Source organism: Chamaea fasciata, unplaced genomic scaffold (assembly GCF_029207755.1).
Source record: "Chamaea fasciata isolate MVZ Bird 193981 ecotype frontalis unplaced genomic scaffold, bChaFas1.0.hap1 SCAF_13, whole genome shotgun sequence".
Taxonomy (NCBI): Eukaryota; Metazoa; Chordata; class Aves; order Passeriformes; family Sylviidae; genus Chamaea; species Chamaea fasciata.
The window spans coordinates 17379782-17451668 of NW_027094098.1; the positions used below are offsets into that span (position 1 = coordinate 17379782).

Here is a 71887-nt window from a genome sequence, read left to right on the forward strand (position 1 = left end):
TTAACCCCAAAGCCATTTCCCACCCCTGCTGATGGTAACAAGCCCGAACTCTGCCTGCAGCTTGCAGAGGGGCCAGTTTTACCTGCTCCGGTCCAGAACGGAGGCAAATAACGGGGGGAAAGATTAAAACAGAGCAGCAGGCGTGTTTCTGATGGCTGCAGTGCAGGGCACCACAGCGTGCCATGGCATCTCACTGCCTCTGTCCCAGCTGTAAAACTCGAGCAGAGGGAGGTGCCACAAAAAAACACCTCCAGAAAGGCCAGACACAGATGTTCTCTCCCAGTCCAGGGGATATTGGCAGCAGGCTTGTTCTTGGTGAAACACTGCAGCAGCCTCAGCTCTCTCCCAGAGCACGGCTGGGATTTTCAGAGCCGTGCCAGGTTAAGAGCCCTTGCAAACCCCACCTGCATGAATCCGGGAGGATTTGCTGTGAAGAGCCCTGAGCACCTCGGCCACAGCTGCCGGGGCCTCAGGGGACTGCCCGGGAATGAAGGCAATAATGGGAGTCATTTGTCTTTGGGATGTCACCCTGATAACAGGCTGCTGGCGTGTCGCACGCCGGGTAGCGGCTGCGCTCACTGGCTGCTGCTGCTGATGGGAGAGGGCAGCTGGCACAGGCTCCCCCTGCATCCTCTGGGTCGGGGTGTTTTTTGAGAATTATAGCCTTGCCTCATTTCAAAATGTTGGCAGCTTTTTGTTAGCTCGATTTTTCGTTGATGCTTTTTTTTGCTCCTGAAGGGAAATACAGGCACACACTCTTAATCCACCTCAGCCAGGCAGTTCTTCTCGTTCCATTTTAATTTACCTCAGACACGAGGAGTTCAGGGTTTCTCTGGGTGTTCAGGATTGCTCTCCCATCACCCACTCATCTTCCCCTCCCCAATCACTTGGTGATCTGTGTTATCTGCCTCCCTCAAGCAGTGCCCCTGCAGTCCTTCAGTACCCTCAGAGGTTTCTCCCAGGAACCAGCCATCCCACGCCTCCACAGCATCCAGCCATAAAAACTCCAAGGCTTTGCCAGGCATTGCCCAAATTCCCTGTCTGCACAGAGAAGCACCCAGCCCAGTGAAGCCACGGCTGGGATGCGCCTTCACTTGCTTGTGCTGCTTTTCCAGGAGCTCCTCGAAGTGTCAGGTTTTCCATCTGTTCATCAGCTTTGCCTTCCTGACCTCTGAGGAGAAGTTTGCTTTCACAGGCTGTCACGTCTCAATTAGCCCTGTCCCTCTGGCAGGGCAGCGTGTGTCACGGGGTCACCAGGTCTCCACAGCTTTGGAGTTTCAGCATGGAAAGGTAAATACATCTGCAGCGTCCAGCTGTGCTGGGAGCTGCCCCTTCCCTGTGAGAGACTGGCCCCAGAGCAGGGACACAGAGCAGTGAACCCCCCAGGTGGAGGCAGAGGCCTCTCCTCATCCCGGCTTCCCAAAGGAAAAGGAAATTTGGCAGAGGCAATGCTCTGCAGTGACCTGCCCGGACCACAGCCCTGCCCATGAGGTGCTGCCTTGGCGGGTCCAAACCTTGCTGCTCTCCTTCTTGTTGTGCTTTCTGCAGGCAGCACAGCCTCTGCCCTGGAGACCAGTATTTAAAAGGAAACCAAACACCAAGAGGCCCTATAAAATCTCCACCTCCCACTGCTGAAGCAGCCCCAGTTACTTGTCTGGCAGGAGCTTGTTCCAGCTCCCAGCTCATCCCTCCTACAGCCCAGCACCCCCAACCTGCCAGTCTCTTGGAATGCTGAGCCCCTCCATGCCCCCTCCTCCTCCTCCCCCTCCTCCAGGAACAGGCTCTGCCATCACCCCAAACAGCTCAGACACCTCCACGGCTCTAACCCTAAATCCAGCAAAGAAAAGGGACAGAACAGCCAGAGCAAAGCCATGGGCCGCACGCTGCAAGCTTGGGGAAGGAGAACAGATTTAGCCCTGACTCATCCAGGATAAATTTGCCACCTTCAGCAGAGCTTGTCGAGGTGCACAGCTCTGTGTGGCTCTGGGCTACCAGGGAGGGGCTGATTGCCGCCCTGATCTGTGCTCAGTGGCCTGTCATGTCCCAGGAGGGACCACCAGAGCTGGGGCTTTGCTTCCAGCGTGGCACCACGAGGGTTTTGCAGCTGCGGCAGTGAGGATGGGACTCGGCTGATCACTAATTACTGAGGCTTGTAATCAGCGGGAGGCACTGCTGAGGTTTCTGTACCCAGAGAGCTCCAACTGGCTGTCCTGACATTTTGATGCCAATTACCAAAATGCCCACACTAGAAATAGCTATAATTGATAAGGCAGGTCAGCGTGTGTTAATGAAGCTGAAATTGAGACAAAAATGGAAATGAAAGTTTGTGACAATGCGAACAATTTTCCTCTGGCTCTGAGAGCTGGATACAACTATGTGTTATTTATGGCTGGGTTTTTAAAATAGGATGCTTCCTGTGAGGCATCCAAAGGAAATGCCAAGTTTTGCATCCCATGTGCTGGAATGGGCAGCACCAGGTGGGTGCCCACAGCTCCCCTAAGCCCACGAGGACAGAGGGGTCCCATCCTCACTCATCCCACCCCAAGGTGGGTGCTGCAAGTGAAAATAGCCAGGGTGGCTTTTTTTCCTCCCCCAAAGCAGCCAAGAAGCAGATGGAGGGGAAAATCCCTCCTCTCAATTCCTGCTAGACTAACATTTTACCTGCAAAATTGAGGTAGGAGGGTTTTAAATGACTTGTAGGTGGATCTGGTTCTGGAAACAGCTCTGTTTTACAACAAGTCTTTGCTGTTTGAAGAAGGAGGGTGTAACAGCAAATGCAGAAACAGTTAACTGCAGCCTGATGTTCCTGCCTGCTCTCCCCAGGCTGCTGAAATGTAGGGATTCGGGGGTCACAGTCACAAATTTACCATTAAAGCAAATGCCTGTTTCATCCCTTTCAAGGGTGGGTTTTCTTTAAAGCTTTCATCCTGGCAGAGATGTTTGAGGAGCTAAAAATAGGCAGCAAAGTCACGTGAGAACCTCCGGATGTGAGAAATCACATAAAAGATACGAGCGTGAGTCCCTGTTTCCTTGGAAATAATAGTAGTAGTAATTTTTGAATGTGAGGTTGTAATAGCAAGATCTGAAACCAGCCCCTTGTTCTCTGAAGCCCTCCGCGAGCAGCCAGGGCAGGGTAAAACCAGATGCCAAGAGAATAAACTGCCCCAGAGCACAGCACTGTGTGAGGAAAACCCTCCCCTGCAGAGCTCCAGAGAAATCAGCCTGTGCCAGGGGTTTCTGTGTGCAGGATGGGACCTGGAGCCGCTTCCTGGAGGGATGGGAGAGCTGGGGTAGAGGGGGTGGTGCAGAACTCACCAGACATCCAGCACCGGCTGGTGAAATCTTAGTTGAAGGTTTCTGTTTGGTTTGAACTCACAGGAAACCCCTCAGTCCCCAAATTTTGTGTCTGGATTTAAATTCAGCTGGGTCAGAGGGCTGGCTCCAAGCCTGGGATTTGGACACCTCTGGAGAGATTCCAGGTCAGGAGTAAAATCAGTGGCATGAGCTGTCCCTGGTGGGAGTCCCTGAGCTCAGTGACAGCAGTAAAGGGCTCTCACCCCTCCACATGAAATGGCTTGCACTGAAATTTTAGCATCCCCAGATGGAGCACTCAGAGCCGCTGACCACACTCAGCTCCAGGCAGTTCCCAGGGACCTGGGCAATGCTGGGCATTGTTCACAGGAACACGGTGACCTGTGGGATGGGACAGGAGGGGCGGTAGCAAAAGGCTCTCCTCTCCCTCCAGATTGGTGGTTCAGTGGCTGGAAGACACTGGGAACTCTTTCTCCTCGCTGATTTCTTAGTGGATTTACACCAAAAATGTTGGCAATTCAGCCCTGCTGAAGAAATGATTCCTTCAGCAGCAGCCCAGCAAAATATCACAAAAGCAGAGGACTGATGGGGCTCAGGAGGGGTGCAGAGCACCACCAACACCCCTGAAGCAGCAGGGGATTCGTTGAAATGTGAAATTAGTTGAATGTGCAGGTGATCCAGCCTGTCCCCACAGGGCATGGGCACAGAGCCACCCTCCAGACACAGCAGCGGCCACATGAGGCACAGTGTGACCCTGAGCCCCCATCCTGCCCCCATCCCTGCCTGGTGCTCCACTTTCCATTCATGCACTGCCAGCTGGAGCTACACGCTGCCTCCTATAAATCCTTTCTAAATGAGCATCAGCATTTAATTTATTTCAGAAAGACTTACTGCTCTGCCTGTATGGATTCTGCATGGGAGGCACGGGCAAAGACCAGCACTCAGATCGCAGAGCCAAATCCTCACCAGCCAGTAAATGCTGGAGTTCAGGTTCTATAACCCATCCTGCCAAGTCAGGACTTGGCACTACAAGACACTGGTGCTCAAACTTTCCACTAAAGCAGCTCCCTGTGCCCAGCGTGCTCCTGGGCATCACTGCAAGTCACCTACAGACAAGAGAGCAGATGTGGCTAAAATCCTTCCCCTGCTGCAATTTGCAAAAAGATCTACTGGCTGTGGAAGACTGCCAGATTTTTCAAATTTTTTGAGCTGGATGTGTTGTTCCCCTAGGCTAGAGAAATGCCACTCTTTTCCTCTTCTCCTCTTCTCCTCTTCTCCTCTTCTCCTCTTCTCCTCTTCTCCTCTTCTCCTCTTCTCCTCTTCCCTTTTTTTTTTTTTTTTTTTTTTTCCTGTCATCACAACCATTCTCTCACTCCTTTTTTACCAGGAAACAAGGATGAAAGAAAGAGAATCAGGAGCACCCTCACCAGCACCTGGGTCATTCCTTTGAGCACTCAACTCAGGTAGGTGATACCCAGCGCTCAGCAGGATGCTGCAGAGCCCTCACTTGAATGTTACACTCAGGCTCACTATAAAAACCTCAAAATCAGCCCCGAGCAGGGATTTTGCTGAAATAATCATCATGCCAGATGCTCCAGCACTCCACCACAGCCTGCCTGTCACTCCGGTTGCCAGATGCCTTCATGAGGTTTTGTTCTGGATGACCAGAAACAGAATTAGGCTGCATCCACAGAGCCAGTACAAGGTTGCTAGGAGATTCCTCTGCCTGCAAGGAGCTGACAGTCACGGGAGGTACTGGTGTGTGCAGGGTGCAGTGATAAGGTTGTCTCCTCCTGCCTATGTGACTTGGGCATCTTTGGGCAGACTCCAGGCTCTCAGGGCAAGAAGACTTTGGCTCAGCTTTGAAACTGATGGAGCTCAGGGGCAGGGTGGGAAGGGGATGCTGGTGAGGACATCGAGCAGCGCCTGCAACGGAAAGCAAACTGTGGGACAGCAGAGGCTTTAAAATCATATCCCACTCCAAGGTTAAAAAATAAAAATTAGCTTCCCCCTTTGATGTAAGGCGAATCGCTTTCATGGCAGGGAAAATGGCATTTCCTCCCCCAGGGCACTGTTATTTCAGCAAAATCTTTGTTCTGCATGACAGCAGATACTGCCCACGGCCCGAGATGCTGCCCCAAACACCTCGTCCTGCTGCACCAGTGCTGCACCTCACGGCAGCAGGGCAGGATGGCCACTGTCCCTGTCCCCCACGCTGCTGGCAGGCACCGGGATGTGTCACAGGTTAATTACACTTACTCATTAGGGCTGGTGCCAGAGGCCTTTGTGGGGAACAGCAGGGAAATGAAAGCAGCTGCAGGAGCGGTCAGGGGAGAAGGCAGGAGGGGACCGAGCAGGGGGGAAATTCATCTGGGATTCAGGGAGCACTCCTTCCACTTCTACCTTTCACTCATAAAATGATGCTATCCAAAAAGGTGAACTTTGAGGCTTTGGCAAACCTGCTTGCTTTAATGAGGCTGGTTACACAAATTCTGCCCTTTTGAATGCAGCTGGTACCAGACACAGAAACCAAGGGAGTGAGGAGGCTGTTAAAGAAAAGTGGGTAAAGAACGTTAAAATAAGCTCCTCAACAATCTGTGATGATTTTAAGCCTGAGGACATGGTCACCTGCAACTGTTCCATTTCCAGTGGCTGCTGTCTTTTTGGGTTCCCTCAGGGATTGTGGAGATGTTGATTCAGCAGGCTCTTCCCAAGATGGGATGAGGTGCTGTGGTGCTCAGCAAACAGCCCCTGCTCCAAAATCCTGCTCTGACAGCTGTGGCAAAGCCAAACCAAGCCCTAATTCATCACTGTAGAATTCACCATTCTACTGTACCGGGCACATCCAGCTTCCTCAGAGATCCCACCTGAGAGGGCAAAAAAAAATACATATGCACACATACATTTTTCAACGGTGTCCATCATTTCATGCACTTTTTGAGTCAGAAATTTCAACACTAATCCCAGGAGGAGAGGATGCAAAGCTCTGCCTTAACAGCCTCTGGAAAGCTGAAACTGCTCCTTTGCCAAGAGAGCACAGAACCAAGTTCTCGAGAATCCCACCAGCAGAGCAAGTGAGCCCAGGGGCTCTCAAGCATTTGGGGAGCCGTGCAGATCCCTCTTTCTGCCCCAAACCTCAGGCTGCAAGGCAGAGGCTCCAAGTGCTGAGGAAGCAGGAATGTGCTGCTCGCTGCCTCGCAGGATCTTGGCTCGTAATAGCAATTGGCGCAGAGTCATCCTTATCAGCTAGCGCATTAATCTTAATTAACAGATCGACAGCAACAGTTCCTCCCTGAAGCTCCCCTGAGCATTCCCAGCCTTTGCTGCACTGCTGCTCCAGCATCACTGTGGTTCCTGACATGGGGGAAAAGACCAAATTCTGCACACAGATGGAGGGGCTCCACTGGCTCCAGCCCTCCTGGAGGTCCAGCAGAGCCCAGTTAAGAGACCATCCACCCATAGCTGGGACCGGGACCAGGAGCATCCCCTTCACCCCAGACCACAGATCCTGGTCTGGGCTGTGCTGTAGCACCCAGAGTCCCTGAACTGTCCCACTGCCTTTGTCCAGGGACAGACCTGAGAGAGGAAGGGTTTCCCCATGTTTGCATGTTTTGTAAAAGGAGGATTTTTTAAAAAAGGAAAAACAAAGCAAACCCAGACAGATTATCTATGAAAATGTGGTAAAATCAATCCAAACCAAACCCCAACAGCAGGGCTTCTCTCACCTACTGCTCCCGGCTTCTGTCAGGGCTGGGAAATGAGAACCGACTGTCCCAGCATCGATTCCCACCCCGGTGCCTGGGGCTCACTTCTCATCAGCACTGAGGGCTGAGGCTCCAGCCGGCAGGGACCCCACTGCTGGCATGGGACCACAGACCCCAATCCTGTGACCCACTGCGTCCAGGGGCACCTGCGGACCCCCACACTGGGGTCATGGGGCAGCACAGCTTCAAGCAAAGGGTCCAAAGAGGCAAAGGCTGTAACTGGGGACAAGGGAGTGAAGAGGAGCAATGAAGTGGCTGAGGCTCCAGTGAAGAAGAGAGAAGTTACAACCCCAGGCTGCTGCAGTGTGAATTTAGGGCACAGTCATTCCCACCAGGTAATTAAAGGGCACAGGGACAACATCCATCTCACCTTGTCTGAGGACATCTTAGGTCAGGTGCAGAGCCAGGACAGCTCAGGCCTGGCAGAGCTCAGAAAAGAATGACATTGTCTTATAAAAATAACCCTCAACAAACAAAACACAACAACACCACCACAAAAAAACAATTCCCTTGTCCAGGTCAGCAAATCCCATCCTCTCTGCCCAGTCTGGGCCCTGGGGTGGAGCAGGCACTCATGGCCACAGCAGTCCCCTTAGAGGACAGAAATCGTGACTGTAACATGCAGCAGGCTGAGCACTCTGAATAAACGCCGTGAATTCACTAATGAAGGTGTCCCAGGGGCAGAGGTGTGCCCCTCTGTGCCCCTCCTTGCCCCCCTCCCTCTGGATATCTCCACACTCCACCCTTGGGTGCAGCAGTGCCTGGGATTAGGGATTCCTGCTTCCCAAAGGCACCTGGGCACCTGAAGCTCAGCTTTTCCATTTGCACAGATGTCACCAGAAGAGCAGCATGGCTTGCAGAAGTTCCTTTCCTGGGGTGCTCAGTAACTGTGGGAGTTGGAGCACCACATCAGGCAGAGACGGCAGCTCCAGGCACTGCCTGCTGAGCACACCGATCTAAGCGTTTTTCCAACAGAAGAGAGGAAAAATCTCATCTCAGCTGAAATACCAAGGCTTTAAAAATTAGTTGCTGTTCATGTGCAGTAGCTCTTGTTATTGAAAACACCATAAAAGTTTTACAGTGCTGACTTAGGGTGCACGTAAAGAACCTCGCTTGTCTTGACAGGCCATAAAGGAACTTTTATGACCTATTGGGTCAATGATTTGCAAAGAAGGATTTACACTGCTGTCCAGGGCTGGGATGAGCTGCTGGAGGAGGAACACACCAAAAATGGCCCCCAGAGCTGAGGGGTGAACCTGCTGTGGGATAAACAGTGTGTGTATCCAGCATGACTCCGTGTATCAGCATGCCTTGCTCTTACACAGATTGTGCTGACTCAGAAGGGCACGGGATTATCTGCTGAGTGGGTTTAACTAACTGACCTTTATTCTTCTGGGGTTACAAGTGGAGTTTTAGGAGGAAAAAACCTTATCCATGCATCAGTTCATCTCTCCCCTGGGGATAAATCTTCAGAAATCCAGGCTGAATCCCCAGGGTTGCAACCCCTTTATCTTTTATCACACAGTGTCAGCTCCACTGGTCCAAGGTTCACTTTCAACACTCTCCGGGAAGAACTCAAGGGAGAAGAGGCCCTGACTTAGTGAAATATCATCACCTTGGGCTGATGTTGCCAGGTCTGCTCAGGACAGATGAAATGGTGTGAGGGAAAGCCCCTCTGTGCCAGCAGCCCCCCCCTCAGCGTCAGGGCTCGTTTTCCTTTACAAAGCACTGGGCACACACAAGGGCACAGACTGCAGCTGCAAGAAAAGTCCCTGTGAAATCCAAATACTCACCTCAGTGGCTGGTGAGAGGGGCTCAGGATCTTTTGCAAGTGACAAAATCTGCCCTGGAAAAGGGACTAAGCCCCTGGTGTCACCTTCCTGAGGCAGCACATCCACCTCCCTGGCTAGCACAGCTTGTGTCACCTCAGTCCCCTCCAGCCCAGGCTTGGCCGCCTGCTGGTGTTGGAGCCATCCCCAGGGCTGGGCAGTGATGGGGAGAGTCACCCAGAGCGCCCTCCATGCTCCTGTCCAGGCTGACCAGCACAGAGGAGCAGGATGGTGCCAGCTGTGGGGGGAGCAGGATGCTGCCAGCAGGATGCTGCCTGGCAAGAGGGAATAGGATGATGCTGGCCATGGGGCCAGCAGGATGGTGCCAGTCTGGAGGCAATAGGACGGTGACTGGCAGACTCAGAACCCCAGGGAGCTCTGTTCCCGAGCCTGGCGCCTGCGGGAGGGAAACAGCAGCCCAGAAAGATCAAACACTTCAAATGGTTGTCTCCCGAGCGCCAGTGCGAGCTGAAAGGAGAACCAGTGAAGTCTTAACGCCGGAGGGTGGAAGGATCCTGCAGGCAGGCACTCACAGCACGGTGCTGCTCCCCGGGGCCATGTCTGGAGGGTCTCTGAAGGATGAGCCCTTCAGCCTCAGCTCACCCAGATGTCCACGCTGCCCTGGGGATGCTCATGCAGGTCAAACCCTTGAAGTGGGACCCTTCCAGCCTCTCCAGGCAGCAGCACGACTCTCCCTCCTGCAGCTCCCAGCCCCATCCCCAGGGTCACAGCTCATCACGGGCATTGAGGTGGCAGGACCCTGCAGACTTCCCTCCCCAAAGCCCTTCTCCCTCATCCCTCGGCATCCAGATGGATTGAACCAGATTTGCTGCACACGTGGCAACCAAATGAAATGGTTTCTTTGGCAACAATAATGAAAGCTTAGAAAAAAAGAATCTGTTTTCTGTCTCCTGCGACTCCAGCAGCCCAGGTAACGCAGAGCGAGGAGCAGAGAACTGCAAGCATCTGCCTTGAATTACAGCCTCTGATAGGAATCAGACATGCACTCCAGCATGTCTGCTGCACGTTTATTTATTTATTTGGGACCTGATTGATTTAAAGACTCCCTATTGCCTGAGCAGCGGCATGGCACAATAATTCACTTGATCTCTGATTTATATTTCATGTTCAAGTGAAGCAGGACGCTTCTGTCCAGCACAAGAGCTGTGTGTGCCAACGTTGTGCTCAGCAGCTTCAGAGAACCTGGGCATGTAGAGAAGCAAAAGCTGTGGCTTCAAAGGGAATAATCACAAGATAAAAGCCCTGTTACACACCCAAAACTGCGTGGCCAGGGTCACAAACTGAAATGGGGACTCACAAATCACTGTCCCTATTTGCCCCCTTGCACAATGCTCAGTCCTAGGTTGTGTTTTCCAGCTAAGATCCATCCTATCTTATCCTCTTCCCAAAGCACTCCCCTCACCCCACAGCTCCAACAATGATCCAGGGGTCAGTGATGGTCAGTCCTGAGCTCTCCAGCCTTTCCATGCCACTGGAAGACTTTGAGCCTTTTACAGCTCAGCAGGAGAGAGCACAAGGTCCAAGGCATCCCCCAAACTCCTCCACTTTGGCCCTGGTGGGCCCTGGATTTCTTCTTTGACCCTATGCCAGCAGGCCTGGCTGCTCTGCGGTGGGTGAGGTAACTGCACCTAATTAAGTCCCTCTGCTCTTCTGCCTCCCATATGGGAAAGGATCAAAGCTCTCCCCACCACACTCCAAAGGCGAGGGGGGCCCAGGAGGGGTGAGACAGGAGGGGTCTCCTGGGCTGGGAGGGGGATAATGCCAAGCAGAGGCATCCCCTTTTCCCCTGCCAGCATCACCCTTCCCCGTGGCCCCTCCGAGACATCCCCAGGTACCTCTGGCTCCAAGCAGAGTCAGGAGCCTGTGAATCCCATGGGACAGGGCCAGCAGTGACCCCTTCACCCCATGCCCCACCACCCTCAGGGTGCCAAGGACTGCAAATGCCTCCAGGTGCTTCGTTACCACGTTGGTGGTGCCAAAAATAGACGCCAGCTATTTCAAACAATTCTCCCTCCTTTTTACAGAAATTGTTACACGGAGCAGAGTTAAGATCTGCTATTCTCTGCTCCGCTTCCCACTTGGAAATACCTTCCAGAAATTAAGGAGGATAAAAATAGTAGCATTCAATGGGAACAGGAGCGAGCTCCTCTCTTCAGAAGACGCTGCAATCACGCAGCGCCCGCGCCCGAGCCCAGAGCCGCTGTGAATAGCGCTGCCAGCTGATCCCCTTCAAAGCATTGTTGAATGAGGTCTCAGCCTCCTAATTTAAGGGGATGAAGTCCTTCCTAAGGCTGTGAAGATCTGGGCTTTCCAGATTTATTATTTTATATTAACTCCTCCCGGACAGCCTAATTAGACAAGGGAGAAAGGGCTGTTCCCTCCCCGCTCCCTTATCCAGGGCCCGTCCTCCTCCTGTAAGAGATTTTATTTGTGCTGCACAGAAGATTTATCAACTGCTTTTATAGCCCTCCCTGCACTAAATCACACCCCTAATGGATAGCCTGAGGTAAGAGCACCACTGTTTATTTTATTATATTTTTTTTTAATCCATGGAATAGCAAGGATATGTGCACACAGCGCTGCAGGCTGAGCTCTGCCTCCCAGGACAGCAGTTTTAAGACTCCCGAGTGGAATTACTTGCACTGGCCAAAATCCTGAGAGAAAGCCTGTGAAAGCCTCAGCAGAAGCATCTCAATGTCCAAACACACATGACAAGCCAGGGATGACGGGAGCAGAGAGGCAGCTCTCCCTTCTCACCCTCTGCTTCTGTGTGTCTCCAGATCTGTGACCAGATCCCAAGTGACTGTCCTTGCAGGAACAGATCACCTCCAGCTTTGCCAGCAACACGGAAATAATCCAGATGGAAAGATACAGTTAAAAAAAATCTTTATTTACCCTAGTCCAGATGTCGAGAGCATTGTTTGTGCTGGATAAAGGTGAGAATAGAGTGAAGCATCACTGGATTTCAGTGCTGTTTGAGATCCACTCCACCATCCCAGATTTTGGGAATGCCAACCCCCTTCTGGGAAACCTGTTGAGCACCAGGAGAGTCATTAACTCACTACAAATGAACTGCTGATCCACTGTTGGGAATAAACATCTCCCAGTGTCCAGCAGGAGAAGGCACAAACTCCCTGCCTGCAAGGAGAGTGACTCCCAGCCATGTGTAAAATACGGCACTCAACACATCAGCAGGAATAACTCCAGTGACTCAGTGCAGGCTCCTCCCCAGGACAGGGAAGGATGATGGTCTGCCTTCTGGTTCCAGCCAGGAGACCAGGGGTCTGGGAGCTTCACATCCTGCTCCATCCAGCTCCTGCTTCTCAGACACTGCATGGATGTGGGGAGGAAAGGGACCACTCCAATGAAATCCTTTAGATAAAACCCTTTTCTCCACTGGTTAAGCTCTCTGGCTGGCAGAGAGGGCAGAGTGAGCCCAGCTCAGGGGAATCACCAGCTCTACAGGAATGAGTACTGGCTCATCACTGCTCTCAGTGGAGTCACCTCCCACTTGTTTTAACTCATTGCCTTTGACCTAATCTTTTGATTGATGAGGACTTGGGATATATAAATCTGTGAGATTTATAACTTGGCACAGAAGGAAAATGATGATTGGCATCTCTAATAGGACTTTGCAGAGGATACATGGCTTCATTAGGACCCAAAAAGCAGAGCTGGTCCTGCGTGGTAAGATAAACTGATGCAGGGAATGAGTGCGAGGCTTGACAAAGCTGTTGGTGAGGGGTTTCCAGCAGGGCCATCTCCCCAAGCCTGCTCCAGGGCTGCTGGAGCAGCACAGCAGCACGGAGAAACAGAATGCAGCCTGGCTCCTCCTGCCAAGCCAGAGGGGAAGGTGGCAGGGGGATGGCAGACCCTGCCAAAGCCAGGGGGATGGCAGGGGGGGATGGCAGACCCTCCTGGGATGAGTGGGAAGCTGGAGGCAGCCAACACAGACAGCAGCCAGAGCTGAGTCGGAGAAACCAGCCTGCACGCAGTTCCCAAAACCTGGTCCCCCTGTCAGCCTCTCCCGCCCCCCGCCAGGCTTTCTCCCGCTCTGAGTGTCATCACAATTCGGGAGCCCTGCAGTCAGGGGAGGTTCCCATCACTCATTTTCCCCGTGCCATTGTAGCACAGCGACTCCCAGGTCGATCCCCGTCAGAGGCTGTCACACAGCCATCACAGCCCGCGCTGCCGCAACAATCCCGCCCCCCCGGGAATCACCCTATTCCTTTTCCAGGGAACGCTTCCTCAACTCCAGTCCGCATTTTCCTGCCTTAAATTCACACCGACAAAACTTGGGTTGAGTAAGGAGAACAATAGGAGCAGCTAACTGCATTTCCATCCGCTGTGTTCTGGTAGCAAGCCGCAGTCCCGGGGAGGCAGGGATGCTGCCAGGCTTCCGCAGGCTCTGCTGTCAAATCTGTTAAAGCCTGGATGCAGCCCTAACCCTCGGCCAAAGCCTCAACCTCTCTCAAAGGCTGAGCAGAGAGATTTTGAGATTTCAGAGGATTCTCCTCGCTGGGAATGAAGAAAAGGGACATGTGCATGTTGGAAAGGTTGAAAGGCACGATTCATTTTGCTCCTGGGCAGAGGCACCCACAGGACTTCCCCTGGCTGCCGGGCAGCTTCTCCATCCTGGCCCCGTGAAGCCACTTCCAAAGCCATTGGGAGGCTGTAGGCTGATGGACATCTCTTCAAACCTTCGAAAAAATTCTGGATATATAAATAAATCAACCCACCCAGGGAGTAGCATCAGCCTGGAGCCCTGACCAGCTCCTTCTGCTGCTCCATGATTTTGTCTTTCTTGGATCAGAAAGAAATGAGTTTAATGTTTTTCCTGCCCTTTCTTCAACTTATTTTTATAAACCCCATAGGGAAGTAAAGCATATGAACATAGACAGCCTACTTGTTATGGATGCCAATTTGCAGAGTAAGACAGTAATAACCACCCAAAAGGGGTGGGAGGGATTGTTGGCCCTATTTACTCTTGGCTTATGGTGGTGATTCCTCGTGAGAGTCAGAAAAAGAGAAAATCCCTACCAGAGGCAGCATTTGACAAGTTCTGTCTTTAAACTTCACTGCATGTTTAGCCTGCCCCATAGAATATCTCTACAGCCTATGCAAAAATACATAATCTATTTATAAGGTTATAGCTTGTATGTATTAGGTATCAATTCCTGGGTGAAGGCAGAACTAAAATTTCAGTGGTTCTGCTTCCCTACTGTGAGTTTTAGGCCCTCCTAAAATACACACACAAACATGGAAAACTCCTCCTGCCAGCTCCACACCGAACCTCCTGGGCAATATGAATCAGACAGCACAGCATGAGGAGGAAAAAAAAATCAGTTTTATCCATTTCCATTCTACTTACCTGGGCCACTACATGTTTTTCCTACAGCATTCCAGCCTCTTCCTGCTCACTGGGATATTCTGTACCCAAATTCAGCTCCCAAACTTGCTTTTTTTCCAACACTTGAGAGAAACTTTGAGCAGCTTAAACACTTCAGATCTCCCCCCTCAAACTCTGTTCAGCTCCTGTAGCTGTGGCCAATTAAAAAGCTTCCTAAAAATCTTTTGATGTGCTGTTATCGCATGTGTATTACGCTGGGAATTTCACAGTATTTAAGGGAATATCAGCTTTGGATGGCCCTGCTTCACCTGCTGGCAGGAGGAAGGGAGGATTGCCAAGGCAGGGATGTGGAGCAGCAGGGGATTCTCACGCTGGAAGTCTCTAGTTGCCACTGTGCCATTTTCAGTCTTTCTCAGAAGGTTTTTGGAGAAGGGGGGAAGTGGAACAGCCTTTTAAGGATGTCAGAACACTTTTGACAACTCCTAACGCTGAAGGAAAAGAAGTTGGAAAAAATTAGGAATGTTAGAAAGTAATGAAATTCCAGTATCCTGGGAATAATAAATAGTCACGGTGGAGAGCAATGCCTCTCTCTCTCTCTCTCTTTTTTTTTTTTTTTTTTTTTTTTTTTTTTTTTTTTTTTTGTATGGAGACAGAGGAGAACAAGGGAGTATTTGTTTCTTGATTCCTCATCTAGGAAGCACAACTGGCTCGTGCCTTCCGTGCTTCCTGCACAGCCGGGGCTGCCAGATCAGTTCCTGCTGTGTGAGGAGTGATCCCTGTCTGAGGAGCAACAGGGGACTGCAGGCTGAGCTGAGATGTGCAGCACTGGCTGCAGGGAGACAGCATTTTTACCTTTACTATCAATACAAACTGCAGACCAGAGTTAGGCACAGAGTGCTCTTCACTGTCACAGGCTCTGCCACGGGGAAGTTTTGCAAGTGGGACAATTGCAGTGGCGTGAAGTGCTTTATTAGCTTTTGATGTTATTGATGATCTCTGCATGCAGGTTTTTCTCTGCTGAGAATAAACAATGAGAAAACACAGCTGAAGTTTCCAGTATTCTCCTATTAGATGGGTTCAGCTGGAATCAGTATCAGCACCCCCAACCTTGTCTGGAAAAAGGCTCCACACAAATATCAAGCAATCCATCATCATAAGGGAAAACAGCAAACAAGCCTTGGCGTGTCTGCTGACAGCAGGAGAAAAGGCAAGCAAGAGTTGGGCATGTAAATATTCAAGGAATGGCCAAGAGAAAGGCAGGCAGAAAGACCTGACATTTCCCCTCCTTGTTACAACCACGAAAGCCACGAGGGCATCCAGGTGTTACAAAATGCAGCCAGTCTCCCTCTTCCTTCCAGATCCTGCTGGTTCTCCAGATCAGTTTGTTCTGGTTTTCTTTTAATCTGATCCATCTGTGAATCACAAGTGAAGTTTCACAGCTCTCCTGTTTAAAGCATTATAGACTCAGGTTTACCTTTCAACAACCGAGTGGGGCTCTAGGAATCCATCCAGCCTGCTGCCAGGCAAGCCACCAGCCTGAATCTGAACACGTGCATCCTGGAGGGATCCACAAATCCGTGAGTGTGGCACTGCATCATCTTCATACAGTGACAACCCGCAGCAGGGACAACTGCAGCTCCAGCATTGGAGGTGGCCCTTGGCTCACGTGGCTCCAAAGCATTTCCAGACCAGTCACCTGAAATCTCAGCAAAGGGGAGAGCGGGCAGGCTCTGAGGGAGACAACACTGCCACGGAAGTCTTTTGCTGACTCCATTCAAGCATCAAGGTGAAGAAGACGTGGCCTCCTCCTCCTCCTCCTCTCCCTGCAGCTCCTACACGTTGCCCCCCCAGTGACCCTGGCACCTTTGGGTAGTGACAGGTTGAGGACAGGGACTACACACACTTCAAGGCAAGGACTGTTCCTCTGCTCAGTCCTCAGCATGCCAAACAAGTGCTTTTCAGGTCTGTAGAACAACCACTATCTTTCCTGTTTCTTCTCATTCTTGGCACAAAGGCACCTGAATCGCTTCCAGCTGAGGTTAAAAGCATTCAAGCGTCTGTTTGCACATGGGGTTTCCTAAAGTGACCTCTGTTTGTAACACACATTTCCCCCGGCATACCTAAAAGTATCCAAATGCCTTTTCGTTTAGGAACTGCCCTCCTATTCCCAGGAAAAAGATTTTGTCCCCTTGGCGTTTTATCTGTTGCTTTGTTTTCAAATTTCAACTTCATATTTGAACAGTTACATCACACATCTCCCATCTCGGCTGGTGGAGGGGAAACACGAGCTAGAAAGAGCCCAGTCATTCACATCACCTTGTTTCCTAGGCAGAGGAACAAAACACTGCCTGCAAAATACCAGTATTTTTATGCTACAAAAATACAATTAGACTCTCAATTACATTTTATTAAATTTACTCCTGGGACTTTGTTAGCGCAAGACAGGCGAAGGAACTCCCAAGGGCTCTCACTAAATCCTCTGCACTAAGCCTCACCACTCCTGCATCTACAGAAAGGGGAAAAAATTATTTCCAGGGACCAGAGACCCAAATTCTGCAGACACATCTGCCACCAAGTCTCCCCAAACTGTGTGTCCCAGGGAACAAACTGGATTTACTCGCTTGACTGAGGCTTTCCATGGGCACAAATTGTGTTTGCAGAAGCGGGTGCTGGAGCGGTGGCTCAGGAATGAGCCAAGCACACAGAGGAGCTGCTCCAACAACAGGACTCTCCGATTTTTCTGAATACTGGCATCTCCCAAAAAAGAGAGCTTTCAGATATAATTAAATTTTACTATTTTATTTGTGAAAAAACTACAAGCAGAATTCATAAATAGACATTTCTATTTAAAGCAGGAAAATGATAAAGTGGCTTCTAATAACAGTCGTGCACATGCCAGTAACAGGAATATATTAACATCTTTTATTTGCTAGACAAAGAGCAGTGTCCAATATAAATTTCCCAAAAACATTTAAGACCTGTGAATTTCTGACCAGTTCACAAAACCACCATTGACACTTTAGCATGAAGATTAAAACAAACCTAACAGGACTGTCAGCTCTAAAGACTTTACAGAGCGGAAAAACTTTCAGAAGCGTTATACAAGCTGTCTTTCTGGGCAAATGAAAAATAGAGCTCGTATAATACATTAACATAAAAATCCACAAGATAAGATTATGTTTTGACATACTTAAACAAGCATTCTATATTTTGTCTCCAACAAACAAAGCTAAGGAAATAATGTAACCATCTTTACACAGTAAATTAAGGTTACAAGTCATACACAAGAACAGAACTGCTTGCGCATTAAAAACTGTTCAGCTCCATTGTCATACTCTAAATGTTGGCTCTTAAAACCATTCGGTTACATACAAGCAAAGGTTATTATATAGTCAGCAATTCATAAATTTTCAATAATTTAAGTTTATGGTAGAGTTTAAAAAAGTAGACTGAGAATGATCTTGGTAAGGCAGGTGAAAACATCTCAGTGGAAATAAACTCACAGAAGCTGCTGCCAACTTTTGGATCTGTCCAATCTGAAGCAAAGTTCCAATTGAAATAAATAGCCCGGTGGTGTAAAACGCTGTCACCTTTCCTTTGCAGAACTACATCAACTGAGCGAGTCAGGCAAGCTGTGTCGGTGTCTGTGTGTGTGTGTGTGTAAGAGTCGAGACTTCGCCATCGTAACACTGTGCTTCACTTACCTGCGTTCTGTGCCACTGAACACCATGAATCTGGTCCTTCCCTACACTAGCGTTTGCTTGGTTTGGTTCTGGAGCACCTTCCCCACCGAGGGCGCGGAGGGAACCCCACCCGCGGTGCCGCAGGAACGCCGACTTCCGAAATCAAACGCTGTCCTTCAAACCCACAACACAACAGCTACGGATATGAGGCTGGGGGGGTTCAATGCTTAGCTAGCACTTCCTAACTGATTGCAGAATTACAGGTCACTCGTTCCCAAAGAAATTTTTCCCATCTGTTTATAGCAAGCTACTTCACCGAGGAGGCACGCCAAGGGGATGGATGTTACAGACCTTACCACGAGTAGCTGCGTACGGCGTTAAAGCTTTTCAACTGATCTACAGGTCTAGTTTCACTTGAAAAAGAAGCAATTTCCTGGTACACACAATGCTATTTTTTTTTAATTTTCTTTTTCTTTGCACAATTTCCCAGATCCAACGAAGAAGGTGAGCACGTGGTTTGACTTGAAGCACCAGAATAAGTCCTGCTGAGGGCAGCAGGACCTGCCACTCGCTCACGCTCTTGGCTGGATCACGGCCGAGATGCACGCAAGCCTAATTCATAATGGATCATTTATAAAGCAGTGCAAAATATACAAGTTCAGGGGCATCTTCAAAAAATCTCTCTTAAAAAATTATTCCAATACATTTCAGTAAAATAAATAAATATGGCTGACCAGTTTACCCTCCCTGAGACCCTTAAAGGAATAGTAAAAACTGGAAAAGGAATGTCTTTGCAATACCCCACTAATGTTAAAATGTGGATTGAGATATTCATAGTATTTAAAACTATGTATAATAAATTGTCGTGATGCTCATAGGAAGCATCTGTTTTCCTTTGGTTCTTTAATACTTTTAAAAATGCTTACAAAAGACAGCCTATACTGTGAATATAAGCAGAATCAAGTTGGGGTGCCCACATTAACATATTCAGAACAAAACCACTGCTGCCAAGGCACTGCTACTGCACATGCCTTCAAGCAGGGGCTCTACCAGATCCCTTACACATTTCAGTCGCCAGTGTGAAAGGAACCTACGTCTGCTACTCAAAACCACACAGATTTTAAAAGAAATCTTAAATCAGTTGCCTCCACAAAGAGAAATTTCTCTTGCCAAGCAAATAATTCACAACATAACGAGCAGGCACAAAGTTGTCAAAATGTGGCCCTCTTTCATCATGGCCAAAAGTTATGCATTTGATGTCAGATGAAGCCACAGCCTCTGAGCCTGAAATTACTGCAGAGCACCCTGGGGCCACTAAATAAAGATGAAAAGCCGAAGAGGATTGGGGTTGGTTTGCCATTTAAAAAAAAAAAAAGTTTGTTTCACCTCTTCAGCTGAGTGTTTTAGCAGGATAATGCATGGAAGGTAAACTGTAAAGCAACACTAACAGGCCAGGAAAACAAATTATAGTCTGGATAGCTTTAGAGTAAGAATGAAGGAGATGCTGGTCATGAGCATGAGCCACACACTGCTCACCTGCCAGCATGAAAACTTTTCCCTACTTTTGCTCCCACAGCAGGAGACTTGGAAGTGTCCAAACGCTGACAAGCCCATCACTGGACAGGATGCTGTTCAGAAACCACTCTTGGGATACAAATGGACTACAAGGAAAAGAGCCACCCCAACAGCATGGATGGGACAGATGGAACCGGGCTGACAAGCGCCGACCCACACACAGCTGGAGTGAGCACCAGCTGGGTTCCTGAACTCGGGATTGCTCCCAGGCTCCCTGCTGCCCTCAACCCACAGCAACCACTCCAGTTCTAGTTACCTCGGGCACTGAGGCTGCTGCTGGAATTCATTAACACCACCAACACGTGTGGGACTGGCTGTGCATGACACAGCAATGCTCACGTTACCAAACACACAGACCTGTGGTGTGACTGGTTGGGAATGCTTCTGCTCCAGCTGGGCACAGACCTGCACATCACCAACCTGAGTGACCCCAGGGGAAACACTCTCTCAACCCTCTCTCATCTCAGATCCCGAGCTGTACCAATCAAAACCGTGTCCAGTACACTTTAGCCATTGCTTAGGGAAGAAACAGGGAAGGAACAATAGAGAGAACAGGTCCCATACAGGTTCAAACCTTCAGGAACACTTTTCACCTAAGACCAGTTCCATTTCAGTTTCAGTACTTTCACAGAAGGGGACTGTCCCAGATCTTGAACTGTTCAATTATTTTGTTTTATCACTTCACAGTGTTTCAAGCACCAGCGTTTCCATGTATTGGTTTCAAATAACCCTTTATATATATTTATTTATATATATATTTATATATAATTTATATCAAAACTGATAGTACACAGTATAACTGGAAGAAGAACTGAACTTAAAAAGGATATGTTGAAAGAGGATGGAGCTTGTGAATGCAATAAATAAAGTCCCCTTCCCACCCCACCCGCTCCCTACCCCAAAACAAAAAGTTGTCATGTTCATGGAAAATTGTGCACAGCAGATATTATAAAAAAGTAGATTCAGGAGCACATCCAATTATAAATGATTGTTAGGAAAATCATATAAAACAATGGAATACATAAAAGTGTCAAGAGTAATCGCTAGGGTGAGAAATTCCTTGGTGGCCAGATGCCCACGGCAAGCAGAAATTATCCTGGTTGCATCAGTAAGAGGTCGATGTCCGAGAAAGTGTGTTCAAGCACAGAAGAGGCTCTCCAGGATTTGAACAGCGTGGGCAGGTGGAGTGTTTGAATTTCATACCCTGATTCATAGTTTCCACAACTCCATGTGCAATTTTTCAGAAAGATTCGTCGTTGACTGCCGACATGTCCCCCTTGGGCGTGGAGGAACGGGACGAGCCCTTGTCTGTGCTCTCAGAGCCCGAGCTGCTCTGATTCTGTTGTTCTGATCCTGCACTGGAGGTCACTGTAGAAGATGACGTGGATGAAGAGCGAGTCTTTTCTTTAAAGTCTGTGATAATTACTGTGACATTTCCCACTGTGACTGCCAGCTGCTGTGCGGTACTTCTGTCCACATTTTTCAGTCTGGGTCTAAAACGAAAAAAAGACATTTATTAAAAGGATAAAAATAAAGGAGAAAGGGAAAGTTTATTAGGAAAAGCATTTGAAAACAAAGTCGGTGTGACTCGTGCTCCCTCGCCTGTGCAGATGCCAGCGGCTGGGAGGAGAACTCAGGCAGGCAGAGTGCTGCAGAGCACAGGATGAAGGTGTGACCTGCTCCCTGTGCCAGCCAGGCTCCCTGGGCCTCTGAGGGCTGCGGAGCACACTCAGCCCCAGAGAACAACCTGTCTCACAGGGCTCTGCACAGGGAGTCTCTTGCAGGCTTCTCCCTATCCAGCCCTGCCAGAAAGGAGGACACCACAGCAGAGCCAAGCGGACAGGAGCCAGACAGAGAGAAGGATCTCCTCCCCAAGGGGCAGATGAAAGAGTTCTCTTATCTAAATTCACCATCTCATCATGTGCCCTGATGTTATGAGACAAGGCTGTGACTCTGCAATACAAAACCACATGAAAGCATTCGGCCACAGCTCTTTCATTCCCATGTTGGAACTCTGCAGCTGCAAACAACACAGGCACTGGGACAACTTGGCTTCTCTCTCAGCTGCTTTGAGCTTATACAAATCAGATGCCCAATCAGCCTATGGATAAAATAGCTCAAAATGTTCCCTCTGGAATTGAGGCCATTGTAAATAAAATCCAGAATGTACAACGGTATTTTTTTGCAGCCAGAGCTTTTGGTTAGGGGAAAAAGAGAAGGGGGGAAAAAAAAAACCTACAAACCACCCGAAAAGAACCCACTGGTATTTATTGCACAGGATTATCTCAGTAATTTGCATGCTGTGTTATCATTCAATTAGTAATGTAGCTAATAAGGGTCGAAGCTCTAGGAAGCTGACATTCAAGCACATTTCATGGGCTGGTCCAAAGCTCTGCTTCAACAAGCCTTGGACACTCCTCCAGCTACCAGCAAATTCCAAGTCAGCTGCAGCGACTGCTGTAATTTACAGCTTTTGCTCCTAATTAAGGGTCAGGCTTAAGCAGCGGAATATTCCCAATAGGGAAATTAAAAAGGAGAGTCTTTATACATCAGTGAAAAGTGGCTTGCTGAGAGCTGCCTTATTGAGAGGGATGGAGGGAAGGTTAGTTTACTTTGGGATCAAGCTCCAGCTTTTAAACCACTCTGCCTTTTCTCCTCCTCACTTGCAGCACACAAGGCTAGTGCAGTAAAACAGAAAAAGAGGGAATTAAGCTCATTTGCTACCCGCCATGAATACTCAATGGCTTGCAGTGGTAAGTTAACAAGGAAAAAGTCCTTAAGCAGCAGTTATCCAAGTGGTATTCCAGAATCAGACAGAACAGAAAAATGCATTGGGGACGGATGTAGAGATTCCAAAATAGAACAATTGTATTTCTGCAACCTTCCTCACCAAAAATGAAGTTACCGCACCAAAAATAGTATTTTCTTATCTAACCTAGGAGGCTGCTGCGATTTTTAACAAGCACCACAGGAAAAGAGTTTTTAATAGATAGAAAACACAAACAAAAAACCAAAAAAAACCAAACAACACTGCTGCCCTGGGCTAACACTCAGTGAAACTCCTCCTTGCAGCAGCCCCTTTGCTCCGGGCCCGGCCTTTCCAAGCCCGGAGCCGCGCTCTGGATTTCCGGGGCAGGGAGCTGTGCCCACGCTGCACAGACACACTGGCAGGAGCTGCCAAGCTGCACACGTAACCACGGGGAGATGAAATGATGCCACCTCGTTTGTGGCTTACAAGAACGGCCAGCTGGCTCAGCAGGCTCTGAGGTTTCCGCCGGCGCTCTGGTGCCGTCCCGGCAGATCCCCCGCACGGCCGCCGGTGTTCCCGGAAGCGTAGTACGAAGACGTATTTTCCTCCCCGAGCCCCGAGTTCCTCTAGGAAACCCAGCTCTTCCTGTAATTTGCCTCGGTCATTTGTTTCCTCTTGTACTCAGAAAGAGCCAAAATGCTGGCCCAGATACCGGAACAGAGCCTGCTGCCTCCACCTTCTTACAGGGTCGGACGTGAACTCTGGGTATTGCTCGATAAAAGGCAGCTCTGAGAGGTGTAATTAGTTTTAAAAAAGGAAAAAAAATGGGACAGCCCAAGCATCTTTAAATGCCATGACAAAGTTAAATGGAAGGGCTGAGGAAAGCAGGGCTGAGGAACAGGATTTCCCCACAGTCCCACTCACAAACATTTACATTATCACTTTTAAAACTGAGCCTCCCAACCATTTCTCTGGGAGGTTTTCACGGTTTCCCCTCTACAAAGAGCTGATTAGGCACAGATGGAAACCACCAATCTCTTCAGCACATGCATACAATTTTTCCTTCTTACAGAAGAAAGGGATTGGCTCACTCATGTTATTTTGCAAAATTAAACACCCCGATGCTTCATGTTTATAGCAAAAAAGTTTTATGGCCAAATAAGTGAAGTGTTTCAAAACATTCAATCTGAAAGTACACAGGAAGGCATGGTATAAACCAAGATATTTTGTCAGAAACAGGCACAGTATCCAAGAAATTTAAACAGGATTTTTTAAAAATCCAGAGAGCCCTAAAAGACAACTTACAAAAAAGCCCAGAACAACTGTTAGGCAATCTGGGCATGAAAAAAACTTATCCTCCTGTAAAAATCAGAAAAAGACTCTTTGACAGCACTCCTGAGAACAGTGAATTGTCAGAAAAGTTCCACTAAACAAAACACTTATAAAGACAGTTTAAGTAGTAAAGGAGATGAGGTCTCCTTTAAAAATACCCAGCTAGACCTGGTACAATTAAGGCTTAATTAGGCCTGGCAAAAGCTTGCCACAAAACATGGCCTAAAAGACTTTCCAGTAGACAGAGTGACTCCTTTAATGAGTAAAAACAATTCTTTGATGTAATCTCTCAATTTAATATTATGTCATTAGTCAAGTACATCAAGTCTCCTGCATCCTAAGTCTCAAAATAAGTACTATTTAAAGAAGAACAGTACAAGAAAAGAGTCATTGCAATAAAGCTGCCTCTCTGTAATCAGATCAGGAACGGACACTTCACTCTTTGGGGGCTGAGGAAGAGTTAACAACAGTCCCTGCAAACAGCCCAGTCTTGTAGCACAGCAGATTTCACACTGCCCTCACTACATTCCAGTGGGTTACTGTGCAAAGGATATTCCCTCTTTCTAAAGATTTCCATGCTATTATTTAAAAATTTCCAAGACAAGAGTTTTCTGCAGTCACACCTTGCCAACTTGAATGCCAGCAGCAGTGTCAACCATATTTCCCACGTGCTTTACAAGTGTTTGCAGCTAATGGTGCCTCAGTTCATGTGGCTTCACTATAAAACACCTCTTACAGCACATTTTAAAGAGAGATGCAATTCTTATACAGCCCACACAGGCAAAGCACCCAGTTCAGTTCTGCCTCTTGTAGCTCTCAAGTTCAATAATACAAGAACTGTTCTGTGATGCTGAATTTTTGATTTAAAAAATGGAGGAACAGTATAGTATAGGCAAGACTAGGAATAAATCTCTCTCCATACGCTCATTTCAAACTCAGACAAGTAACAAACCAGCCATTTGTGCTTTTTGTTGAAAGCAAGATACCAGCAAATCTGTTCATGTATACTTAGTTCCTGTATACTTGGAAAATTATCTGGACAATTACAGTGACTGAATTACGGATAAGGAAGTAAAAAAGTAACCTTTGTTACTGCTATCGAGCGATGATAAGAATTTGATACGATTCTTTGCTGGTTAATGTTTTTCCCCCACTGTGTACAGCCAAAAGCATTACTACCCAACTGACAATACAATTATTTTAACAGAGAAATGAAAATGGAATGGACAACAGAATCAGTATTTCCAAAGCCTGAATCTGTCCTCACTAGCAAAGCGTTCAAGTGCTTGTATATCAAAAAAAGAAGTGTTTGCTTTGTAACACAGTTTTCAGATACCACAGGCTCAATTTTAGTCTAGAGTTACCTTGAAGTGTGATTTGAGTCGCTGGTCTTTGTTGTAGTATTCCCAGACTGTATGCTGTTTGCTTCACTAGGAGGATCTTTCACAATATCCGACTTTGGTCTGTGAGAATTGGAGGGAAGAGGGAGATTACCATGTTGGTTTAACTGCACAATTAACCAATGCACAATGCTACTCAAGTCACATCACATTTAATACTGCGTCCTTCAAACTTACTTAGTCTTCTTGTTAGTGTTCTTCTTTGTAACACTTGGACTAATTTCCTTCTCTTTGTCAGGTTTTTCTTTGTCTTGTTTTTCCACTTTCTCCTTCTTCTCCTTCTTGGGTGGTGGTGGAGTTGCATATTGCTGGGCAACTTGTTGTGCCACCAACTGAGAGTTTATTCTAGGTTTTCTATAATGACAATGAAAAGAGAGATCTATAGTCAGTCTTACACAGTAAAAATAACTACACTGAGAGCAGTATGAAGATTTATTTCAGCAACCAGGAAAGAACACTCCACTTAAAGAACCAAATGGATGTCCTTATTTGATGTGAAGTACTACTGCTGTAACCAAACAAGACAGAAACGTTAAAAGAAAGAAATACCCTGAACTGCTGTTTCATCAGGTTTTAGCATCTAACATTATTAAGTATAATGCTCCCTTTCTTCATCTACATCATGAAATCACAGCCAATTCTGAGGGGGGACAATCGTGAAAAAGCAGCTTACAAGAAGCTGCCAGCCATACACTGTGGCTATACTTTAAGAAAAGGAACAGAATGTGACAAAAAAGTTTCCTAATAACCATCAGCCTCCTTCATATCCTTCAGTTTAATTTCTCAAATAAGCTCCTGGTTCAGCAGCAGCAAACCTTGCACAAATAACAAAGAACAAGAGAAGGTAACTGAGATGACTTTGTCCCGAGGGCCGGGCTGGCAGGGGCACAGGAGACAAGTGGGCATTCACACTGGCACTGGGAACAGCCGTGCCAGCCTCCAACACAGCGTCCTCACACCATTGTCCCAGTCCCCAGGGTGCTCAGACAAAAAACACAAGCAAACTGCCTGTCAAAGGCTGCTTCCACTGCAAATTAATCCTTACACAGACAGGAGCTCTGCAAGTAACCAATACCTTGGTTATTGATCCTCACGTATCCCGCTGGAATTGGTGCCTTTGTCTCTCCTGCATTCCTCATCCAAACTCTAATGTCCTCTCTTGACAACTCAAAAACTTTCCCCTCTGGCATATCACAAAGCAATTTATAGTCTAAATACTTTGGCTATTCATGATTGATTCGATCCCTTCAACACTCCAGAAAGATCTATGCTCCCCGTGACCACACACGTGGTGGTCGTGGGAGAGGAAAAAAAACAAAAACAGGTAATCAACTCCCTTAGTCGTCCATAATAAACCAAATACTAATTGCAACAGTTGTTCAGGCTTGTCCAAAGCTGTTAAATTGTTCATAAATACAATTCAAATGTTGCACGTAGATCAGACTACAACAGATTGCCAGTGAAAGCTGCACCCAAGTAACATCAGGTCTACAAGCTGGCACACAGAACCCCGGGGGTTTGTGCTGCAGAGCTCTGTACCTGCACTCAGCTTTGGCTAAAAACATCTAGAGAGGTTTCAAGCACCTACTTAGTGGTGTGATGTGTTGGAAAAAAGTATAAAACATTAATGGCTCACACATAACATTTGCACTGAGAGATGATACACACAAAGGAACACCCAGAGAATTTCTACTCCCTGTCATGGGAGAATCCAAGTGTCTGCTGAGCCCCTCTGGGTACTGGTTTCCTGTATAATGGTACCACGAGGTTCTCACTAAAGATAAACCCAAGTATTTAATTTCTCTACCATTATAATAAAGTCTATGCAACACGTTGTAATCAGGCCCCTGACCCATCTCAACACCTCCGGCATCTGGAGTTTTCACCCAAAATAGAAACTGTAACTCAGCTGATGCTACAGTCTGCATACACATCTGAGTGAACAATGATCTGGTCTTCAGCCTCAAATAATTGTGATACTGAAACGTTTTGTAAATCAGATCAAGCAGTTACCTGTTCCACAGAACAGTGAAAATATTTAGCATCCTTGAAATCCAGTACACAGCAATTTCTCTCTGACTGAGAATAAACACATAAAAAGAAGCAGTTTGGTTACATGGAAAAGATTTTCAGATTGATGCAACCACACTAAAAGCTGACAACAATAACTTGTGTCAAGCAACCTGCTCATTGCCTACTGAAAAAAAGATAAAATGTCAAGAAATCTTCAAAGAGAGGGCAGATAGCATCTCGCTGCATGATTATACATGATTAACCTCACTGCTTGAAGCTGCCACTTCTGCCCAGACTTACAGTCATTTGCTGTTTACATAACCAGCTAAGTCAGAAACCTGAGCCATTCACAGGAAAGCCCAAGTCACGAATCTGAGAGTTCTTCCCACTTTGCACAACTCTGATGTGCTCCTTGTGATGTGATTTCCAAGCCTTGTGCCCAACCTGTGCAGCTGCCCAGCTGCTCCTCCTGTTGCAGGAGTGCTGCACTGATTGAACAGAGACACAAATTTTAAAATGTAAACTAAAATAAAAACCACTCACTGACCTAACCAGCACAACTTCTCCAAAATCCATATTTATATATTCCCTCTTACCCAGCAGGATGGTTTGTGGGTGAGGGCAAAGCCAAAACTGGAAGGGAAGAGAGCAGGAAGCAGCCAGGGACCTGTGGGAAGGAGATCCAGCCCTGCCCATGGGTTCCCTCCTGCCATGAGGGAGGGAGCATGAAGCTGCTGAGACTTTGGTCAACACTGAGCATCTTTCAAGATCTGCTGCACTCCTAGAACTGATTATTTAAAAAATAATGCAAATAACCCAACAGCTTTCCAGTTCCTAATCGGACTGTTTCACCCATGCCAGCAGCAAGCTTAGGAAAAGAGTGAAAACCAGGTAATTTAAGTAACTGGCATAGTATTAGTAATAATAATAGGAGAAATAAAATCCTTCAAGTAAGGCCCACACTGCCACTACAGCCAGGACACGCTGGTTAGAAGCCCTTTACTAAAAAGCCAAGCAAAGCAAGTTGAGCAGCACATTTTTAACCACAGCAAACTATAACCATAGGAACCACAATTGAGTAAAGCAGCTGCAACATCCAAAACTTACTCCAAGTTTCCCTGCCTACCAAAAAAGATTTATTTGGCCACCTCCAAAGCGAATGCTTTGACTCAAATACACCGCTATTATATTAAAGTAGTTATCACTTAGGCAGAACAATCTGAACGGAAAGTTGCAACTACTTCTAAACTTTATTTGTAAGAATAAACAGCTACAGAAACAAATATTGACCGTTTTATATCCCAGAATCTCCTTATTGGTTTACTTTCTGCAACACTGAAGTGTTCAGGCACACAGAGAATACATCCAAGTGACAAAAATCAAACCCTAGCTCCGCCTGTTCATGCTTTCTAACCAGCACTCATGCTCAAGGAACAACTATGTTGTAATCTACTAGAACGTTGGAAGTATCAAGACTCCTCACAACTCACAGCTAAAAGCCTCAACTTCCCAAAAATTAGCTGAAGAGACACAATATTTAGTGTTAAGACTTAGTTCTTGAATTTTCAATGCAAATATCTGAAATAGGTGTGTTTTCTCCTACCTGAACTTCTTTATGATAATAAACTTATACTTTGCATGGGCAATTTTCCCCTACTTTAGGTGACAGCTTGAGCAAAGATCCAACACTGATGTGACAAACAAATGCACACCATTTTTCTTTTAACAACATGAAGAGCATTGTCTTCTCCCCCTCTAAAACTAAGAGCAATTAAATGAAATTAAACTGTGCTTTCAGAGTTATGTACAAACAAATAAAATGTTTCACATTAATTCAACTCCAGTTTACGTCCCAGGAGCAGACATCCGCACAACAACTCACGACCTCTGCAGCAAGGACATGCTGCTGCATGAAGAAGCTGAAATATATTTGTCTGCTCTAAGAATGGCTGTGGCACCTGGGTCTCTTCATCATCAACTCCCGTAAATGATGCACACAAATCATCTTTGCTACCTTTCAGTAACAGATTTCACAGAAACACTGTGCCTGCAAATATATACTATATGCAAATATACAAATATATATATACACAATATATGCAAATATTGTACCCTCAGATTGCCATGTGAAGTGACACTGGGATGTTTCACTGATGGGACGTGGAATAAATGCAGGACTTTTCTGAAGGGTTCACTGCCTACATTGCTGTGCTCTTTTAAAAAATTAAAAAGTAAAGTGTAACTTTTAAGGTTCTGGCAAGTAGTATTTCACTACTTGCATTTCTGTATCTCAAAACTTCCCTTTAAAGAATGCCTCAGAACCAAATCCAGAGCATGGACACCCAGGAATTCTGCTGCTCCACTCCTAACCCCTGCAAGCAGGCTTGGGAGTGCAGCAGCACAAATCACCACACATCCAACACGGGAGTTTCTCAGGCCTGGATTTCAAGAGGGATATAGGAGGATAAGCTGCACCTCATTTTTCATGTGACTCTAATTTCTGTATGTGTTTGGGATTTCTCTGGCCCCTCTGCCTTGAGAAAAGGGAAGGCACCTGTCTCCTGCAGACACCACAGAACAGGGAAGTGACTGGGCTTTATCCCTACAGCAACACAGACCTGGAGGGACCCCGGCAATCCCCAGGAACGTGGATCTAATTACAACTGCTCTGACTTCCCTACAACTATGTTATCAGAAGAATGAAAGTGGCATCGAGTGGGATTTCAGAGTCAAAAGCCTCATGTAACTTGAAGTAGGGAGGATTTGGATAATTTCATGCTGTTCTGGCTTTGATGCACGCGGTGATACCGGCCGACCTCTGCGCGGCTCCGCGGCGCTTTGAGGGAATGCGTTTCATGCACTGTGCAGTGTGAAGTACGTGATTATTTTAATAACCCCAGTCACACATGAATGTATCTTTGCTCTAAGAAAAACAAGAAAACAAGACTAAAAGTATTTATGGTGTTTATAAAACAGTTAGTGCCAAAACACTTACACAACAAGCATCCTTCTGAGCACGAAGCAGGATTAGAAACTAACCCATTTCCTCAAAAGAATTTTACATCCAGAAGAACCAAAGCTTTGGAGAAATTAAGCTGTAAACATGATGGGGTGAGCCCCCATTCCTACATGAATATTTTCCAGCTCATTTGTGATGACCACATGGCCCTTTTCAGCAAAAAGAACAGGGATGAACAGACACATTGTGCCTAGAGTAGAACTGCAAAGCAGTATGGAAGCTGTATACATTTATCTCAAGTTCTCCATGTGACCCAGGAAACAAAGCAACAATAACAACAGTAAAAGAAGACTAGAAGGACAAACTGCAAGAAATATGTGACTGAGCAACGTTTTGGTGGAAGAACAGATTTTTTTTCCTTTGACACTAGCACTGTGTTTTTATTTAGAAGACAGATGTTTAAAAATGCAGAAGTGCATCTAAGAACACCCACTTGTGGGCCCCAGGTGCTGGGCACAGCAACAAGTCTGAAACACTCAGAATGTAAGTCTGAATATTATAGAAAAAACATGAAAGAAAGCAACTATTTGTCACAAAATAAACTAAGTACATTCAGAAGTGTACTGCCACCTCCAAAAACTGTTCAACTGTTCAATCCTCCTTGACCATCCAGCCCCTGTCTTTTACCTACTTGGAAGAGTCAAGAACAGACAACAGAGATAAAGCAGCCTCAGCTTTGCTGATAACTATTCCCAGTCATGACAACAAACCTTGAGCTGTCCACATTTCAGAAGTGTGTTTTAAACTTTTTGGTTTTGTCCACCGCAAGTTTTTAGACTCCAGGTCACTTCTAACAGATTGAACGATCCTCCCCTGCCCCCACACCATCCCATACTTATGTCTGTAAACTTTAAAAAGTTCAGAATTATTTGCAGTAGTTAATATTTGCTGCACTCACACGAAGCTGCCAGCTCTTTGTCTTTTTGAATGAAAACACGCTTTTCTTCTATTTTCCCCACTTTTCTTTTGAATCAAGTAAGAATGAGAATATTATTAAATGAAATGCAAGCTGTCACCTGCATATACAGAACAGGACAGGCATTCCTGGTTGCTGGGAAGTGTCTGGTAAGTGCCACCAGAGGAGAGTTGAGACTTTGAATGATGCCTGTAAAAAGAATATTCCATTCTTGCTTTTTACGGGAGCCTCAGCATTACTTTTAATTTTTTTAATATTTGGGCATGTTTACAAATCAAAGTGTATAAATAAGAGATTTATTCCCAGAGTTGTCACTGCACAGATTCTGCAGCTCACATTTCTGATTTTTTTTTTTTAGTGAAAACATGCAAAAAACAGTTCTAAGAGAGTCCCAGAAGTGCTCTATAAACTATTCCACTACGACTGCTCAACAGCACAGTGTCATAGGTTTTTCAATACGTTTCCAGCTCTTTTTAAATATACATTGTTCCATATAACCCCAATACAAAAATTTGAAGTCAGGGCTGTAAGATGTTTTTGGAAGCAGTTTGACCAGAATTTTGCCACACCAAAACGGAGTCGTCACAGAATTCCTCAAAGCACCCATTCTAATACAGAAAAGAATTAGAAACTGCAAATGAAATGCAATCATGAAAGTGAAGCTGGACCGACCATTCACTTCTTATCAAATTAAGAAACAACTTATATGGTGCCTCTTGCACAGCTGGACTTTGGACCTGGTGGGCTGCCAGCAAGAAAGGAGCCCTGAGCCAGAGAAAGGGGCTATTTGGGATTTTACTGGAAATTTTTCAGCAGTAAAGCATCACTGTTTGCATTTTAGCAAACATTTGGCTTCTCTTTTGGTTTGTTTTGGGGGTTTTTTCCCATAGGGAAATCGACAAATCACAGAGCAGGTTTTCTGGTTAAAAAGGGCTGAACCTGAGTGACCACAAACCTGGGCCTGTTCTACCAAGTCCCATGGGCTCTGCTCCTTTTCCATGCGCATCAGACAGAACTCTAAAATCATCCAAAAAGAGATATTTAACACTGTATGGTGCACGTGTTTTGGTCCACAGGTTTATCCTGATGTGTCTTTGTGGAGGGTTCCTGATACCAAGCAGTTTCAAGACAGCAGCAAACAGCAGCTTCTGTAACACTCTGGAGAACAGAGAGCCAAAAAGCAAGAGCTAAACAGAAGTCGTTCTTCTTCAGGCTTCTTTGTTACCAGAGTGAGGATTGAAAATAGCAGTGGTGATGAGTAACAACGCTGAGTATCAGTTATTGGAACAGAGCCTGACGTTTACTTAAGCGCTAATACCGTGAAATTTAACTTACTGTGTCTGCAGGAGGCAAAACAAAAGTCACACTGAAGTCCTGGAAGAAAGGCTGCTGCTGCTCCTTTCAGAGGAAAAGCAGCCAGTGCTGGCAGCCTCACCTGCCTGCTCACCTGTAGCACCCATCTAAGCAGATCATTTCATATCTAATCTGTACTAATGAGTGCCAGCAAAGCCCTGAGGCTGCCCAGCAGAGGCTTATCCCACAACTGCTGTCTCTGACTAGTCCAAATCCCTGGAAAACACTTGTTTGGATGCTCCCAGCCAGTCCCAGCTCCATCCCTGGAGCTGCAGCCCCCTCAGCTCCCTGTCAGCGGGCAGGGAAGGAGCTCTGGGTGTGTATAAATAAATATATTCACACACCACACCCAGCAGGACAGTGCTGAAGAGTTGTGTACTCTAACTAAAGATTGTTCTGTGTTTATCTGCTGGAATTAACTTCCAATAGGAAAGCTTGCAAGGACTAGAGTGGGGAAATGTGTGAAATAGCTTTTTCTGCTTTCATCTAAAAAAATAACATTTCCTTAAATAAGGAGTTCAACACCCTTAATTAACTAAGTGTAAAATTAGCAAAGAATTGGCAAAACACCAAATTTACCATGTTGTAAGACCATTTTTGTCTTGTTTGATGGGGAAGCAGAACTGTCCAAGCGATCACAACTTCATTATGCTTACAAATACTATAAAATTACTACTTCTGATTCATGACTGCATAGAAAACATTCCTTCACTGGGAGTTTTCAAGGCCAAGTTGGATGAGGCTTTAAGCAACCCGGCCCAGTGAAGTGTCCCTGCCCATAGCAGGGGGGTGGAACAAGAGGACCTTTAAGGTACCTTCCCACCCAAACCATCCCAGGATTCTGTGACTCTGTGAGACTAAAGCACACAGTCAGAAATACAGATTTTCAGATGATTTCTTGCTCCATTATTTTACTTAAAAAAAGGTTTCTATTAAGATTTTTAATGGATCATTTAAAAAAATCATAAATTAAGAAAATACTGCACAATACATCCCCTTCTGCTCAAAACAAAACTCGCAATATGTAACAGATTAAAATGGCAACAACTCCCAGTTGCAACATCACCCTAAATTCCAGCTGAACAAAAACAACTTTACAACTCCCCTTCTTGCCCTCTACCACCAGCAGTAGTTAGGTCCAGGCTATGCATTCCAGAAAGAGCATTGCTTCCTCTTCATTTATTGAATTTATATGGAAGAAGTTCTACAGCAATAGAAAAATTGCGTGGGTATACACAAAAACCACAACTGAAATGAGATGCAACTAGAAATGTACAGATCATCCCAAGCCCAAACTTGAAAAGATGGCATCGAGATTCCAAAAATCATTCTGCTTAGGTATGCCAATTTCCTGGGTCACCAATAATTTTAGTTCTAGGTTGAAAGTGCTGCACAAGCTTAATTTCTGGAAACTTACTGCAACTGCCCTGCTCGTGCTATTGACCCATCACAGATCCACTTGGAGCTTCGGTTTAATCCATCACTGAAAATTCCAATCGCTACTTCATACTCCCAGAGAGGAAAATTTATCATGCAGTTGCTTCTGGTGTCTTCATCTGTGGCCATACCTTACTGCAAAATACCAAATGTTCCGTGATTTACAGGGACTTACAAAGTTGTTATGGAAAATCACTGATCTCAGCACAAAATTTACTTGCCTACAAGCACCAGAATGATGATAAAACTAAGGCCATTTTACTTGCTTGACAAAAATGAGCTGCTCTCACTAGCAAAAATTTGAAAACAGTTCATAAAGCTGGCAGCAACCAAGATGTGTATAATAAAATACATGGATTTACAACTAAAGCAATTACTTAAAATACTTCTTATTTAACTGTTTATTAAGTCATGTGTAATCCTGAGAAAAGCACACTGGCTCAAAACTTCCTGGTAACAAGGTGCTGCAGTTGGGCAGCAGGAGGGGATAAATGAGTCTGATAAAAAACTAACATGTAGACTCCTCAAAGCAACTGCTCATGGTTTTTGCATTATAAATTCAAATAACAAAAATATGAGGAAAATAATAGTTTTTAGCGCTAAAGCTAGAAACTAGGAATACCAGGCTCAATGTTATAAAAGTAGCCAATATATGTGTTTCTGTTTCAGACACTGAAATCCTGACCAATAATGGAAATTGTCACATATAATCCAGCTTGACATGCCCCATCTGTGAGCATCTGCCTCCAGGTTTTGGGATACTCAAGTCTCACACTTCAAAATCACAGCGGGAGAGAGACCAAACTTGGAAAACATGGAACAAAAAGGAGAGATGCAGAGAAAATATCCTCCCTATCAGAAAAAATGATATGTCAGTTAAATTCCCAAGCTGATCCCTTATCACCAGTCCAGAATTTGGAGAGCAGTGCTTAGATACATATAATATTTACTGTGTGAGAAATACAAATCACTTGAATATCCAACCAGTGGATAGAGAGACACAATAGCTTTTGTTAAAAACAACGAAAGAATTTCTACTAGGCCACTCTTGCTAAGTACCCTCAAAATAGGTGGGCTAGCTTATCAGAGCAAAATTCTGCTACACTTGCATGACACTGGAATACTGTACACTTTAATATTAAGATTTCTCCATTATTTACCAACCAGAGTAAGTCCAGATAGAATCAAACTGACAAGCTACCATTTCTACAACAGATTCTGAATAGACTTAATAGGCCCTAAATCTCTAGAGATGCCATTAAAAAAAAAAAAAAAAGCCAGTTGAGCAAGGCAATAATTTTAATTCAGCTACATCAGACACTGCAGGATTTACCTAAATGAGCAAAAACGGAACTTTTCCAGCAAGCCAAACCTCCTTTTTATTAAAAGAACATCAATGATAGGATTTCCTTTCACATGAAAGCAGCATTTCAAGAGCCCTTGAAGAGCCAGGAATGCAGTTTCATGACAAAGCCCCAGCCTGCAGCAGCCATGCACTTTGAGAGACATCAGTGCTGCTCCAAGGTGGAGCAGACACTGCCTGGGAAGCAGCACAGGGAGCTGGTCCCACTGGTACCAGTAAGTGGTACCCCACCTACTCCTTCACACCTCTGTCCCAGCGGCATCAGCAGTGAAAAGGTCACTGCCAGTGGTTTAGAGAAAACCCCAACGCTCAATAACCCAGCTTGCTTTTCCAAACACGCCAAGAAATAAAAGCCTCTCTGAAGGATGGGGCAGGCAGACATGCGTTTTCAAAAGGCCACCATGTGCTCAGAGGAGCTCTTCTTCTCCATTGTGTTCTCTGAGCACAATGTGATAAGTGAACACAGATGTAGCAGTGACATTTGGGGGTGTCCAGCTCCAGCAATCCTGCACACGCTGCCGCTGCCCGGGAAAGCCACAGGGAAAGTCAGGCTGCCGTCGATAGCTGCTGTGCAGGCACCGTGGGAACAACACAGCCCCAGAGCACTGCAACTTTTGCTTTCAGAATTATTACTCCTGGGCTTGAGGAACTGACCCAGATGGTATCAAAATTTGCCAGGAAACAACATTACAATACTCAGTTTGAAAGTTCTTCCTCCCACTAGCTAGAAAGCCTTAGAAGAAGCTACTTAGTAAACTTTGCTTCCCACCTGGAGTACCAGTCTGAATTACCTGTATGTGCCTAGCATAATGTATGACAAGGCAACACAGCTACCTTAGTAACTAAAGCTAGCAAAGAGTGCTCTCCTACATTAAAAAAAAAGCCAGGAATAACTAATTACAACAACAGAAACATTTCCGAGTTCTCTGCAGGCCAACTTCTGATCTGCAGATAACAATGGTAACTACTTGTCCAGACAAACTATCATTTTTCAAGAAAGTACTCAGATAAGAAAATCTTGAGCCTAAATGATGATTTTATTGTCCTACCACTGTTTTCATCTTGGTGACTCCTTTGCAGCTTTGCATTTACTCGCATGACTTGTGTTTATTTGTACGTACATGAACACACCCAACCAAAATCCTGAACTGCCATCAGTCTGGTACAAGTCCCAAGGAGGGAAAGCAAGCAAATTCAGTGAAGAGTTCTTTTCCCCCCTGATTCTTAATTCTTCAAACAACTCTGGTGTTCCACCCAGGAGAAGCAGTTAGTCTCACTGCAAACTACCAGTTACACTGTGATCCTGCGCCAGCGGCAAATCACTTCAACTGCCCTGGCACCATCATTTAAAGTCATTTTCCATTTAAAGACTCTCACATCAGCGCCAGCATAGCCTTTCATTACCCATCCCACTTAATACCCACAATCTCTCCACAGCTCGCTCGCTGGGTCTGCACTGACCAGGCAGCACACAGAGACTGATGTGCGGATTATTGGGATTCCTAATGCTTCTCTCCCCGCTGGCCGAGCGCGGAGCTCTTGGCAGCCTGCCTGACCCGCAACACGTGTGGGTTTGTCAGCCTAATGCACTCTGTCATCCGCACAGGCTCGGGGCGAAGCGGGCCCCCACGGCTCCCAACACTTCCAGCTACTTCACTTCCCAGCCCTGGTGGAAAAGGAGGTACAGAAGTGAGTGTCTGGGTTTTCATTTCCAAGAGGCAAACACGTGAGGTAAGAACAGCAGCATCCAGCACGATCCTTGAACCAAAGGCTGGAGAGTCAACACGAGGCTTTCTCGTACAAAACATCCGTCCTCGCTTGACTGCTGTCTTGCAATGACTCAAAATCTGCGCATCAAGAAGAGAGATCTGAGTAATTTCTTTTTATATAACCTACCTTCTGTTAAACTAAATAATGACAGTCAAAATTCAAAGATATGGACTCAAATTATTTGCGACCAAGTCAGTTGTCACTCATGGATTTAAGGGGTTGTTGCTAAACTGTCTCTATGCCTGGCAATTAGTCAGGGCAGAAAGAAATGAGACTTGGGCATTTTTCTGTATAAAAGATATACTGAGGTATTTTTAGGTGTGAGACAATGCATCAACCCTGTAAATCCCACCGTAAATTCTGACAGGATGAATATACAACAGGAAATACCACACAACGTGCAAATAGCAAATAAATGCAAATTTACCATCATGTGTAACTAAGAAGTGTCATGAAAGTGAAACTGGTTTGTAGATGAATGAAATACAGAAGCCAGCAGAGATCTTACTTGGAAATTGAAGAAAAGAATACTCAGAACACAGTTGAAGTTTCACTTCCTCTGAACAACAAAAGAGAACAGAAAGCTCAAGAACAGCACATGGCACATCTCTACAACCTCCTCAGACAACACACACTGCCCTGACACACCAAGATTTTCTACTTCATATCTGATGTCACGTTACTGAGGTTTTGTGAATTCTATGAGCAGGGAAAGATAAAACTACCAACTACATAACTAAATAGAGGGATTTTTAGACTACATATTACAAAATTTTTTTGCTGCTAATAAACATATACCAATTATTTTAGATTAGCAAACACGGTAACAAAACAATTTAAGGAAAGACACTACTGAGCTACATTGGGTTGGATTCTGGATTAAGTGAACCATCCAGCTCCCAATATAACAATACCTAGGCACTTTAATCTCAGGTGTATTTAGTAAGATATCCCTTGGTTAGGGTTTATTTCTATTTAACTGCAGGGGAAGTTTTTTGAGCTCTGGGACTACACCCCACTGGTGATACACATCTACCAGATTAGAGAAATTACTCGCTTCTGGAGACCTACAAAAATGACTCAGTGGGATTCTACTATGTTATGCTGCTTCCTTCTCTAATTTCTTACTGGATTTGTGCAGCTAAAAGCTTATCACTAGAATTTCCAAGTTAAAGCAAGCTAAAAACAGAACCTTGTTTTCACTCGAACGCATTGCGGAAAACGGAGTTGAGCAATCACTTCCTAAGGAGCTCCTACTCGCACTTTGCACCAAAACTGGGGAGCAAAAGAGCACAAGCTTTGGGGTTAGCATAATTTTCTGAGCAATTACACACATACGAACCATCTAGAGGAAAAACAAGAAAATATTTTTCATCACCACCTCTCTTCATAATCTCCAGCACCACTCAGAGCAGCAGCAAGTGCCAGGATGCAAACCAAACAAACCCTCCCCCATCTGTCTGCACTGCCTAGATGGGACAGCCCTGTCTGCTCCTGCCATTCCTGCTTCCCAAATCCACCTATTCCCCCTTGATGAACCCACAAAGCCAGAGGGGTTGGCATCAGTGCAGTGGCAGCTTTGTCACTGTGAGGAAGGTTCTGAGTACTGAAGCCCCAGAATGAATATTTACAGCCTGACCTGGAATCCAAAACTTGCAATAACATCTTTCAAAGCTGAGTAGCAACTTGGAAAAACACAAAGCTGACTACCTGAAACTGATCGCTTCCACTAAAAACACTGGGGTATGTACAGCAGGAAAGGCTGAAGCAAGCCCTTCATCTGCAGTAACACAAATTTTTGCTTTTCCACTAAGTTTCTTCGGAAGAAATTGAAAGCAATCGAATACCACAGAAAAACACATGGAAATTATCATTATGGCACAAACACATCAGTAGAAAAGCTTTTATGTGCCTCCTTTTAACAAAAGAAAGTCCGCTTGACTGCCTTGAGCCCACGCCCCGAGGCAGGGGCTTGGTTTGGTTTTGTTTCTGTTTATTTCACAGTTTCCCTGTTTATTCAGCTTCTTCCCTCTCCCAGTGGCAGCCAGGGCAGCACAGGCAGGAAGCTCCATCCAAAACCAACAAGCAGCCCTTGATCCTGACAGCCACTTCATGCTGCTCTTTGAAACACAGATAGCCGTGTCCTTGTGAACCTGGAAAAATCTTCAAGTCTTCTCCAAAGGAAAAGGTAGCAAATCACCTCAGAGCTTCCTTGAAAAGAATTCCCCATTTCTGACCCCAAGTGTCACATTAAGCTCAAAGAAGGTGGTGGAGGTGAAGAGGGAAAAGCCAACAAGTTACACACAGTCAAAGCTTGATGTAGCTTAAATGCTACTTACACAGTGGTTAAAAAATTACCAGCGTGAGTTGGAAGAGAACCCTTTGCTCCTTCGCTGGAGGCTGCAGACATTTCCCAGAGATGCTGGTACAGACACCAAATGCTTGGGAAGCATCTGGCTTCTCTGCTCACAGACAAATGCACTTCGGTGGTGTTTCAGACAATACAGCCTACAATGAAGCTTAACCTCAGTGACACCAATTCCACCAGGTTCAAGCAAACTTCTTTGCCTTACACAGGCAGTGGGCTGACAGAGGGATCAGGGCTGAAGAAAGAGTAACATGAACCTTTAAAATACACTTTTCAGCAGAAAATCTGGGTCCTAAGCATCTTTTGCTCATTTTGACATCTGCAGAAGTGCTCTTCTTTGCTCTGCTTCCTTCGGGAATGGAGTGCTGGCATTCAGGTATAAATTCAGCACCTTCATTCTCCAAATCTCAGGTACACCCAGCCAGCAAAAATGCAGTGTGCTTTTCCATCACTGTTCTGCCTCAACTGTCCCCTTTTCTTTACAGTAAGAGCTGAATCACAAGTGTCACCAAAACAGAAAAGTACTCCCATCAAAGTACTTGGCGAAAGAAGTCTCCAAGAAAAGGTTTTTCTCAGCAAAGTGGACTTTTATAGAAAGCAGCAGCAGCAACAGTAGCAGTACTAAGGTTGTGATGATCTGCTGGTTAAAGTTCAATAATATCTACAGAAGATAGAAGCTTAGCCTAAATCAACCCCATGAAGCTGAAAAACAGGCCCTCAGACTTGTGAGGCTCCTTTCATGGAAACCACAGAAAACTAGAAAAGTTATTCTAATATTTAATTCATTATTGCAATCACAGCATCTCTCAAATTCTTTCAACCTAGGTAAGATATTCTTGTATCAGTTGGACTGATTTTTGTACTGATCTAAACTTCCCCTTTTTCACACCTGTTACGAACAGCCCAGCCACGACCCAGGTCTTGGCAGGTAAGGTTCATCCAGATGCCTCAGGACAGAGAGGGAAGAAGACTGGAAGGGAAACACTCCTGGAAAAGCAGAAGTGAAAGAGGCTGCGAATAACTAATACCTGCCTACCCACTGAAGCACACTAATTATAGAGAATAATTGAACAACTGCTTTCCTTACTCAGGGAGGTGCAGATAAGAGGCATGGGCCTTCTCATACCTCAGATGGGAGTTTAAAGTGCTCTCAGCTGGCAGCAATGCATAGAAAAAAGTCACCGGCTGTGACAATTAACAGCTTCATTTTAAGTCTCTTTTGTTCAAGAAACTCTTCCACTCAGACATATTACAACAACCCTTCCTCAACTAAACAGATTTATTCAAGGCACACAGCTACAACCTTAATGATGCTGGGAAGCAGCCACACTGTGTTTTAATGCTGTGGAGTTAAAGGTGTAAAGTGGACAAGGGGCCCTGTGTCCTCCTAAAACCCCAGGAATACTTCACTGCATCAGCTCATTCTATTTAAAACCAGATTCTCAGGGAAACTCAAAAACAAAGCCATGCACCAGCCTGCAGAGGAAAGGGAGAGATGTCCACAAGATGAGTTATTTCAGGACATGCACAGACGCGAAAAATGACCTAGAACTCAGGGTAAGCAGCAAATCCTTAAATGAGATGTAAAGTAAGATTGGATGGATAGATTTCATTTAAGAAGTTGTTTACTAGCAACATTCCAGGAAAAATGTATTTCAATTAACAGAGCTATGTTGATTTTATCCACAGTCTGTCCACTCAATCACTGCTCCTTGGAACTGGATGCGTGGTGGGAATTGAATCTCTTTGTGGGAACAGGTGTGAGCATTTGCTGGAGCTGTGTACAGTTCTGCCTTAACTCCGTTCCAAACACAACCTTCATTAAAACCTCTCTTCATTAAAACATCTCAGTTGTGAGATTTTTGTGCCACTTGCTGCCTGAATTTGAAAAAAAAAAAAAAAAAACAACACTTTTTTCTATAATACACTTTACATAGAGGCTAAAAAGAGACTGCTTGCATAACAGGTCTTATGCAATTTCCCAAATAAATTTCTACCTTTGTATGGGGGGGAAGATTATGATAGCTTGAAGATTTTCAAGGCTGTAGATCGGGCTTCAAAAGCCAGGAGTCCACATGCCATTCAAAACCCTACTGACAATTATTGCCACCACATCAGCACCCAAAGATCCCACCAGGAACAGTCCCCCACTGTGTAATAACAAAAGACAGCCTGACAAAATACACAATTTACCACCAGTGTATATTCTCTAAAGAAGAGGCCGAGACCAGCTAAAGAAAAACAGAACCAAAAAAAGATCACTAAAATGCAACTTTAACTTTATGAACCACCTTCAGCCTGGAGTACTTCGCCAGAGCAAATACAGTAGTAAGTGTCTCGTAGAAAATCTAGACGAAGAAAAAAGCCCACTAAAATACCAGGCAACTGCATGATCATCATGAAGATGTTTAAAAAACAAACAGCCTTCACACTGTAAACAAGCAGGTATTTTAAGTCACAAACAATCCAAGTAACTCAGAGAGCAAACACAAACAAAATATGAAGCCCAAGCAGCAGCACAGAGAAAAATAAGAGAGCAAGGGACTTGTCCAACAGACAAATTTTGACAAGTACTTTCACAGGTCTGAAGAAATTTTTATTCTCCTTAGTTTTTTTTGTCGTTTTCGTGACTTGGTGTTTCTCTGGTCTCCACTCAGCCCCCAGCTCACAGGGCTGGCAGTGACACTGACCCTGCTGTGGAACTGGAACAGCCTTGTGCACCAACCCCTGCTCCAGCTGCTGCTCCAAGCAGGAATCTCAGATCCCCACCCGGGGCACAACTGCAGCCTTGTAGCTGCACTGGGAATATGCTGGAAGTGTCAGTGATTCAGAAAAGAAAAGAAACCTTAAATTCATTTTCTTTGGAAACTGAAGAAGTCCACTGCAAGTTTCAGATCTTGGAGGCCCAGGGGATTTTTAGCAACAGCTGCAGCTGGGTATCAGGGAGCAGAAGAGGGACATCAAGCCTGGCAGAGGCAGCATCCATCCCACCAGAAACTACAGACATTAAATTACACTTTCACAACTGAGCTAATCAGCCTCATTCCAAACAGAAGCTGCATTTATCTTCTCAGAACAGCAGACTTTTTTCTTAATTATCCAAGGTCAGTGGCAGTGAATATTGAGCAAACTGACTTAGGGAAGTAATGCAGACAGAAACCAGGAGGGCAGACAGCCTTACATTTGCTTAGCAGTAGTATCCCATTTTAAAATAAAGTAGCTCTTTTTAGAGACAAGAATTACTTTGTAATTAATCACCAATCACATTTGATAAGGTACCTTTTTAGAAACAGAAATACTAAGTTCTGCACCTGCAAAATTCTCCCGTTTTCACAGAATCAGATAGGTTGGAACAGACAAAATACAGAGTCCAACCCTGCACGGCCAGGTCCACCACTAAACCATGTCTCCAAACACCACACCTACACATCAGTTAAGAGAAAAAAAACACTTTTAGATGTTAGAGTGCAAAGGTTTAAGACAACCGAAGTGTTCAGCAGTCAGCTAAAGGAAGAAAATTACATACATTTTTTATCAAACTCACCCAGAATTAGAGCAACACCTCAGAATTTTCATCACCATCCCTGTGTACAGAAGATATTCACAGATATTAATATAAAAAACTTGAAAGCACTACACCTCCAATCCAATTCCTACAAGACAGGAGGTCTGAGGTGCACAGACTCACCTGCTGCCTTGCTGAAATACACAGCTTTGCCTGACAGGTTCGAGCTTGTCACAAGGCAGAAACTACTCTGGAAGGCTCAAGAGCCATTTCAGCTCCTCTAAAAGCACAAGTGGTTAAGGGCTGACAGGTACTGCATAGCAGAAAGGTATTGCATAATTGCCCTGAAATATCTATTCAAAAAACTCCACAACAGAAATGCATATTATTCTCAGGAGCTGGGGAGTTTTTTCATGTGGCATCCGTAATTACATAGCAGCTGAAGATTTCTGCAAACACAGAAGGAAAGAATAGTTCCAACAAGCCTAACATGAGCAATGTTCTTGGATTGACCAGGGCCTGATGAGAAGGACATCAGAGAAAAGGAAGGGAAGAGGGAAGGTGCAGAAAGATGTCTCCATAAGTCTCGTGATGGAACTGACACATCAGCAACAAACCTGCCCTGACCATAATGATCTGGGACAAAAAGCATCACCCTTTAAATGCACAGTGGTCCTCAAGCAATGCAGGGATTGCACGGGGCTGTGTTTCTTTCCAAGTTACATCCTGGCTTCCTAAGCTTGCTGGGTACATTATATAACTATTAATTACACCGCTGTTCGGCGTGCTTTTAACTGCAATGATTCAAACTGCTTCCAGGAGCTCACTAATCCAAAGTACAATCCTCCTGACAGCAACTGACAGATTCAGAATATTCAGTTCTAGCTGAAAGGAAGACAAATCAAACCCCCTCATCTGTCTGCTGCAAAAAGAGCCAATATTCCTGCTGACCTGACCCACAGCTCCGTCAGGGGCTGGGACACGCTGTCCACAGGACAGCTCTGGGAAGCAGCAGGAGCTAAGCTGTGCTAACACAGCAGAGATTTCTTTCCAATGGCCACCTTCAGATTTAGAGGGGAAACAGAAAATTGGGTCTGGTTTGCATTTCCTCACAGGCACTGAAAGGTTTCAGCCATCAGCTCCTGGACCCAGCAGACACCCTCCACAGCCATGTGCTCTGCCTGTGCCCTTCCCAGGCAGGACCTACCCTGCAAGCTCCAACGCAATTCCACGTGCACTATTTATCCCTCCTGCTAAGTCATGCAGTAGGCTAATTACTTAACTACCGTAATGATATTTTGCAATGGATGTACTCTGTTATACTGGTTTTCATGAGCTTGCTTGTGCTGCATGTTTTGAGAAAAGAGCATATTCTCTTGGAGTATAAAAAAGCCCAGGTTTGAGATTCATTTCAAGCCTAAGAGCTGGATGTCCGAAGTGATTTTTTGGAACTATCAATGTGTTCTTAATTAAAACAATGTTAGTATATTATTTGATTTCTGCTGTATCTGCTAACAACCACAGAAGATGTTTTTTTCATTAATCTAATGAAATATGAAAATAGCTATTAACAATTTGTACATGTTAATGACCAAGTTTTTCCTTCCAACAGAATGATGTTTGCCTTTTAAAACTCTTCGAGACTTCAGTTAGCATAATTACCAAACATCTGAAAGCTGACAGACTGGCAACATCTTTATTAACAAACTTAAACTCAAGTCAAAAGACATTTGCATGTCTTGCTTACCACCACATTAAACTTTACTGGGATAAATGCTCATCTTCAGACTCAGAGAACTGATACTGTAAAACACTGTTTAGAAGCAGTTTTTTTCTGTATGCTCAACATGATGGAAGCTACACAGCACAGCAATTAAACAATTATTTATGTCTCCCTACCCCCAGGATGCTCTTCAGGCTATGCATGATTCAAGGTGTACTCGCAGCAGTTTTGTGGAGAGATGAACAGGATTTCAAAAAATTCAACAGTCCCAGTAGTTCAGAACTGGTTGGAAAACTTTCTCTGCCTGAAGCCAGCAATTCTTCCAGGAGGAACTTTATTTTAAAAGCTGTTAACAGTAATACCCTGAACTGGCACAAGCAGGGAAAGCAGCAAGTCACGATAATCGACCTGTCTTACCTACTAATAATCTGCTGGCTATACAAGCAAAGACATGGATACAACTCCAGGGAGAAGGAATGTAATCTTTTTGATACAAGTGAGCACGTAGATGAGGCTCATTGAAAACTGTAGCTCTGCAAAATATGGTGAATCTCTTGGGTTTTTCTGGGTAGTTTGTTTCATTCTGCTTGAAAACAAGAATATGTTTGGTCACCTAGGTGCTCTCTTAAGAAAAAACAAACCTAAAAACAAATAGAAAAGAACCAGATCCAGAACTGTAGCAGTCTCAGGTTCTGTTCCGACTTTAGAGGCTCCAGGAAGACCAAGAGCAAAGAGCAGTCTGAGGAATCCTCTGCTTACATGGACACAGACCACGCTATTCCCTGAAGTCTTTGTTTAGGGCTTTACTCAACACATTTCTCAAATCTTTTTTTTTTTTTTTTCCTGTTAAAAACATCTACTTGAACAAACAGTCCCGGAAGAAAAGCAAGATCACAAAAGACAACCATGTTAAGTTTCATGTCATCTTACTCCCTTTCTTCTCAGTGCATCGATCCCAGAGGCCTGATCCAGCCCTTGCAGCTGACAGCAAAGTGCTGCACTGATTTCTGCAGCCTCTGGACGTGACTCAAAAAATCAATGCAAGGAGCAAAAGGTCACATTCTCCCCAAGCATCAGCTACCTGTTGAACCAAGACAGACTTGCAGATGCCAGCACATTCGGAAATAAAGCGACCAACTGTTATTAAACTCATTTCTAAGCACGGTGTCAGTATTCCCACACCCGTGACTAAGTAAACCTGCTCCTCACACTACACCTTTGTGGAAAACAAAAACAAACTAAAATAACAAACCACTCATGCTTGTGACAGCTTTTATAAACAAGTAAGTGCAGTACACAGCTGTATAACTTCAGAGTTTTGAATTCCGAGTGCCAGTGGGAAAGTTAGTCTGGCTTGAAACTCAGAAAAAATGGCAAGAGAGGAAAAACTGGAGAGATGGAAATAAAACTAAAGTACTGCTCAGTGCTATCCTTCACTGTCCCTGCACATTAGGGAAAACCCTGAGAACTAGAACAGGTACATTATTACAGATCTTTTTCCATTACTTGCTTGACATGCTGGGCCATTGGCAGCACAAATGCTTCTTTCAGGCACAAGAAGTGAGACTGTCCTCCTGTTTCACATCTTTGTAAGTGCACAGGCTGAACATAAAAGTGTGATCTCCCATGCATTCATAGAGCAGGTATGCAGCACGTGGGCACGATATTCTACCCACATTCTGTTTGTCATTGATTTATCTATCAATTTGTTAACTTGTAATTGGAAAAAATGTCATCCCCTTCATAGAGGCAGGACAGTTTTTCCTTATCAGAAAGTTTCACTGTTGCTTTTTTCAGTGCTGATTCAGTGTGTCTCACTCAGCCCAGCAGTGTAAATTCCTGGCCTGCACTTGTGTATTCCCAGCTGATGCAACCCAGGAGCCTCAAGGAACCTTCACAGGTCTGCAGCTCTGAATGCAAATGTGTGGTCCCAGCTGGCAGAGGTGCTGCCAAACCGTCACTGTCAATAAGTCATCTAATGAAGCTCAAAATTTCAGTTTGAGCTCTGCTATTCCAGCCTGTCCCTGTGGACAGCCCCCACAGTCCCGTGGATGCCAACAAAGCGTATCTTGTATCTCGGATGCATCAGACCTTCTCGACCTCAGAAGTTAAGCAACTTACAACTAACTTGACTCACATCCGGGAATAAGTACTCCTAATTAATGACTCCTAATTGCTGCCAGAGCCCTGTATTCCCACACCCATGACAAAGCATGTTCCTCACTCTGCTAACCCCTATGTAAAACAGCACAACTCTGACAACCCCATGCCTTTAGCACCACACAGCTGAGCCATTCCTCCCACACTTCAGCAGCAAAAGCATCGCTGTACACGAGAGAAAAGAAGTGTACAAGAAGTACCCACCACACCATTCCAGCAGCTCAACATCACTTGCTTTCTGGCTGCCCTCGCTCTTTTTTTTTTAACCATTATCTATACAGTTCAGAGAAAGGAAGATAAACATTGTTTGTTAAGTCTGACTTCACGTGCAGTTCTTGAGAAGACATTTCAGAACCTAAAGTGATTCCCAAAAATGAACTTTACCTCCTACAAGCTGTATGTGGACTTCATAGTGCATTTACTTGACAGACAGGTAAACATATGCAGGTGAGTTACCTGAATGTCCAGATTCACAGCAAGTTAAAGCTTTCCTTCCCCATAAGAAGTCATGTCCAAGCTGCCAGCCCCCTGCTCACAGTGCTGGAGGGTACAGAAACACCCACCAGCCACTGTGAGCAACCCTCTACACCCCACATTTACAGCTTCTGTGTGTGCCCTGCTGGAACTGACCATCTCTGGACACAGAGTCTGCTACACAAGGTTTGCAGCCTTGTATCCTGTACCAGGAGCACTCCTGCCCACCTTGCGGGAAGTCCATGCTTGCTCCTGATGGGATCACTGCTGTGGCTCCCAAGAGCCCAGAAAGGAGGAGAGCAGCCACGGAGGAACAGCAGTTTGCAGGTCAACTCACTCTCCCTGGGCAAAGCTGCCCGATGCCCAGCACACCCTGAATCCAGCTCAGTGCTGCTGCCACACACCAGCACTGTCCCTGGGACAAGCCACCCTTCCTCAGTGCCTGGTGCTTTGCCTTTCGCTCTGACAGAAACCCAGCGCCAACAGACTCTGCTGCAGTAACTTCTGCAGTAACCCCCGGGCTTCCCTTTCAACACTTCTCCAATTAAGACCCACTGCCCTCCAAAGCAGCCAGCTGCCTGTATTTTCTCCACCAGTCAAGCTACTTGTGTGCAAAACCAAAAAGACACACACAATTCCCTCAGAATAATTCACCATTTTTACGGGCAGCATTTTTACGTGACGCAGGTTTACGAATCGCTAATACTACGCTGAATCACAAACATTTCCTAAAGCTTATTAAATATTTCTGTTAAATTGATCCACATCCATAGGTAACAAATGAAAACGGTTTTATTTCTCTGCGAGGCACCTGTAATAACGGAGCAATGGCAGCAAACAGGCACCAACCAGCTCCCTGGCCCTATTAGCATTACAGAGGAAAGCCTCCCCTTCTGCTGCTAATGATGCGCTCTACCCTGTATCCCCAGGAGACAAATGACTGCACTGGCTGATTGACTCCATCACAGGGCCATCATCCATCAATGTATTGCCTCTCTTATTGAAATCTCATCTCAGGAAGAGAAAGTGCTCTGTGCCACTTCCGAAAAAAACAGTGAAAGCACTTTCAGAATAAGAGCTCCAAGATATATAATGAGAGCCAAATATTTCAGCAGAGACACACATTTCCAGCAACCTGAACAGATCAGCATGCTTTGTCCACCCAGCACAAGTAAGATTTACGTCCTTCTGCTAAACTAGATCTTTTTTCTTTTTAATTAAACAAAGGAATGAAACACGTAGCATAGACATTAATTCCTTGATCAAATTATAACAGAGACAGTGAATATAATCATACAGATTAAAAATGGCATCCCGAGGATATTTAGCTCACTGACTTGCCAAAGGGTGAATTCCAGCAACTCTTACACAGGCTGAAATCACATTAACATCATACAAGCCCCACTGACATCTGCAAACAGAAGTGAAAAAAAATATAAAGCCTTCCATGTACTTATTTACTAAATAGATTAAAAAAAAGAAAAGAAGAAAAACAACCAATCCTATTCCATTAATAAATACCCCTATAATTTATAAAACTCTGCACATATGGGACTGGGGTGCAGGGAGTAACCCACACTCACCACCCATCAGGCAGTTTTCTAATCAACTTTACATCACTGAAGCCACCAAATCCCAGCAGTTCTTCATCCTCTGTCCACCTCCCCAAATCGAACACGTGAAGCAGCACATGAATTAACCAGACACTGTTCCATGCGCACAAAAATAATTTAGTTCAGATAAAAGATTTTAGATTAGGATCAGCCTCACTTCTGTCTACTCAAAAATATAAATCTGAAGAAGGCAGCTTTATCTCAGGCAAGATATTTTGTCTCACTTAGCACCTCTGCATGTTACAAACAATTCATTATAACTCTGAAATCCCCATGAACAATCTGCTCAAGAAAACATGTCTAAACATTTATTCCTTGTTTAGCCCTAAACAAAATCCAAAACTGATTTGTTTTGCTTCCATTTTATTTAAAGACAACCAATCTGGTAAGATCCCAAAACTAAAGTTTTTGGAACTTCTGAACAGAGAATCATAGAACGGCCTGGGTTTGAAGGGGTTCTAAACACCACCTTGTTCCAACCACTCTGCCATGTGGAAGGGCAGGGACACCTTCCACTATCCCAGGTTGCTCCAAACCCTGTCCAACCTGGTCTGGAACAGTTCCAGGAATGGGGCAGCCACAACTACTTTGGGCAACCTGTGCCAGGGCCTTACCACTCTCACTATGAAGAATTTCTTCCTAAAACCTAATTTAACCCTTCCCTCTTGTCCAGTTTGAAGCCATTCCCCTTGTCCTGTCCCTTCACGCCCTTGTAAAAATTCCCTCTCCAAATCTTTAGTACCCTGAGCCTTGTAGCATAAGGGAGTGCTCCACAATCCCAGGCCAGTGTCTCAGGAAAGACCACATACAGTTCAAATCAGGTCCCCTAGTTTCATGACCCATATTTTAGATCTCTACAAGCCCTTTTCCTCATGAATTTCCAATATTACCTTGCAGAAGATTGGCTGTGCGTGTACTTTGAACTTTCAGAAACACAGGGAGAACTTCAGGAATAAAATATTATCAAAGCAACACCTAGTTTGAAGCAATTAATTTTGGGTTTTGTAGGGAGAACTTGAGATTCACATGATTTGGAATAAAATGGGTTACTGAACAGTCAAAAAAACCCAGTGGGCCAGCAAAGAGAAGTGATGCTTTTCTCTCCCACTTATACTCGAGCCAGTCAGAATTACTATCTCTCCCATGTTTAACAGGCAGTGATTTTGTTGCTGTACCAATTAGCACTCTGCTACAAAGAACATGCTCCTAATTAATAGCTGCTTTATGGGAAGAGCAATGTTAAGGATCTGGTTGTACCTCCAGATGTACCAAAAAAAGTGCAAAAGGAGCTCTGCTTGATGTAAAGGAAATCTGTCTGCACAAAGAGACAATCAATGTATTTAGCATATGTCAGCTGTAAAAGGAACTTACATAAACGTAATGGAGGCATTTCCACATTATTTCTGTTGTATCCTGTAATCCTGGACATCTGCTTAGGGTAGCATGGATGGGCTACTCAGTGTTCCTGGTCTGCTTTTTTTGCTGTGCCCTTAACACAAAGCAGCAAGGAGGGAAATTTGCCCTTATCTGTCTGAAACAACTTTAAATAAATACTCATAAACCCTCCTGTAAGACTCTTTCCCTCTGGAAATGGCCAAATTTCTCCCTTTACCTTGTGAAGAAATATCCTAGTGCAAAGAGGCAAAGTACAGCTGCAAGACACAGCCACAGAAAGAGTCTGTATGAATCTTATTTCAGGTCAGAGCTACACATTACGAAACTCCAGCGCACCTTGCGAGTGACCTACATTGCAGGACTGGAACCCACTAACCTACAGAACCACCTGAAATCCCATAAAATAGGTCAGTGGGTTTCCTCCTAAGCAGAATTCCCCAGACAAGGAGAGATGCACAAGAAATAAAGGACAAGCAGAGCACATGCTTTGCGTGATGCAGGAGCCGAGTGTCTCGCCCTGCTGCCATATTCCTGCAGACCAGCAGGACTCCCCAGAAGTGCTGTGAACTTCTGTGCTCCTCACTGAGGGACCCTGGAAGGACCCGTTTGTTCAAGCCCAATGGAGCAGGAAGAAAAGGAGCAATGCCACAGCATGAACAGTAAGCCTACCAATAATGCAAAGCAGCTGGAGTACAAGTGATACCCGATTCAAGATCAGCAGTGAACTCGTCTGGAGTTATAGCAGGGGTGTCCAAATTACACAAAAGCCAGGTGTAGCCAGCCAAAACAATCCATCCTGCCCACAGCACATTTCTTGATTCTTTTCCCCCCTCATGAGGGTCTTGGTTCTCACGAATTTTCTTTAGAGACATAAAAATTCAGTAAAAACAGAGTCCCAGGGTGCTGCATGCTGCTGGGTAACACCAACACCGAGCACAGGACACTCAGCCAGGATGCCACAGGAGCAGAGCATGGCCACAGGGAACCACACCTTGCATCCACCACTTCCCTCCTCTCAACTATCACTCCAGGCAACACTGCACACTGTCTTATTTCCAGTCCAACCAATTCCTCTTACCAGACAAACCCCACATCAGGGTGCAAACACACCCACCAGCCGTGCAAAGGCAGCAGCCCCTCCGCAGCAGCAGCTGATGGGAACATGAAACAATCAGGGCAATTAAGAAAGGCATGCAGAGAGAGTTGCTCTGCATTCCTCTGCCTACCAGTTCCCCACGAGGACCTGTTGGGAGCCAGGGGTCAGCATCCCAGTGGACGCAACGTCTGTTCACAGCAATAAAAGAGTTGCATGCCCCCTCCTCCTACATGCACATACATACTTTGATTTAGATTCCTGTCTCCCAGAAAAGCAGCCTATGGAGGAAGGGAAAAATGAATAATATCCACGCTGCATATTAGCAGTGATGTATCAACATACTCGGTGTTGCAGTTTATCCATTAGATCTTCAGAGAGTCTCCATGAGAAATCAGAGATTGACGTTAAACCCTACTACCCACAATTAACCCAAATGGGTACTCTACAGAAATATTATCAACAACCCTTATCCATGCTGAAGATTTTATTATTTAACCAAAAGATCCTTCTATCCTAACAAAAAAAGGAAAACAAGTATAGCTATTATTCCTTAGTAGGACATTCAGGGAAAAAAAAAAAAAAACGTGGCAGAAGCAAAGTGAGTCACAGGAACCACCACAGTCCCCTACTGAATTTGCCACCCACAGCTTCTCAGGTACCCAAATCTGACAGCCACAGCAAAGGGGTATTGCCTTGGTGCTGCACGTCAACACTGAGGAGTCTCCCTGCTGAGAATGATTTCCCAGAGGTGCTGAGATCTAAGAGAAATCCTGGGGTGATGGTAATGAGATCATTAATGCCAGAGCCAAACACCGCAAAGAGCAAATCAGGACACAGCTCTCACTTCTTTCAAACAGCCAAAGTACAAGACACAGATCTTATGCCAGGGTTATGCTTGCACCAGGCTGACAGATAATAGCTGATCGGAAGCTGAACAGCTTCATCTGCTCAGTTGAAGCCTCACAGACTAAACTCCATGCTAGTTTAAAAAATAAGTGTAGCACGAATCTGTACCAGAAGTCAGTTCATAATGGATCAATACTCCAAGCCATGTGGCTGAGACTCATGTGGTTCTGCAATACAAGTCACAGATTCAAACTTGGTGTGCTGTCAAACCACAGCCCCAGAATCCAGGGTTTGCTGTGAACCATCAGCATTGTCTGCTTGTCAGATGGTGTTTGCTCCTGCCCTTGGCTCCTCTGCCCTGGTGGGCTTGCCAGATCTAGCAGCAGCACTCCCCAAATCCACAAAATAACAGCCACTTACTTTTAGGCAGCGCTGGTGAATAAGGAATGAGACAACAGAGGTCTCGAGAACTCCTGGCACATGGGCAAACATTTTCCAAATAGGTATTGTGCATTTCAGCACTCAGCTGTACCAGGCAGAGTTACACTGCACCCTCCACTGCCACAACAGCACTCCCTGAGGGGACGCATCCTCAGGATGTGGCTGGTCCAGCGGGACACTGCCACAACTCCAGGCTGCTACAGAACATGCCTCGCTCCTCCTAAACCAACAGCCATTTAAATTCAGCAATCAACAGGGAAAACAGGGATGATTTAACAATAGATTTAAACAGCCAAATAGTAAAACAAATATTCCAGAGTAAAAGCACCAACACTGCCTCCACAACAGGTTTTTTTTTTTAGACAAGTTATATATTGCAGAAATTAAGCTACTTAAAGGCCACCTATGATGCTAAATAAAACCTACCTTAATGCAAGTGAAAGCTAACTAACTTGAGAGAACCAAATTAAACCACCTGGCTTCCAACCTACACCACAGCCACACATCACCGCGAGTTTTCAGAGCAGTCCTGCAAACACATGGCAAATAAGCAGGGCACATATTACTCGTATGAAGGTCAGGATCATAAGCCTGATTCCTCATTCCAGGAATAGCAGGACTATCTGGTGCCTATTCTGGTCAGCCCAGCTTGGATGCAGAAGAGAATGCTTTTCTGTGGTGACATGGACAGTAGTTTGCATCCTTCAAGGTGGTAGCTCAGATCCTGCAAACATGAGAGTTTTCTGCAAAACTAAAGGGAAACAAAGGCCAGTATCTGAGACATCTGTTCCATACAAGAGAATTCTTTTTATAAATATAAACAGTTTTAGCTTGGCCTCCCCTCAAAAAGAAGGACGGCAAGAAGGTGAAGCACTCCTTGGGCACTCCACAATGAAGCGTACATTCACATCACTTGATGCAAATTCCAAACCCTGGACTTCAGGCATACAGGTATAAGCAACAAATAAAACAGAAATGCTTGCCTAATTTATACCTCGCAGAGGACATGCACATTTCAACTCAGTTTTGTACTAAAAGCTACCATTGTTTAGTTCATTTGCATATCAGACATCCATTTGTTGCTTTCACAGTTTCCACTGACTTTAAGTGCATTTCTCTGTACTCAAGGCACATTCATGATAAGAGGATGTGGAGTTTGGAAAAGAAAAGCATTCATCCCAAATTTAGAGAAAAATTAACATCAGAGAAGCTCCACCACATCCCACCACTTGCCTACTCATCCAAAAAGAAAGTTTAAAAAACCAGTTTCCCCAAAATCATAAGGAGGGGGGAGCAAATATTCTCCTTCACAATAAAGTCTGAAAACAATCCCACGTAGAAACACTTCACAGCCCTGCCTGGGAGGAGAGAGGAAGTTACAAGAGGTGTACAGGAACACAATATACGTAAACTATCAGAGAACCAAAGGAGAAGAGGAGCAAGAATGCCATTAAGGAAAACAAATAGAAACAGAGAGCCATCACCTACCCCCAAATAGGAACTCACAGGAAATACGAGGCCAAATCCTGCCCTCACATTCTTAGGAAATCCAAAGTAAACTTTCCTTCCGTGTTTGAAGAAGTAATGGATATTGGAAAGGAACATGCGTCTGTGGAGCAAACTTCCTGGCAGAAGTTTCAATACTACTCAGTCTTCTCCTGAGTGCAGGAGCTGGTGTTGCTACACCAGAGCAAACCACCAGAAGAGCCACAGGACACAAGTGAAAGTGGTGACCAGCAGCAGTTCCCTGTGCTGTGACACCAATAAAAATCTCCAGGAAAGGAATAAGGCGCTGTAAACCCCAGCAAACAGCTGCCCACTGCTCACTCTGCAGCCAGCTAAATCATCATCTCACCCAGCTGGGCTCTGTCTCAAACAGAGCTGGTGTCTTTGCCATCATCCTCACAGAAGGAGAACAGTAAAAAACCTCACCATACTTGCCTAAATAGAAAGTAATAAAAGTTTAACCATAAAAGAGCAAGAACCCAGGTGAGGAAAGGAAGTTAGTGACATACTGTAACAAATCCAGCATTCAAGCGCTAAAGGTTTAATATAATCTTTGCACAACAATTCTTCAGAGATGGATTTGACCTAATTTTTATTTAAAAGTGCACCTGAAATATTTATAAACAGCTCCTTGAAAAAAACAGTCGAGTGCAATTTAACTGTTTAGCCTCTACAACGATTTTGACTTGGCAGGTCAACTCTAAAGCTCACTGTTGCTTGAAGCTCCTTTTATACGAGATCCTAGGGAAAGGGGATAGTTGGATCAGAGAAGATAAAACTTCTAACTGCTGCCAGCCACCCCTCCCACACGCCAACAGATTATGTTGAGTCTGAAAAAATATACACACGGTGAGAATTAGCTAAGGGCCTCACCAGTTCTTAAATAAGAGAATATTTATCAGCCAAAGTAAATTCCACAACAAATAACTGGCTTCACAGTGGAGGGAGGGGGGAAGTAGGTCATACCAGATCTTTAAAAAAATCCCTGGGTATGCTGTGATTGCACACAATAATTTGATGAAAAACAGTTGCCTCACCATGTCTTTCACTACTTGGTTGAATTTTTTTTTTTAAAGTGAGTTTGATAAATTTCCGTAAGTGTTAGTGAACTAAGTCACAATGAAGCCAGGCAGTTTTAACTGCAGAAAAGTGTCATCAACTTGTCAAATTGCAACTTAAAAGTCAAGCTCATCAGACACCTTATTTTTCAAGTAATAAATTATCAATCATAACTCATTAAGTATCTTTACATCAGTCATTTATTTAAAAAATTCTGAATAATTTCCCAGCACTGACTCGTACATCACATACTATAAAATTCCAAGTAACACCACAAATAGCTCTGACCTCCCAGAACTTCTCAACACACAGTGCTCTCTCACAACACTCAATCACTCCTGCTTTCTGTTATATTTATTCATAAATTATACAAATATGCAAGAAGACATGATGGGCCATTGAATATTTTAAATACTTTCTCAAATTCTACAAACAAAAGCAATTTTAAAAGCAGCAAAAATGAATAGAAAGCTGATGAATTAAATGAATTAAAATTAGAAGCCATTCATAAGGGTCCATTAAAAGCTAAACAGAATTACAATGTTCTAGACCCGAGGATCACATCTGCAAGTAAGGCTACAGCTCTTAACCTGAAATCATCGACTGCTATCGCTCTTAATGGCCCTTTAAAAGGCAAACCATCCTACTACTGCAACAAACAGTTTGAAAATTATCTTTAAAAAAAATAAAAATGCAAGGGCATGTGAGAGCAGGCTGCTGCTCTCCAAATGAACAGCAGCATGGTGGCCAATGAAAATAACAGCGTCTGATACAGGAGAGATCCCAAATGGGCTCCTGCATCTCCTCAGGGCTCTGCTCCCACTGACACCCAGGCACTGGTGACACTGGGAGTGTGGGGACTGCACGGCCACGCTCCGGAGGAGCAGCTCAGGAGCAACACCTTCCACCTGAGCCAAGGAACCAGAAACCCACAGGAATAAAACGTGCTGGGAAGGTTCAGCTGCGCGACTGAATGAGACTGAACGAGTCAAGAATCAGCTCCAGGTGCACGCAAACACTGCTGTCCCAAAGCTCGACCTTACCCAATGCTCTAACCATGCTATTTACAACTGGTTTTAAGTTCAACACCTCCGTACATTTAGCAAAAAGCACAGATACTTGTAGCTGACGTGCATCACAAAACACAGAGTGGAGCACTTCAGCGCTCTGTTACTGTAACTCAGAGAGTTTCAATGGCCCGAAAACATGCTCCCCATTAAAAATGTAGGCACTTCACATTGTCTAAAGCACAGTGCGAACAATAACAATCCAACACGCTTTCACCTCCTTTGTCAATCAAGCCAAGACAGCCAAGTCATGCAAACAGCCTGCTGATGAGAGCACCTCAATACACAGCTGCACTCAAGGAAAACGCAGCCTTTCACAATGGAAACCTCACAGACCGTTTCTTTGGCAGAGCACCGCAATGGGAACTCAAATTCGGAAGGTACATTAGGAACAAAATCAGAACTCAACATGGTAGAACAAATCACAAAAAGAAAGAAAAGCAGAGGGAGCACCACATGCCTGCTTTAGCGTCAACTGATATCTCCAGGACAAACTTTCCGAACCCTCTCACTGAGAAACAGCAACTTCGGGGGCTTTTTTGAGATTAAATTAACTACCGCACGTCAGACTCACCACCTCACAAAGACCTCCACAGTTTCTCAGAGCATGGCAATCAGAGAGACCTGACAGCTAAAGCTTTCAAAATCCCGCACCATTCCCACACTGAGCACAAAGCCGATTCCTTTCTGATGACAACAGTCACCGAGAGATCAACATCTCAGGGAGGGAGTTGTTCTCACGGCATCTTTAGTTTCAGCCGTTTCCTTCCTCGCTGCCTAATCCTAAATCATTTCTACTCCCGTAGAGAACGGAGGTAAACCTCCACCCAAACCACAGTCAGAGCGTTGCTGGCTGGCTGTGCATCTCCAAAAGGTTCTCTGTACACCAGCAACAACAACAAAAATTAAAAAAAAAGCACAGACCAACAAAAAGATTCAGGTTGCTGCCACATCCACGAAACATGTCTTCCAGCTCCAATTAAACGCTTGAAAGAGAATTTTTAAAATCCACAAGCTTTTGAACGGGGACAGAAGGGACAGCATCGGGGGAGAGAAGGGATGCAACCAGCCGATATCCAAGCAACAGCGAAAAAAAATCAACAAGTCGGCGCAGCCCAGCGCGGAGCACGAGCCGCGTTGAAAGGTGCGGACGTACCTTGTGGAGGTGCCTTTCCTGACATCGCAGATGCTGCATTTGAAGGCTTCGGCGCTGTTCCTGAAGGTGCACACGCTACAATCCCAAAAGCCTTCGTCGGCTGCAGGTTTGGCTTGCCTTTTCGGCCTTGAGGAGGGGGAGGGAGAGGCAGAGGGGAAGCGTGTGTGTGTACGTGTGTGTTTGGGGAGGAGGAGAGAGGCGGCGGGAGGAGGAGAGAGAGAGGAGGAGGAGGAGGAGAGAAAGAAAACACACACATGAGAAACCATGTTACAGAGCCCCGAAACCCAGCGCCTGCTCGCACCGCCGCTCTCCCGCGGGGCCGGGAGCAGCCGACAAACCCCGACCGGGGCCGGGCCCGGAGAGGTGCGGGGGGCGCCGAGCTCCGCCCCGGCCCCGCCGGGCCGAACCCGCCGGGCCGGGCCGCCCGCGTCCCCCCGCCCGCGGCGGGAGGGTGGGAGGGTGGGTGGGCGAGTTTGCGGGCTGGGAGGCGCGTTCCCTCCTCCACCTTGTTAAACCTCCCTTTGTCTGGGAGCGGCGAGTGCGCGGAGCGGGGAGTGCGAGCGAGCGGAGCCGCCATGGCTGCGCTCGCACCGCACCAGCCCTGGCACCGGCGGCAGGCTGGGAGACACCGGCACTCCTCCTCCTGCTGCTGCCCTTCCACGCTCCCTCCATCTTAGGAGCCTCCCTCACTCCCTCCCCGCCCGCAGCCCCCCCCCGCCCCGGCCCCCCGCGTACCTGGCGGGGCGGCGCGGGCTCGCCGCCCCCTCCCCGTTCGCTCCCTCCATCTTAGGCGCCCCTCGCCGCCTCCCCCCGCCGGGGCCGAGCACACGCCGGCGGCTGCCAGCCAGGGCCTAGCCGCCGCCATCCCCTCGGCCGGCGCCGGGGCAGAGGCGGCCGCGCCGCGCTCCCTCCATCTTACCGCCTCTCTCCCCGCCCGCCCCCGCGCCCCCGCTCACCTGGTCGGGCTCTTCTTGTCGCCCATGACCATGGATCGGGGCCGCCCCTGCCCTGCGCACAAAGAAAGAGGCGAGGGGAGGGAGGGCGGGGGGACGGGGCTGCCTCCGTCCAGCAGGCTCCGGCTGCTGCGCACCCCGCGCCGCCGCTCCTGCCGCTGCCAGGCTCCGCTCCGGACTAGCAGCGCAGCGCAGCCCGGCGCCCTCCCTCCTCCTCCTCCTCCCTCTCTCCCTCCCCGCGCCGCGCCGCTCCGGCGGGCGGAGCTGCTGCCGCGCCGCGGCCAATGGGGGCGGCCCCGCCGCCGGCCCTGCCGGGGAGGGAGCGGGGGGGGAGCCGGGAGCGCCCCCTGCGCCGCCCCGCCGGGTCCCGCCGCCGCCCTCACCGAGCCCCCGCGGGCCGGCCCGCCCGCGCAGCGGCCTCTCCGCGCCGGGAGGGCTCGGGCTCCGCGCAGCCCGCGGGTGGCCCCTTCCCTTTCCCGTCCCTGCCCCCTCGGAGGGTTCGTCTCCCGCCCGTCCCCCGGGGAGCGGGGCTGCCGCGGGCGGGACGGCGGCGCACGGGGGACGGCAGGCCCGCTCCGTGAGGGGAAGGGCGGCCAGAGGCGGCTCGCCCGCCCGGTGGCTGCGCTGGGAGTAGCGGAGGGGCTGGGCAGAGGGAGGCAGCTCCTGCTGCGTGCCCTGACCTCGGGGACGGGGTCCCGGCGCCCTCACGGATGCCACGGCTGCCACCTCTGTGAGCTGGCTTCAGGCTCGGGGTCAGGGCAGCGGCCCGCCCAGAGGCCAAGGTGTTTCCACAGCGCTGCTGTAGTGCTGCTTCCAGAAGCGCTCCCATCAGTCCCTCGGTGATCTGTCGACTCCACCGAGCACGAGCTGCGGTTCTGCGAAACTCCCGAGGTGGCCAAACGTGGCGGTCCCGAAAAGTGGCATTTTCATAAAGCGGCGTTTCCCAAAAAGCAGCGGTCGTGCCCTGAGATCCCCCCCACGCCCCCCCTGGGGCCTGTGGAAGCGCTGGCAGGGCGGGCTGGGATGGTGACACGGCAGGCAGGAGCTGTCACTGTCGTTGCTGAGCCCCTCTCACACTGGGGCTGTTTCCTCTGCAGCAGCCAGAGGGGATGGGGGCCACGAGCAGCTGAGGAAGGACGGCGCAAGGGGCGAGGAGTGGAGGCAAAAAAGTTGGTACAGCCGCGCGTCTTGCAGTGCAGACATTCTTCCACTGTGCTTTTCCACTTTCTCAGTGGTGACTAAGCCCAAGCAAACATCTCCCATCAGTGAACAGCAAACTTCATCCCCAGGCAAGGCACGGGGCAGACAGGAGGGACGTGGGCTGAGCAGGGCTGTACCTGAGAGAGTGGTGAGTGGGGCTGCAGGGACAGCGTGGAGGCAGTCTGAGCAAAGGTAATCTATGGCTGAGTACAAGGGGGGAAGAAAGAAAATTACTGCTTGAAAGCAAACCCATGTAAGTGGCTTAAAGCAGGATAGGCAGCTACATGGCAGGAGGTAACATAACCACGTCCTGTGCATTAAAGCTTTAGGACTCACAAGCCACAGAGGGTTTTTCCCTCCACCAATGCCCATTTTAACAGTCAAATCATGCTGACAGAGTCACCTCCTGTATTTAAGAGTGTGTAATCCACTTACCCTACCCAGCCCCCCATCCCCACCCAGGTAATTTAACCCTTGCTGGCACCTCCACCAACCACTTTAATTTCCAGACAGACTTCCAATAACTTTTTTCTTCACCACGCAAATTCCTGAACAATACAGCAAGATGCAGACATACTCCAAGGGCAGAGTTAAGGTTGCACAATTATCACATGTAGGAAGTGTCATTTTCCCATTGCATCTGCTGTTTTCCAAACATTTTTGCTCTTTTACATTATAGCTGTAACGTTTGCTTTGGGAATCTGTGTGGGAACAGGAACTCAGCAGTGCTTGTGGGGTCTGGTAAGCAGAGACCTGATGCGCAATTGCTACCAGACCTTCATGACAATGGAGAGTGTGGGGAAAACACCATTCTTGGGGACAAGGTCAGTGGAGAACCTGAGAAGAACAGAAAGGCAGAAAACACTGAAATTTTGACACAGCAGGAGATGTAGGCATGCTCCAACTCCCATCTTGTGCCACAGGTGTTTCCCTTAGCTCCACAGTGTTGTGTTGAGCAGAGTGACAGCCACCACAGGCATACAGTAAGTTTTTGTGGAAACAGCAGGGAGCTGTGACCCATTTTTAGACAGCAGTTTCTCCTCAAAAAAGTTTCAGGGTTGCTGTTTCCACAGCAGAAGTTGTTTTCTTTCAAAAACCTACTACATCCTTCGTTATCAATTCCCCTGGGTACCTTCCTTCCTTGACAAATACCGCTTTCAACGTCACATGTTAAAAACTTGGCAAGCCAAGCACAGCATGATTTCATTCAACCCCATACATCTATTAGGTGATCATTCCCAGTTTGTTAAACACCCTTCAAGGCACAGTTTGGGGTCTCTTCCTTCATGGAGGGTTCCAGAGGAGTGCCATGGCCACTGGTGAGCTGGCCCAGTCAGAGTTTTTGGGATGCTGTGTCCTGCAGGCAGCACTTCCCAGTTGGCCTCTCCAGACACCAACACCCCAGGACAGGAACCACTGGCAGAAGTCAGGGCTGAAAATACAGTCAAACTAAAGGGCAAGTGCCTTGGTGGGGATATTTCTTTCACATTCTGGAATTAGCACGGTGAGTTATACTGCCAGCCTCAAAATTCACTGAGGTGGCACAGGTAGTGCACCCCTCTGAGCATTTGAGGATTTTTAATGGAATTTGGGCTCTCATGTCCTCATAAGGCAGCCTTGGACAAGTTATTTAACACTTCTCCTTAACTCCAATAGTCTGGATTTCAAAACTGTAAGGAGTGAATTTTCCAGGCTCCCACGTGGCACAGGTTTTCAAACCAAACTCATTCCAGCTAAATGGTTTGAACTCCACAGTGATGTTCAGCAGGTGCTAAATCCATCTGATGGAATTCCCACCCTTGCCTCCAGAAGATGCCACTTTCTCATTGATGCCAAATGTGTGTTTGTTTGAGGGTACTCTCCTCTGTGAGTGTAGATGAGAACCAACTTCTTTCCATCCCTCCCTCACCACGTGGATTATTAAAGACAAAAACCTTGCAAAGAGACACTGGCTGCAGGTGTTTCCAGGGCACAAGAGACACGGCAGTGGGGAAGGCAGGTTCACAGCACAGGCCACAAACCTTTTGGGCCAACCTGGCAGCCACAGCCTGTGCTGGGAGGTCCAGAGAAAACTACTTCAGTACATCCTTCATATCAGTATGGAGATGTTGGGATGAGACAGATGGAGCTTCATTCCCCTTCTGCAGCTCGGCATTCCCCTCACCCCGATGGCATCGCAGCTACTCCTGCTTCCCTGCTTCAGCCCTGAAAACAGGCAACAGTCCAAACCCACAGTGTGACAGTCCATATCCCTTCCCAGAGCAGCTGTCCAGAGATGCTCCGAGATGTGCTCCCGAGATAAACACCCTGTTAGCAGCTTCTTCAGCCCAGTGAGACCTCCAGAACCTGGAGTGCCAAGAGTGCAGGGATAATCCCCTGCACCTGGACCATCAGTACGAAGGGATTTTAAAATAAACGGGGATGCTGCACCCAGCCAAAGTCACTATTTGTGCATAGGGTTCAATGCCAAATATAAATATTAACTTGAGCTTCTCAGCCCCCTTGGTCACTGTGGTAAATACACATTTTTGTAATTTTGCATCAGACATGCGTAACTTCTCAGAAGTGACTGCTGCCCTGAGCAGCCCAAAGTCTGACCACTAGTAAATTACTTTTCTGTGGATTAAAAAGGAATTTGTTATATAGGAGTTAAAATCAGGCTCGGGACACAGATCTCTCTATTAGTTTAGCCAGACCTAAAAGGATCAGAAGTGATGCTGCCGCTCTCCAGGGCAGGGAAGTTGTGTATTACCACACAATTAGCACCTTTTAGTAGATGTGGGTAGAAAGGGAAATTAGCAATTGAGGGTAGAAATGGGGAACCAGGTACACAAGAGCTCCTTAACAGCCAGCATTCATTTCACTGCGTCCTCCTGAAGAGGGTTAAATGTGTTTAGCCTCCACAGGTTTCCAGCATGAGGAGAAACTGTCCAGGGGTGGAAGAAAAAGAGGCTGTGTGAAGGCTTCACACAAAGCAGCATAATGTTCGCCATACATAAGAGCATCCTTGGCAAGGCAGACACGGGAGCCTATGCTCAGAAGCCTGGAAGTCTTCACCACAAAATAAAATACCAAACCAGAAAACAAGCTTTGCCCAGAGGCACTGGTGGCCAACAAACTGCACCCTCTCTTGCTTTCAAAGCACAGCATTAACTGCCATCGGCTTTGGGTGCCAATGCCAGAGAGAAGTCAGGAGGAAACTACTCCTGGAAATCTCACTTAGCACTTGACCACATCTTTGAATATGTGGCCTAGACTGAGTTCATAAGGTTTTCGGGAAAAGCGTTGTGCTAGGGATTGTGTAAACACAGAGCTGGCTGATGGATGGCCCTCGTGCAACACAGAGATGTATGCACACTCCAGCAAAACGTACTGAATTAACAACCATTTTAAGTTAATATAGGGACACTCAGAGACTTTACTGATAATTGGTGGGGTGGGAAAATGATAAGCAGAAATTACCACAGAGCGCTCCATTTTCCAGACTTCAGGAATGAGTTGGATGCAAGGTCAGATGGGGTCTTTTTAGTTGTGCTGGGAGCGCAAGCACAGCAAAGTGGGCAGGGGATGAAGCAAGAAGGAGCTAGAGAGATAATTGGTAGAGGTCCTCATAGAACTGCCTGGGGGTGAACATTACTTGATATTTCCTTTAATGACTCCATTACGAAAAGGAGGGATTGTGCTTATAACCTGAAGATGAGAAGCAGAATGCCACACTGGAAAAAGAGAGCAACTTTGAGAGAGCAAAATGGAAATGGGGTGAAATATGCTGTTACTGAATTCGACAGCTGGCTGCTTGTAATCAGCCTTTCTCACCTGGAGCAGAAGCTCATTGGTGTGGCATGCAGCAGGGAGAAGACCTGTCTCAGGTGTTTGAGTGCCACTGGTGTGACAGCTCCTGGAAAAGCCAATGTCAAGCAGGGGTGTCAGAAGAACCAAAGAATGGAGACAGGGAAGCCTTTAACACCACTGAACAGTGCACAGGCAAGATGTTGTTGGAATTCTTGAGACAATTCTCCAACTGAAGTAAAAAATGCATCCAAGCAGGGACAAGCATGGAGAATAGTTTCTAGAATGGTCAGGGGAATGGAAAACCTATTTTATGAAAGGAATCCCTACAAACTCAACTTACTCAGCCTGGGGAAACAAAGAAGGAGATACGACCACTGTAAAATCCACTGGGGAAGAAGGCAGCACATTGCAGCAATGAAAGAGCTCTTAGACAAGAAGAGCAAAGCTGATCCATGCTGGACATGTGGGATGGAAACTAGACATCTGTTTCTAACCTTCAGAGGAACACGGAACAGAAGCAGCTTTGCAGTGGGAGGAGCAGAGGCACTCAATGTAGAGATGAACCTTGATCACTCGCAGAAGGAACCACCCCATGGAGCAGCTCACAGTCCCTCTGCCCCTGTGATCCCACTGAGGTCAGACCCCGATGCTGTCACCGGAGTCTTGTCTCTCCCTTCTCACTCACCCACACCAAAGAATCTCATCTGGCTTGTTCCCAGCCAGCAGATTTCAGAAGACGTTCTCTCAAGGGAAGGGAAGACATGCAGGGAGAAGAAAACTCTTCATCCAGAATTTGTGCCTAGAAATGGATTTCTCAAACATCCTGGGATCTCTGATTTGCTTCTACATTTGGTATGTGGGTTTTTTTACTCCCAGAAAACGTAAAACTTCCTGTATTCAGCAAAATAAGGGGGTTTAAAAAGTTTTCTTTCTTTTTTAAAATCTATTTTTAGATAGTTTTTCATGGTTTCTTTGGAAAAAAGTTGTAGAACTGAATTAGCAAGTGATCAAATGCCGACTATCAGGAACTTCAAACAGCAAGCCAAAAACTTTCTATCAGAAACAGCCTGCCAGAGAGCAACATAGGAGGAAAAGGATCTGAAAGATGAGGAGCAATATGCAAGCAACAGCCAGTGCCAGGAATCTCCAGGGTCTGTAAACCCTTAAAATGCCAGTCAGACTGGAGTGAAAAACAGCCTGAAAGGTAGAGAGGCATAAAACACTCTGCATGCAACAGCGTTAAATGTAAAACTTGGCTGAGTAGTAAAGAAAGCCAACAAAAACTAGAGGCTCTAGCTAAGCATCCTGCATGCTGTACTCTACAGATAGCAAAGGCTGTGCAAGTTAAATCTGTAATCCCTTCCCAAGCAAAGAGGCTTTTGCAACAGCGCAATCTGGATGTCACCAGCATATGAATAGGCACCTTGGGACTGATCTGGAGAGCAGAGGTCAAAGTTTAGTGATGTATGTACTTGTCTCCCTAATGGGTCTTATTGATTATTATCCATAGAAACAAGCAACATCTCCAAATCTGCCTCCCCCCTTTGGGCTAGATGCTGGCAACCAGGAAAAAGCACCTTGATCTCCTAGGTCCATACTGTTTGTAGAACACTGAAGCCCGTGATAAGGAAACACACAAAGTTGCTGGACAGACTGGTGAAACCCAGCAAGTGGAAAATGGTCAGTAGATCTGTGTAACATCTGCATAGCAATGGTACATGGGAGCACAGTGTCAAAAAATAACTCCTGATAAAATATATTAAAAAATATTAGGATAACATGAGTGAGGGAAGAGGAAGTCAACATTGCAATTCAACCACCTAAGTGAATTATGCGTTTTGGAAGGGGCTGAAAAGCCCCAGTACAGGTAAAGTCAAATTCACACTTGTCCAAGCACAGGTGTTCCAGCCACGCATCTTAGATACTGCAGTGAAATTGTCCTATCTCTGATTCAAAGTGGTGGCAGTCCATTGCTATCTCCACAAACAGCATTTTGTTGAAGCATCTTCAACAGGAGAGCAAAAATGGGAAAAGCAGAGGAGGATGGGACCAAAAGTACCAATGGTGTGTATTCCTACCTCAGTGAGCGCTGTGATGGCAGCCAGCCAGCACGGTGGTGTGAGCAAAGCCAGCTCAGGTGAGGCACTGGGAACGCCCCTGGGTGGAGACTAAGCCAATAAATAAGCAAGGTAAGGGTGATTATCAGACCTCCTCAAACTTCCTGAGTTTGCAAGGTAGAGCCAGAGAAAGGAAGCTCACTCTGGAGACTTTGGTACTCCCACTTATAGCTGCTGCCAGAAACTAGAAGTGGGGGGAAAAAACCCCAATGAGCTCTGTCTGCAGCATTTCAGAATCTCAGAAGCCATCCCATTTGGGCTCAAGTTCAGGAAACAGCTCAGGCAGCAGAGAGGTCCTGCCTCTCTGTGGAGATGTTTGGACACCTCCATAAGCAAACACAAGGTCACTAAGGCTGGTTCTGCTGATGTGCAACCTGAGATCTGGCTGTCTGCTCTGGCCATCCTCATCCTCCCCCATCTCCCAGCTTGCAGGCTGGAAAGGGGCAGAGGAGTTTGGCTGAGCTCCCCTGGACAGCAACAGCCATTTCCGACCAGTGACTCCTGCTCCTGGCTCTGTGGGATGTGCAGTTTGCTAGCAGGGGTTGCATAAACCTGGTTATCTACCTGCACAGCCTGAAAAAGCAATGGGTCTGCACACCCGAAAAAGCAGAGAAGCTTGGGAGTATAAAGCAAAGTATGGACTGTCATTGATATTGAGGCCACAGCACAAACCAGACCAGCAATAGCTGTGTTACTCCAGTGGAACTGTAACAACATGATCCCAGCCCCTGTCTGGAATGTTGTTGTTCAATACACATCTAAGTCACACAACAGCAACAAGCCTGCTGCACGCTCAGTTTTCTCCCAGGTACAGCAGATCTGGCTTGCGCTGGGGCGTGTGAAGGCACCAGCTCCAGGCAGCCAGAGATGCTGTGCTCTGTGCAGCTGGTGTTGGGATCACCAGCACCTAGGGGAATGCAGCTACTCAGGACTCACCAAAACAACAAAAACAAAAGAGCCTCTTTTTTCATAGACTACAGCTGATTTCCCTTCCTCCCATTCTCTTAACAGATGTCAGAAAAAAGCATGAATGGCTGCAGCTCTGTGCTCAACTCACGGCTTTCACACTTGCTGCAGAGCTGGCCTTCTGCTTCTGAAGCCACTTCTGGAAGGTGTTGCTTTTTCAAAAGAAGAATAGAGAGAAAGGGGGAAAAAACTCTTGAACACTTAATAGTAAACTCCTTCAAAAGAAAACTTGCTTCAAGCCAAAAAACATTTGCCAAGTTTCAACTAAAGGTGGATTTTCATGACTCCGTAATAAACACCTCAATATGGCGGTTTCAGAATGAGAATGCTGAGACAACTTTGCTCCAAGCAGCTCAAAAAACAAATATATAATACATAACTTGTTTTTTTAAAAGAAAAATCCAACTACCCCAAGGGGAGATTTTATGATGTTTCACTTACATATACATATAGAAAAAAACCCCAACCAAACACAGAAGAAACAAAATGAAAAGCTGTGGATTTGTGAGTTGCCCATCATTCCAGTCAGGCAGGAGCAGGACTCTCCCCAGAACCAGATCATAGATCTCGATGCTATTGCAGCAGATTAACCTGAGTGCACTACAGAAAGAATGCATTTCCAGGCGAGAGAAGGGGTTCACTGCAGAAATGCTCTTGCAGAACCTACCTGGCCCTTTGACCTCATCCAGACTCCAGCCAGGGTTCCCATGGTCTCTGTGACTCTGAGCCCAACCAGACTTGGTGCTCCAAGTTGTACCCACTAAGGCTGTAGGTGTCAGAGGGGATCCAGCAGTGCTCTCCAGTCGGAATGGAGTGAATCATTAAACATTCCTGGGGCTGGGAGAGTCTCAGTTCCTGACCACTCAGATGTTGAATGGCTTTTCCTGGTGCATAAGGTGGGATCCCAGGGAAGCAGAGATCTGGGTGCAAGGGGTGAGCATATCCATCTCTTCTCAGGGTCAAGCCTGGCTGTTTTGCAGACAGACGTTGATTTGTTTTGGAATGTACAAAAATGCCCCTTAAATCCAATTTAGGCATTAAAGGGAAAAAAACCCACGAGGGCCGTATGGCAGCTTTGCAGCCCCAAAGGCACCTGCAGCTTGTGAAGGGACAGAGGTGATCCAAACCGAGCATGCTAGGGCTGCCAACCACAGCATCCCTGCAGAGATGAGCAGTGGGACTCTGCTGCCAGGGGACCAATGGCCTTAGGCTGGTTTTAATTCTTGCCAGCTCCCTCGTGCTGTCACACAGAGGACGGACTGGGAAAGCTGCAGTGGGAGCACAATCCACATTTCCGCAGGGAAGAGACTGTAGTTAGGACTGCAGCCATGAGTTAGCTAAACTTGCCCAAATAAAGGAGGGGGAAAGCTACTTATGTTGTTTCCCCAGCCTCAGAGCAATATACTTCCCTAGGATCAATTCATAACAGGTTGTTGTGTTCAGAGCTAAAATTAATCTTATATCAGGAGAATGAATTAAAACAATGAAGAGCTTCCTGCATTCATTGCTAAAAAAAATTAATCTTCTGAGAGCTTCCTTTTCTACTTTCCAACTGGCCACCTTGCTTTCATTCAAGGAAAGCCTGAGTAAAAAACGTAAAACTGCTTCCAGGTGGTTTTGGTTAAAGCAAACAAAGAGCTGTGAATTGTGTCAGAGCCTGGTTTCAAGGCATGGCAGAAGGTGGAGGGTTAGCCAGAAAGAGAGAACCACCACTGCTGAGATACAGCCACTGGCCTAATTAGGTGGAATAGCTATTAGTGATTCCACCTAATTAGATAATTAGATTAATTATCTAATTAACTGAGATTGTTGTTAGACAAAGGCAGGTAGAGCTTCAGAGGTGATAAGGAAGACATCAGGGCAAGGTTACTCTGATTTATATTGATTTCTTTAACAGTTCAAGAACTCCCCTGGTTCCCACATTTATTTACCCAAGTCTTGCTCCTCTAGGGTTGTTTTAAAGTGATTAAAGCAAGGAAGGGGAGGATGTTCTTTTTAAAACAGAGAGAAAGAAAAAAAAGGCTATTTCGCTGCAAGTTTCCCCCATAGTACTGAAAATCCGTGATTTGGCAGAGCGGAGAAACCAAGTGGGGCAGGGGAATGAGAACTACCTGTGCTCCCCCTACTTCTTGTCCTTGGATCTTACCGTGCATCCTCCCCACAGACCTTTTTTGGCTACACAGCGTGTTTGTCTTCGGGGAGAGAGACAACATGTGAGCTAATGATGCACCAACACCGAGCGGGAGCTGTGGCTGGCAGCTTTTCCTGCCTCGCTCGCTCTGTGCTGGCAGTGCTGGTGGGAACCACAAGCCAATTAAGGAGGCCTCGTTGCGGTAGACGTGGCGTAAAAGGAGCATTAGAACACGCTGCCCCAGAGACACGGCAGTCCTGGATACCCAAGGGCGAGCGCAAGGCAGGTCTGCAAGTTTAATAAGCCAAGTCCTCCGCGCTCAGGCGTGAAGATAATATTATGCCAGGCAGGCCCCACGTGGAGGAGGCAGAGCTGGAGCCTCCGGCTTCCACAATTTCAGCCACCTGCTTTGAATTTCACCACCACAGACTCAGGCCCACAGTGCAGCCCAAATTTTAGGAGGCATGGGAGGGCACGCAACTGAATCCACCCTGTCCTTCCCGTCCTACATCTATTGTTAGATGCATCAAGGAATTTGACCCACTTTGGGAGTTTCTGGTGGTTTTTCACATTCCATTTGTCCTTTCTGACTAACATTTTGCACTCGTGTGTCACAGCCCTGGCTCTGCTCCCTGCGGTGGATGCTCAGATTGCTGGAAAAAGATCCAGCTGCTGTATCCCACTGTGTTTACAGCTTCTAAGCTCTGAGTAGATCCAGCACACTACCCACACTGGGTTTTGAGGCATCTTCCTTTCTCGCTGAGCTTCCCTCCTCCAGCTGGCTGCTTAAATTCAGACCTTGCAGGCTTTGCACGCTTGCTCACACCAAAACCACAAGCTTTGCACACTGTGACATAATCCTTGCAGAGGTCCATAACAGATGCAATCCCAGGTGGGCTTTCCCCTAGGTTTTGGAGCTTGGGTGGTCCCTGCTCATGCTGCAGAGCACAACAGCATTTAGTGATCTAGTAAGTAGCATGTCGTCAGCACAAGGGCTCTTTGGCTCAGCTCTGTGCAGGAATCCTCACAACTCAGCCATATGGCAGGAGAAAATGGTTTGCACACCTTGTCAGGAGCTCAAAGGTGACTTGCAGTTTCTCTCCTCTGGCTCTGGTTGATACCGCAGATACACCAGCCCCTTCCCACAACAAATGCCTCCCCATCCCTTTCCCTGACTTCTGCTGCACGCCTCTGAGGTGTCTCTTTTGTATGCCCTCCTATGGCTTGACTTCTTCATTCAGCCTTAATACCTGTGTATAATAATAGCTTAACAACTTTATAATAGCTTCAGCCTGTCTCCTGGGAGGTACAGAAATAAGCCTGTCTTTCCCAGTTGCAGGCACGACATTAACAGATCCATTACTGGTCACACCAGGACCATTAGAACTCTCATTTCCCCTGCTCTGGTGCATGTGCCTTGGCATCCTTTTTGGCAAGATGCTCTTCCAGGCCACAGCAGCATCCCATGGAAAAGCTGCAGAGTGTCATTGCCACAGCAGTGGCTTGGGTATCTCATGGGGCTGGGCAGGCCGTGCCCCACCAGGTGTAGTATCTGGGGTTCCCACTCTCTCTTCCTGCACCCTGAAAAGCCACAGAGGCCACAGCCACGATCTCAGGCAGAACCTGCTGTTTCCTGACAAAACAGCCACGTCTCCACGGGAGCTAAAGGGTTGCAAACACAGACCAGCCACATCCCTGTGAGCCGTCGGCCATCTGGTAAGAGTATTGGAGCAAGGGACTTTCAAAGCCAACAGACACTTATTTTGCAGAGTTTTTCCACTGCAGAGAAAAATCACAAAAAATTTCTATTTTGTTGTGTCATAATCCTGGTAGCTAAGAGAGATTTTTATCAGTTGCAACAGACTCTGAAACCCGTTACAGACCTTGGGGAAGGAGCACTCTTCAGCCAGCTGCGGGATGTGCTGCTCAGGGAAAAAACAGGTCCCCAGGAATCCTGGAGGGTCATGTCCCCTCTGGGAAAACTTTCCCCAATGGTTTGGGTCTCCTTGGAAATCTCTCACCAATGTGCCAAGGCTGTTCCCCATTATCCAGCAGGACAAAGGGAGACCACAGGCTGAGAGAAATGAATTTAAAGCAGATTTTCAATCCCTATCGCAAAAATCTGCTACTGTTTTCACCCAGTTCAACAAGTTGCAGGAACCAGGCTGCAAGAAATCAGGCAATAAAGCTGGAGGCTGATCATCCACAGAATCCAGCAGCATTAATGTGCTGATCACATTTGGTGTTGAAGGGCCCAGGTGGGCAGTTATTTCATTTCTGGGGGCTTGGAAATAGACCAGCATATCTCACTGGCATCCCCAGAGCTCACACCCCCAGAGGACAGTAAATCAGGGAATGATGCACAGGCAGTGCATTGACACTCCTCAGCATAAATATCAATTTTCACACTGTGGTCAGGTTCTGTAAGTGTAGGGAATTGGTGTGGCAACGGGATTTTAACGAGGTCTGGCTGCGATTAATCCCTTTCTAGGCAGTTCCTCTAAAGGCTCTATTCCTTGCTCAGGAATTACGAGGCTAAAGTGAATTGTCAGGGACCACAGTGAACGCACAGATGAAACCACCCAAAGGATGGAAAACAAAGGCACTCGCTGCAAATTATTAAAACAGCACAAAACCATGGAACTTACCCAAAATGGAATGTACATTGGAATGAGTAAGAAATATCATATTGCAATTAATGCAGTACAGGACACGAGAGCAAGACAGAGCCTACCTATGAAAGAGCACTCCAGTGCTGGAGCAAAACCTGTGGCCAAGCCTGGCACCTGTGCTGGGGGACACCCATCCCGGGCTGGAGCAGATAGGAAGCAGCAGCAACCCCCCCAGGGTGAGATAAAGCAGTACTCTGCAAACAGCCTGAAATCAGTCACTCAGGTTCTGGCTCTTACATCATCCACCCTCCTGCTTTTACCCCCGCGGCAGAGAAGATTCCCTGCCCAGAAGGCAGCCTGGCTGCTGCCGGAGCGCGCTGGGAAAAGGGAGAGCGAGTTTGCTTTGCAGGGCAAGCAAACGCCTTCCTCCAGCCGATCTCCATCGCTCTTTATCTGCCCGCAGCTGCTCGCAATCTGGCCCGGCAGATAAGGAAGGCAGCGCTCCCCATCCTTCCCGTTCCCCCAGCCGGTGAGGTCTGGCAGCCCCGCGTTCCCTGGAGCTGGGGACGGCAGCGCCACGTGGCAGGAGAGAGCGTGGCCAAGTCCCAGGGCTTTGGCTGGCAGGTGCCACGGAGTGGCAGCTGTCCATGGGGATGGCAGGCACGGCAGAGCAGGCTCCGCACACATCTGCTCCAACCCACAGCCCTCCTGTGCTTCTGGAGGGTGCTGAGGGCAGGGGCTGGTCTGGATTCCTTCCAGACCCATCTCTCCTCTCCATCCTTTTTGCCATCCTCCTTCCCAGCTGTAGTAGTAACTCGGTA

General features: G+C 46.5%; 1 protein-coding gene across 5 annotated transcripts; it reads right to left on the bottom strand.

Moving 5' to 3' along the window:
- Window positions 1–20419: 20419 nt before the first annotated feature.
- On the bottom strand, window positions 20420–58471 carry RYBP (RING1 and YY1 binding protein). 5 transcript variants are annotated; one of them, XM_066195401.1, is made up of 5 exons: window positions 58252–58471; window positions 57296–57421; window positions 25193–25369; window positions 24980–25078; window positions 20420–21027 (listed from the first exon to the last, which is right to left on the bottom strand). In XM_066195401.1, exons 1-5 carry the CDS (start codon window positions 58281–58283, stop codon window positions 20775–20777), a joined length of 687 nt encoding a protein of 228 aa, XP_066051498.1. In that variant the 5' UTR covers window positions 58284–58471; the 3' UTR covers window positions 20420–20774. The 5 variants fall into 5 exon arrangements, with proteins under 5 accessions (XP_066051498.1, XP_066051497.1, XP_066051500.1 ...); XM_066195400.1 differs by lacking the exon at window positions 58252–58471 and adding an exon at window positions 58031–58152; XM_066195403.1 differs by lacking the exons at window positions 57296–57421; window positions 58252–58471 and adding exons at window positions 42799–42838; window positions 42943–43014.
- Window positions 58472–71887: the final 13416 nt, after the last annotated feature.

Coding starts and splice junctions, on each gene's coding strand:
- RYBP (XM_066195399.1), bottom strand. CDS start 57,561: ATGGTTTCTCATGTGTGTGTTTTCTTTCTCTCCTCCTCCTCCTCCTCT. Junction 25,079..25,192: donor AACACTAACAAGAAGACTAA/GTAAGTTTGAAG, acceptor CAATTCTCACAG/ACCAAAGTCGGATATTGTGA. Junction 21,028..24,979: donor GACTCAAATCACACTTCAAG/GTAACTCTAGAC, acceptor TTTTCGTTTTAG/ACCCAGACTGAAAAATGTGG.